At 42.7% G+C, this 64,365-nt stretch overlaps 1 protein-coding gene across 1 annotated transcript; it reads right to left on the reverse strand.

The window, feature by feature from the left end:
* Positions 1-1,838: 1,838 nt before the first annotated feature.
* On the reverse strand, positions 1,839-27,218 carry LOC143934923 (keratin, type I cytoskeletal 19-like). Its single transcript, XM_077458487.1, has 8 exons — positions 26,663-27,218; positions 23,790-23,872; positions 22,674-22,830; positions 21,427-21,588; positions 11,067-11,195; positions 9,325-9,545; positions 4,171-4,202; positions 1,839-3,449 (listed from the first exon to the last, which is right to left on the reverse strand). Exons 1-8 carry the CDS (start codon positions 27,119-27,121, stop codon positions 3,367-3,369), a joined length of 1,326 nt encoding a protein of 441 aa, XP_077314613.1. The 5' UTR covers positions 27,122-27,218; the 3' UTR covers positions 1,839-3,366.
* Positions 27,219-64,365: the final 37,147 nt, after the last annotated feature.

Here is a 64,365-nt window from a genome sequence, read left to right on the forward strand (position 1 = left end):
CTGGAACTTATATGCAACAGAAAAATTAATACAATCTAATCTCATCTATGACTAAAGATTTTACTGTATATCAATCCTGATATTTCAAGACATTTTAGGACAATACCTTGTATCGGTTATATTACGTTTTAATTATTTACAGTTGCACAATAAATATTTATTATATTTTTATATCTACTATTTCAAACCATCCTTTTTATTTTTGATACAATTATATTTGCATGTGTTTTATATATTTGTTATATGTGTTTAGATTTAAAAAAAAAAAAAATATATATATATATATATATATATATATATATATATATACATAGATATATATATATATATATATATATATATATACATATATATATATATATATATATATATATATATATATATATTTATATATATATATATATATATATATATATATATATATATATATTTTTTTTTTTTCTTTTGTTTATGAGTTCAGTGGCTATATTTTTACAACCATTTTTGTACCAATTCCATATTTGTTTTGTAGCTCTGAGGAAGCAGGATACCCTTGAAACCCCTAAAATGCATTGGCTGTTTTTATTGTCTTGTTGAATATATGCTGATTTTAAGTGCTTTTGGACCCTTAGCTCATTGGTCTGGCACTCTTTTTGGACTTCCTATATGTAGCTTCTGAACGTGAGGTCCCTCCTTTATAGGGGCACCCAGTTTGTGTTTAAAGGCAGCCTCAGCCACACATATTTCAAAAAACATTGGGTTAGTAGGATTTAGAGAAATTATATGTATTATATGTATACATATCTCACAAAAGTAAGTACACCCCTCACATTTTTGTAAATATTTTATTATATCTTTTCATGTGACAACACTGAAGAAATTACATCTTGCTACCATACGCAGCACACTGCATCAAATTGGTCTGCATGGCTGTTCCCCCAGAAGGAAGCCTCTAGCAGACTAAGGACATGGATTACTGAAACCATGTCCTGTGGTCTGATGAGACCAAGATAAATGTATTTGGTTCAGATGGTGTAAAGCATGTGTGGAGGCAACTAGGTAAGGAGTACAAAGACAAGTGTGTCTTGCCTACAGTCAAGCATGGTGGTAGGAGTGTCATGGTCTGGGGCTGCATGAGTGCTGCCGGCACTGGGGTGCTACAGTTCACTGAGGGAACCATGAATGCCAACATGTACTGTGACATACAACATGTACTGTGGCATGATATTCTCCCTTCGGAGACTGGGCAGTATTCCAACAAGATAACCACCCCAAACACACCTCCAAGACTACCACTGCCTTGCTGAAGAAGCTGAGGGTAAAGGTGATGGACTGACCAATCATGTCTCCAGACCTAAACCCTATTGAGCATCTGTGGGTCTTCCTTGAAATGGAAGGGGGAGGAGCTTAAGGTCTTCAACATCCACCAGTCCATGATGTCGTCATGGAGGAGTGGAAGAGGACTCCAGTGACAACCTGTGAAGCTCTGGTGAACTCCATGCCCGAGAGGACTAAGGTAGTGCTGAAAAATAATGGTGGCCCACAAAATATTGAGACTTTGGACCTAATTTGGGCATTTTCACTTAGGGGTGTACTCATTTTTGTTTCCAGCGGTTTAGACTAGATTAATGGCTGTGTGTTGAGTTATTTTGAGGGGACAGCAAATTTACACTGTTATACAAGCTGTACACTCACTACCTTACATTGTAGCAAAGTGTCATTCAGTGTTGCCACATGAAAAGATATAATAAAATATTTACAAAAATGTGAGAGGTGTACTCACTTTTGTGAGATACTGTGTATGTGTATATATATATATATATATATATATATATATATATATATAGGGAGATAGAGATAAAAGGCAGATATCTATCTATCTATCTATCTATCTACAATATCTATCTGTCTGTCTGTCTGTCTGTCTGTCTATCTTTATAATCCACTTATCTATCTAAAGAAATAAATAAATAAATTGAAGTATATTTATGACTACTAGATCTAAATAAACTACTAAACAAAAAGCGATAAATGTTACAGTCAGATATTAAACTTATATTTAATAATTTGTTGACATTAATGTACCTAAAGTGACTGTAAAAAAAAAAAAAAGGCCCTCTCCATCCCCCTGATATTAATCTTTCCATTGATCTCTCACAGTCCTTCCTCCATAATATTTTGTGTTGACTGAGACAGAGCCAACCAGAACCAATTACATTACCCCCTCCTTTATATGACAACGCTGGGGCATAATGATTGACCACTAGACCAGAGCACTGTTACATAAGAGGAGGTCAGATGTTCCACATACCTGGGTATTGCCTGAAATAAAGGGAGAAAGGGCAAGGGATTGCTAATGAGGTGAGTATTAGTGAGTTAGGGGGATACTTTTCATCATATATTTATATATTTGCCATAAAAAGGAAAAGTCACTGAATCTCTTAAAGGGGTTGTAAACCCTCATGGTTTTTCACCTTAATGCATTCTATGTATAATTAAGGTGAGAAACCTTCTGTAGTATTGCAACCCCCGTTTTACTTACCTGACATGGATCCTTCTCTGGCTGGGAATGAGCACACCATCTGTAGCTGGTGTCTCATGTCCTGATTGGATAGATTGAAAGCAGCACAGCCATTGGCTCCCGCTGCTGTCAATCAAATCCAATGACGCGGCATCAGGGGGTGGGGCTGAGTCCTGCATTCTGTGTGAAGGGACACAAATGTGGGACTCGGTAGCGCACCCGAATGGGTGTCCCCCAAGGAGAGTGCTTCTCCAACGTGGACACTCAAAGCAGGGAAGAGCCACCAGCGCCGCTGAGGGACCCCAGAAGAGGAGGTTCGGGGCCACTCTGTGCAAAACTAACTGCACAGTGGAGGTAAGGATGACGTGTTTGCTATTTAAAAAAAAAACAAAAAACAACCTCTACAACCCCTTTAAACTTGCTGAGATTTTAACTTGTTTTTGTTTGTGATGAGAATGGCTGAATGTTGCTGAATCACCATTTTACATAATGATGTGATCAATGTATAAGCTACAATGACATAATTATCACCTTTGCCCTTTCATCCCCTAGTTTATTCATGTTTTTAATGCTTTAGCCTCACCCTTACTTCAAAGTTTATCGATTACAAGGTACAATTTGACATTTAATAGAGACTTACGAAGAAAGACTTCATAGCGTTAATACAACTGACCTCACTGTGTAAGTTATGATGACACAAACTCTTACATCTTAGCAGAATGATGCATAGAACAAGTCAAACCAGTAGCGAGACCAATGAGTCTAGTACCCTAGTGATCTACAAAATCATGATTTTAATCATGTAGCAAGCAGAAGATCATAGGTGCTTTAAATAATTAAAAAGCTCAGGCCCACCGCAGTAATTTCTAACAGCTCTCTCTTGGTGACACAATTTTCCTGCTTTCAACTTCTTCTGTAATTGAGACGACTCTTACAGGTTTGGAACGCCCTAAGAAAGATAGGTAAAAATAAAAAAAAATGCTTTGTTGAATACAATTTCTCAATATTTAGATTATATATTTATAAAAAAAAATTTTGAAAATAGGGCGTAAGGTGTTAACATTGAGAGAACATGAAGGCATGCATATGCCACATAATGCAACCCGAGGTTCAAGGCAAACTCCAGACAAAACATTTTTGGTTTGCCTAGAGCAGGGATTTCCAAACTACGGCCCTTGCTGTTGCGGAACTACACATACCATGAGGCATTGTAAAACTCTAACATTTACAGCCATGACTAGGCATGATGGGAATTGTAGTTCCTGAACAACTGGAGGGCCATAGTTTGGAGACCCCTGGTCTAGAGTAAGGGTCTCCAAACTATGCCTCACTGGCCAGAACCAGCTTGTTTCAAGATTTTATAAATCCTTCTGATATAAAAGGGGACGCAAAAGTAAGGGGAATTTCAATGTCGTTTTTCCTTTTGTTCAACACCGGTTATAATAAAAAAAAAAACAGGCAAATTCAAATTTAAATTTGATTTGTTCATGTATAAAGCAATTTTTTTCAAAATGCAAATATTTGGAAAATAGTCAATGTGGCCCCAGTATTGAAAAGTTTGGAGACCCCTGACCTAGAGTCAAATTGACCATGTCATTTAGTTGGGGCTCAGTATACCTTACATAATATATTATAGTTAACTGTCGTGTAGATGTCTTTTTGTCACTGACCTTCTGAGAAATGTTGCATACGTCTTGGAACACTGCAAAATAAAGAGGTAATCCATGGTTTTAAGACACCTGATGTAAAGCAGCTAATAAACATATTAATATTAAAGAAAAACGTGTTGCACTATCAATATAAATTGCATAAATATAGTATACATATATAAAAGAAGACTTTGGACGGATATGTGCTTCTCACAGTATATTTTTGCTGGTTTAGCACCAGCCAACATATTATAATATACATAGTTACATAGTTAGTCAGGTTGAAAAAAAGCACAAGTCAATCAAGTTTAGCCAATAAAAAAATAAAAACATACAATAAATAAATAAAATAAAATGAATAGAAAACCTCTATTGGCAGGATCATATACTCTCAGTTTATTCAGATCAAGGCAAAAAAGCACAAATAAGCATGGCCCAATGTGCTCCAGCTCTGATCTCCCAGAAAGCAATCAGATATTGCTATCATTATTCGTATTATTATTATTACCTATACCAGTGAGTCAAATCTTGGCACCCCAGATGTTTTGGAACTACATTTCCCATGATGCTCATATACTCTGCAGTGTAGTTAAGCATCATGGGAAATGTAATTCCAAAACATCTGGAGTACCAAGGTTCGCCATTACTGATCTATACTGTAAATGTTAAAACAGAAGTAAAGGCAAACTATTTTTTGGGGAAAGCGTAAGTGAGGGTTGCAACCCCTGTCAATTATTGTTGGTCACCTGTGTCCCATTGTGGAGATTTACCTTCATTTCCTCTCCAATAGCCAACACAGGAAGTGAGGGAACCCCTGGTTGCTCCCAAGGTCACCAGGACTAGTTCTCTATTCCTGTTCTGGGGACAACCCAAAATGTAGGATTTTGTTTTTCTTTCATTTTCAGTTATAAAGGTAAACAGGAGAAATGGAGAGGATAATTCTCCATAAACAGACAGCAATAAAAACCTAATAGGTGTTTCTTATTCCTCTCCACTCCATGCAAAACAACAAAAAAAAAGAAGCTGTGTCTTAGTTATACTTCAATATACAGTTATATGTATTTAGGAATGCATCCAACACTTTTATAAAACAATCTACTGAGACAGCCAGAACTACTGTAGTCCTTGATGGAATCTATTCCACATTTTTACAGCTCTTACTGTGAAGAAACCTTTTGTGTTGGGGAGGGTCCTTTGTAATGACTATAAAGGGAATAACTCCCCAAGGTCACTATATTGACCACTTATGTATTAATACATACAGCAGTACCTTGGATGACGTGCATAATCCGTTCCAGAAGAATGCTTGTAATCCAAAGCACTCATATATCAAAGCGAGTTTCCCTATAGGAATCAATGGAAACTCAGACAATTCGTTCCACAGTGAGTGCTATTGTATGCAGAACTGCATTTGGCCAGAGGTGGAGGGGGGGGGGGTCACGGGAGACACTCAGAAACATTCGGAAACATACGGAATTTGGAAACCACTCGGTGTTTCTGAGTGTTTTTGAGTGTCTCCAAGCATCACCTGTGCCCAAGGACCTCTGACCAAATGTAGTACTGCACACCCCAGAGGCTTAAATCCTGCTCATCTTGTGAGACAACGCTCGCAAAGCGAGTCAGGATTTAAAAAAAAAAATAGCTTATATTGCGAAACGCTTGTAAACTGTGTTATTCGCAATCCAAGGTTTTACTGTATTGTCCCCCCTTAATCTCCTCTTCTCAAGAGAGAATACATTTGGTTCCACTAATCTTTCCTCATAGCTGAGCTCCTCCATGTCTCTAATCAGTTTGGTTGCCCTTCTCTGCACTCTGATTCTCCAATATCCTTTTTTATGAACTGGTGTCCAAAACTAAAAATAAAAAATACAAATTAAGAATTAAAGATGCAAAAAAGACACCATCCAATTGTCATAAATCCTAGTAGTGATACTTGTTCATTCTGCCCACTTGCAAAAGCCACAGCAATATCTGAAAGAAAACTGCATAGAGGGGTTCACAGGGCTTGGGACAATATCATAGCTTGCAGTGTATTCCATATGCGGGCTTTACCCGTGAACTGGTATCTTCAATAAACTTCTTAAATATATCCTTACATGTGATAAAATGTTATATCCGGTCTGCCTCTATACCCATCCAAAAGTTGAATGAAGAAATGTTAATTCCTATAGAGGGGTTCACAAGGCTTGGGACAATATCACAGGTAGCAGTGCTTTCTACATGCATTGGTAACTAGCTTGTTTCAAGAATCCATGGGCAATTAAAACAAAGAGACCCATGCCACAAAGCAAAATGTGCAACCTCATCTACAATATTACCCTGGCTGCCATTTCCCATACAGTAGCAGTAGGGTGCAAACAAAGGGGAATAGAAAGCACAATGATAATACAAAAGAAACCACTGTGTTCTTACTGACAAGGGGCCTAGGTTTGGATGTTCAAACAGCTCCAGCAACCGCTTCCAGGATGCTATCTCCTACACTGACACAGGAAACGTGTTTCCAGGGTGCTACTCTCTTTTTCAAGCCTGGCATACATACACATTCACTACTGGGGTTATAAGGAGTACTCTATAGCTATGGAAGGAGGGGGGAATATGAATTATTAAATTTGCCAAACATGGTGCTATCAAATTATAACCAAAAACAAAAAATTGACAACAATATAAATTGCAACAAAAATAATGTATTAGCAAAAATAAAATAAAACCTATCAGGCACAATAAATACGTATAAAGAGGCACCCTGACTAATGCTATACATATATAAATATTACTAAAATATTATAAAATAAAATAAAAATAACTGGATTAAACATACAAACTAGCCTATGAAATGTCTATTATCAAGTATGTTAGAACATGCATTATATAGATATATTAAAAACATATACAGTATCTCACAAACGTGAGTACACCCTTCACATTTTTGGAAATATTCTATTATCTCTTTTCATGTGACAACACTGAAGAAATGGCACTTTGCTACAATGTAAAGTAGTTAGTGTACAGCTTGTATAACAGTGTAAATTTGCTGTACCCTCAAAATAACTCAACATACATCCATTAATGTCTAAATCTCTGGCACCCCTAAGTGAAAATGTCCAAATTAGGCCAAATTAGCCATTTTCCCTCCCTGAGTGTGACTGGTTAGTGTTACAAGGTCTCAGGTGTGAATGGGGAGCAAGTGTGTTAAATGTGGTGTTATCGCTCTCATACTGGTCAGTGGAAGTTCAATATGGTACCTCATGACAAAGAACTTTGAGGATCTGAAAAAAAGAATTGTTGGTCTACATAATGATGGCCTAAACTATAAGAAGATTTCCAAGACCCTGAAACTGAGCTGCAGCATGATGACCAAAACCATACAGTGGTTTAACAGGACAGGTTCCACTCAGAACAGGCCTCGCCATGGTCGACCATGGCAAGTGCACATGCTAAGCATCATATCCAGAGGTTGTCTTTGGGAACGATGGCTGTGTATTGTTAAGAACAGTGATCCCTGATTGATTGCATAGGAAAACCATGCACCTGATGATGAGATCCTGCACGGCTCTGAAACATTGCACTTGTTCTTGTGATGTGATCTTTCTGCAATAAAAGCCCTTGGATGACATTTGAGGATCCTTGGTGTGCCGGAGAATATGTGCAATTATCTGTGATGTTTCCAGTAACCAGCTGGTAGTCGCTACAGCACCCACTATTAATAAGCCTTGTTTCCAGGAATGTCTGCGATAGGAATATAGACAAGACTGTTTTTTTGTGTTTGGTGTGCTATTAACAATTATTGGCACCAAAAGCACAACTATTTTTTTTAGGTGTATAAAGGTGGCCATACATTATACATTCTAATTGTACAATCTCCTTTAGATTTGCCAAAACAATATAATAGGAGGATACACTATCTATCCAATCACTCTGTATCCAATCAAGCAGCCCTTTGCACTACATAGTTGATGGTAGCTCTAAAGGAGATTGTACATTCAGATTGTATAGTGAATGGTGAGCTTTACAGAACCCCGGACATACTTCTATTTTCAATACTACAGCCCTGATCCACATAGGCTGTTATCTGAGCACTCAGCTTCTGTGCACTCTGCAAAATGAACAATCAATGCCAAATTAAATTAAGGTTGAACAAAAAAAAACAATGGCTGTGTATTATTGAGAACAGTTATCCCTGATTGATTGCATAAGAAAACCATGCACATAGGGAAGTGGGTGGTAATGATCTTCTGGAAGGGGAAGGCAGCTGCAGGGTGTATGCTAATCCGATCAAAACTAGAGCTCTGATTCACATAGGCTGTTATCTGATCACTCAGCTCCTGCACACTCTGGCAAATTAACAATCTATGTGAGATGAAATTAAGGTAGAAAAAAAAAGAATGGCTGTGTATTATTGAGAACAGGGATCCCTGATTGATTGCATAGGAAAACAATGCACCCGAGGAGGTGGGTGGTAATGATCTTCTGGAAGGGGAGGGCAGCTGCAGGGTGTGTGTGTACTAATCAGGTCAGCTAGTGAACACCTTCCTGTGCCTTAACAGTTTTCATATCCCACGGTCTGCCCAGGAAGTAATGGAGACTTTTTTTTATACAACAAGCTAAGGGCTGTGTAGAATAAATAGAAAGCTTTTTTTTTTACATAGAAGTACATTAATGGTACTATATATTGGTACACAGGGGAGCTGGAATTGAAAAAAAAGGTGAACTTTAAAGTAAAACTATAGGCACAACTTTTTTATTTTGGATATAGTAAGAAGGGTCATGTCCTCTGTCCGTTTACTTCTTGCAATCTGTGTCCCATATGAGAGAATTCCCATCACTTCTTGTCCCATAGCCAATACAGGAAATGAGAGGAAATCCCTGGGAATTCCCAGGGGACCCCCAGGTCACCAAAACCAGAGTCCCCATTGGAAGGTTTCCCCTCTATTACTTTTCTGAGGACAAACCAAAATGTGGGATTTTCTTTTACTTTCACTTCACAATGAAAATGGTAAACAGGACAAAAAGAAGGGGGTGAATCTCTCTAATGAGGGGAACAGACAGCAATTAAAACTGAAAGGGGTTCTAATCCATCTCTACTCCAAAACGAAAAAAAAAAAAAAGTTTTGCCTTTAGTTTTGCACTTTAAGTTGCATGCATGAAAATGAAAATGCTAGCTCATTTGTGACTTACCGAATATCTTGTTTCTCAAGCAGGAGTTGGTAGGTAGCTATTTCTCTCTCCAAATGTGTTGTAACATGCATTAGGGCCTTATAATCATCATTCTGGCGCTCTTGCTTGTCTCGTACTTGAGACAAGTTGCCTTCGACTTGATTGATTAGCTGCTGTAGCTGTGAGAGCTGGGAACTGTAGCTGCCCTTTTTTTCGGTCATCGTGCTTTCCAGGGCCATTTTCTGTGGTGAGTGGTCAGGGAAAAAAAATCTGTTAGTCCTAAAATTTGTATTGTCATGACTATTGTCCAATGCCTAGACTTGATTAGCTATAATCTAGTTGGAAATGTATATTCCATGAAGCATGCCATTAGATTTCTTGCACCCAAGGTTAAAGGGTTACTAAACCCTTGTTTTTTTGTTTTTTTTTAATAACAAGCTTACTTACCTCCTTTGTGCAGTTGGTTTTGCACAGAGTGCCCTCGATTCTCCTCTTCTGGGGTCCCTCAGTGGTGCTCGTGGCTCCTCCTCTTCTTGATTGCCCCATCGGAGTAGCGCTCTCCTTCAGGACACCTATGCAGGTGCACTCCTGTGTCATGCTGCTGCATCTATTGACACAGACAGCTGGACGTGCCCCCCCCCCCCCCCGGCACCCACGCCATTGGATATGATTGACACCAGCAGGAGCCAATGGCTGTGCTGCCATCAATCTATCCAATCAGGACATAAGACACCGGCTAGAGCTGGTGTGCCCACCCCCAAGGTGAGAAAGAACGGGTTCAGGTAAGTAAAATGGGGGGTCTGGGGGGCTGCTACATGACAAAAGGTTGCATAGGATGCATTAAGGTGGAAAAGCAGGAGGGTTTACAACTACTTTGAGCCTACTGTATTATAAACTTGATAATTTTTTTTTTTTTTTTAAGTCTATAACCTCATCTTTCAGACCTAATTTTAATACTTGTAAAAATAAATTTTATATAAATCATTTATTTAATATAGGCACATCCATTACTCAGTATTTGCATTTTGAGCTTTCCGTGCTGGCCACTTTAAGGCTGTTTCTCTGTGAATAAAGCCAAATAAGAGGGGATTAATATAACCTCTTGCTGTCCACAAAACACATACACTATATTACCAAAAGAATTGGGACACCTGCCTATACACACACACACATGAACTGTTATAGCTGTAAAGGTTGGGCCAACTCAATATTGAACCCTACGGACTAAAACTGTGATGCCATTAAAGTTCATGAGCATGTAAAGGCAAGTGTCCCAATACTTTTGGTAATATAGTGTATGTGCAGGGGCAAAGAGGGTGGACTTTAACCACTTGACCTCCAGAAGATTTACTCCTCTTCATGAACAGGCCATTTTTTGCGATACAGCACTGAGTTACTTTAAATGACAATTGCGTGGTCATGCGACACTACTGCACCCAAATAAAATTGATGTCCTTTTTTTCTCACAGATACAACTTTTTTTTGGTGGTATTTGATCAGCTCTGCACTTTTTATTTTTTGCATTTTAAACAAAAAAAAGGCAATTATGGAAAAAAAAATACTTTTTTTAACTTTCTGCTATAAAACATATCCCATAAAAAAATGGGTGGTAGAGATCTCTGTTCTGAGAGTGTGCTTTTTTGTGTTCTCCCAGCACAGTGACCAAGCTGTCAAAGACAATGATGATTGGGAGTTGGCAGGACAGTTATATATCTTCTCAAACAAGTCCCACCATTGATTAGTAAGCTAAGTTTATTTTGTACCATGCTCAGCTGGCTCTGTAGATCTATTTCCAAGGTATGAACGGTCCTCTTTAATTCTATGATCTCACTCTGATGAGTAGGGAGCTGTTCTGAAGATTTAGATTCAACGTTGCATTTCAGTTCTTCACTCTGAAAATACATAAAAGGTCCTCATTTACTACCAATAGTCATGTTTCCTTTTATTGCAGTCTTTCACCATTTTTTCTTACTATTGATTGTTGCAACTGCCTGCTTGCATGAGAAAGCAAAAAGTCAACAAATAACCCTAAACCCAATTGCATTTTTCTTCAATTGCCCTGCAGTTTCTCAAATACAAATAGCAGCTTTAGCAAAATTCAGGCCGTGCGTACTGCAGTCAGTCCTGCCGATCAAAGTGTTCTGGCTGGGTGGGGATGGGGCCGGTAATCACAGTGCTTTGAATTCACACTACAATGCGGTAGAAAACTGCTTTTTGCATCATTAAAGAGAAGCTTTGATCAGGTTCCAATAAAATAAAAGTATGCAGCTACAAAAACCAGCACTGTCCTCAACCAGCCGGTTCTTTGCCAGAATGTTAACTGAGGGAAGATGGCTGTGAGTCCTTGTAGCTTCACAGCTGGCTTTCCACTGCACATTCGCAAGCTCTGCTGCACCCTGTGAATGGTCCTGCAGCCATCTGGGATCTGTGACGTGTCCGAGAAGGTTGCTGATGGGTGACTGAACTTTCGATTTGGTCATCCAGGCGGGTGTGGGAAGTGGGAGCGGGTACCTACTAAAATTAGATACCCACTTCCCCCCAAAATATATAAATTATTCCAAATAAAATGGAGAAAGGGGAGAAAGAGCAAGAATGGAATGCCCCCTTTTAGTTAAAGTTCCGCTTTAAGGATTGCCAATCTCTAGATAATAAATGTGTGAAATATGGCTCTATGCATCTCATGGCCACCTATAAAACATCTAAAATAAGGTAAGTGATATAAAAATAATAAAAAACACGTGAAGAGAGCAGGCCTCTAGAGCAGGAGGGGAAGTAAAGTGGGGGGCAGCAAGCAGAAGCAGGAATTGGGCTTTAAACCTTAACTTTTGTGTGTATGGCGATAATCATTTCCAATATCCCTGTATGTTGTGTTAACTAAGATGCAAGTCCAAGAGTCTTTTAAAACTATCAATACTCCCTGCTGACACCACCAATTGTGGAAGAGAGTTCCACATCCATATTGCCCTGACAGTGAAAAACCCCCTACGCAGCTTAAGGTTAAACCACTTCTCTTGCAATCTTATTGTGCAGCCCCATGTCCTCTTACACTTCCTAAAACTGAATAGTTTTCTTCTAATGCTGGGATCACCATTGAGGTATTTGTATACCACTATCATATCTCCTTTCAAGCGTCTTTTCTCCAGGGAGAATATGTTTAGTGCTCGTAGCCATTCCTTGTAATTGAGGTCCTCCAGTCCCCTTATTAATTTTGTAGCTCTGCACTTTTCCAGTTCCACCACAACACGTCCTTCCTGAGGAATGTTGACCATAACTGGACTGAATACTCCAGGAGTGGCCGAACCCTAAGTTTTCTAAAGTGGCAGGATTATAGTTTTATCTCCGGTGTAAATTCCCTTTTTATGCATGTCAATATTCTGCTGGATTTGCTTGCTGCAGCTTGACATTGCCTGCTATTGCCCAGTCTGTCTTCTACCAGGACCCCCAAATCTTTCTCTGTCCTTGATCCCCCCAGGTTCTCCCCCTAATGAACCTCATTTGCCATCTAGTTGCCCACCCCATTATTTTATTCAGGTCTTCTTGTAAAGTTTTTTATATCCTTATGTGGTCTAAAGATCCCTGATATCTCAATAAAGAGTATACCTGTCAGCTGCCCAAGGTTCTTGTTAGCCCCCCTGTGATAGAAATAAAGTTAAATATTTTTTTTTAAATATACACTTACCTTTTTTACTGGGTAATCCTAAATAAACATATTTACAAGCTCAGTGAATCCCACATTGTTCTACTGTAATCCACTGCTCCATTGCTGCATGCTGTCCCACCCCACCATCTTTTTTTCTTAGGTCATAAGAAGCCAGATAAGAACAATTTATTGAGTGGAGGGCTGGATCTTTGTTTTGTTTCTGTTTTTTCCAATTTCCAATTCAGAAACATCAGGTGATTTCAATTTTTACCATACTAAAACCAGGAAAATTCTTGTATGTAACATTCCTCCAAAAGGTGTCCTTCACCAGGGCCCCTTCCTCTCACTTATGAATGGTAAGTGGTTTTAAAAAAAATTCTTGAGCAATACATGTAAAAATAGGTTTTACTTTACTTAGCCACATCAGTATATTTTAAGAGAAAAAGGAAGTTGCAGACTGCAGTAATTCAAGCTCCGCCTATATAGATCGGATTTTATAGGCTCAATATGGGAGACCACACAAGTAAATTTCATAAAATATATGTTAATTCCAAAAAATTCAAAAAATTCATAGATAAAATATAGACATAAGCTGCCTTCATATGATTCAAATGTTCACACAGTCAAAGTAATAGGCCCTTGCGACGATTGGCTTTGGTGCCTCTGTGCCCATCCCCAGGCATTGCTGATGGGCGCCCCCTGATCCACCACAGTGATGTGAGTATTTTACATATTGAATAACATTATTGCTTTATATATAATAAGCTGTGATATTGATTTTTGTACATTTTCTTATATACATTATAGTGCTGCCCTACTACTAGTCCTGAGGAAGCCTTGAACTGACAAAACGTTCACATGACTACCGGAAATATACAGAATCCTATGTGTACAACTGTATTCTGCTGTATATACAGTAAATTTATTGATCATTTCTGGTAGCTATTGTGGGGCATATTACTTTGATTGTGTCAACATTTGGATCACGTGAAGGCAGCTTATGTCTAAATTGTATCTAAGAATTTGAATATGTTTTTGAATAAACATATATTTTATGAAATGTACTTCTGTGCTTTACCATATTGAGTCTATAAAGTCTGATCCATATATGCAGAGCTTAAATTAATTCAGCCCGCATTTTCTTTTTTTTTCTTGAGCAATACATATCCTCATTCATTGGTGTTAGTGGTATAAAAATAGACCATATTCAGAGCGCATGCGCGAGAGCTCCGACATGGCCGCTTGAGCCACGAGCTCCGCTCCACCCCGGACCGCCGATCCAGATAATGCCGCTCACAGCTACCGAAGCGCCCCCCCCCCCCAGCTACACCCCCGAGCGTGGGAAAAGACGAGGAACAGCAGCGGATGCCTGGTCCCCCAGCCAGACGGGATTTAGGGATGCAATTCAATCGTTCAGCGGAGAGAGGGTGTACCAAGATGGCCGCCACCACCTCAGCTGCACAGCCACACGCGGCCTACACAGACAAACCGCCAGAACACAGGCAAGTGCTGACCCCCGCCACACTATCCTATTCCCAGGTGCCACAGGGCGGCTCCCAACGCCTCCAAAAACCCTCTGGCGAACCCCGCTCGCCTCAGGCCCCATCACCAGCATCCACTGAATCCCTAATAGGCCAACACATGGAGGACTTCCCTCTATCCTCGGAGGGCCCCCCCACGCTGCAGCCCCAGGGACCTGCATCTCCAGACTTCTCCCTGATGGACATTTCCGCTCTCCAAGCAAACCTTTTCTCCAAATTCTCTGAATTACTTGAAAGAGGGCTGGCTAATACTGCTGCCCAGATTACCAATAACATAAAATCAGACTTTGCCAATCTGGGAACCAGAATTCTAGGCCATAGAAAACAAAATGGACACCACGGTCTCCAGGACCAACCAAAATGAGGCCCACATTAAAACTATTCAGGAACAACTAGACGTAGCCATTGCAAGAATTAACGACCTTGAGAATAGGTCCAGGAGGTACAACTTCCGAATCCGCTGCCTACCGGAATCCTTTTCTGACATTCCCCTTACTGTTCGGGACATTATCTCCCAGCTGGCCTCACAGATCCCGCCGCAACTACTGGAACTGGACAGGGCGCACCGGGCCCTAGGGCCCCCCAGAAAGGATGGCTCCCCCTGGGACATTATTGTTAAACCCCATTATTATGCAATCAAAGAAGAAGTAATGCGTCAATCCAGAGCGCAACCAGACCTACAATTTCAGGGCCACCGCATACAGATATTCGCAGACCTGGCTCCTTCCACTATACAAAGGAGGAGGTCTCTCAAACCACTTCTGCTTGTGCTCAACCAGCAAGACATAAAATATCGATAGACTTTTCCGTTTGCAGCGAAGTTCTCACTCAACGGGAAATCATACACTTTTGCCAACATGATGGAAGGAGAAAAACTCTTTCTACATCTGAAGCTGATTTCTCAGGAGATCCCCATGGACTTCTCCTCATCTTCAGCCGGATCTGCCAAGAGACCCCCCCACCCCGACCAGCCCAGTCTCCCCTCTCTGGCTCAACGGTCGCACCAAGAAGAGCAAGGAAGGAGGCCCCCCTGAAAGATGACTGCGGAGAAGTCTGACTCTTCATTACTCTCCCCGTTATAGGGTGGATTTCCACGGGAAACAGCCCTCTTGATGGACGGAGTGGAAGACTCCCGTCTCTCAGTTTGTTTGACACTTTCCCTCCTGAATATGTTTGTTGTTTTCCCAGTATAGGGCCCCATGGCAGTTTAGTGGGGTAGCCCCCCCCCACCCCCACAGGGGTTATATTTCATCTGGGTACCACTAGCATCTCCCTCGCAACATCCGGGATGTGTAGGAAGAGAACCACAGCCCGCTCCGCGACCCGGGCCTTCCACTGCATATCTCCCTCAGGTCCGCACAGACCTGCTTTTCATGACTAGACCCTCGGCCAGCACAAGTTTACGTTGTGCTAGCAGGTTATATGGTCTACAAATTTCCATGTTCCCCTTTCTCTACTTTTAGACTCAACTGATCCTTATTAAGTTAGTTTGGGGGCGGGGGGAGGGACTGGGTATCCTCTGACCAACAGATCGGAGGGGTTTGCCCCATATTCCCTTTTTCCACACCAAGGTCTCAGGATACAGATCCTCGGGTGAGACCCCAGCCGGGTTTGGAGGGATTATCTCCTTAAACACTAGAAATAGTTGGGGTCCAACAGCTGGCAGGTTATAGTTGTTTTCTACAAAATGGTGTTATGTTTAAAAGTTTTACATTGATTCTTTATTTTTTTGTTAGGGTCGATCCTAGGACCCCTAGGATTGTCCAAACTAACCACAACGGTGGTCGGCGTATTCTTTCACACCGGCCAACCGTCAGTCTTCGCAGAAGACGTGTCTCTCGGTTTTGTGTCTCCTTTCCCTTCCCTCCCTCATGTTCTTTCCTTCTCTTTCCCCAAGCGTGTCCGCGGATGAGTGAAGTCTCCGGATCCAGGGATCTTCTCAACTACCAGATCAGACTAGATGTATCGGACCAGAGCATCTACACCCCAAGGGTAGGTGGAAGTATTCGGTTGATCACGCCCCCTCTCTGTCCTAATGGCTAACACATCCCCGAATAACAGGGACCTGAGACTGGTTTCACACAATGTCCAAGGACTAAATTCCCCCAGGAAGAGGAGAATAGCCTTCGAACGTTACCGAGCCCTAAAAATTGATGTAGTCCTGTTGCAGGAAACGCACTTCCCTATTCGATATAGACCCAAATTTATCCACTCTTCTACCCCATGTTTTTTCTGGCAAATGCCCCTACCAAAACCAAGGGGGTAGCAATCCTCTTCTCTAAAAACTGTAACTTCACACACATTTCAGAATACAGGGACCCAGAGGGCAGGTTCATACTGGTGAAGGGGACGTTGAAGGAATACTTTACTCCATAGTTTCCTATTATGCTCCCAGGACAAGCCAAATTCTTCCAGACTCTCTACTCGACACTGGGTCCACTTCTAGAAGGTAAAATTATCATGGGCGGGGACTCCAATGTTGCATTTGACCAGGGGCTTGACAAAACTAAACCCCCTAAAGATCAAGTGACGAGGCTCTCCAAAATGAGCAGTAAAATAGCTAAATTTCTCCACTCTAAGAGCCTAGTTGATATCTGGAGGGAATTAAACCCTAAGAGTAGGGACTATACACATTACTCATCTCCACACCAGTCATACGCCAGGATCGATCACATCCTAGTTCCCCCATCACTGGTTCCCCTGGCCCTTAAAGCGTCCATTATAGACTCCCAATGGTCGGACCACTCAATGGTCCTTCTCTCCCTCCGCAATGTGTTCACCAACAAAGGGGGAACGCACTGGCGTTTAAACGAGTCTATCCTCAGTAACCCTGTTCACGCCAAATGCATAGCCGACTCTATCAAAGACTACTTTTCCACCAACACAACAGAAGGTATCTCCCCAGAAACTCTCTGGGCTGCTCATAAAGTCACCATTAGAGGAGAACTTATTAAGCTCTCATCCCGCCTCAAAAAAGAACGCCTCTTAGATATCCGTAACCTCGAATCCAAATTTGCAGACCTTAAAAGGGCTCACAAGAACCGCCCTTCGAAGGCCTCAGCAGACCAATTAGATGCAACTAGACTAGAACTCAACTTAAAACTCACCGCGTCAGCAGAGAAACACCTTAGATGGTGTGGGGCCAAATGCTACCTACACAAAGACAAGATAGGATCTATGCTAGCGCGTAAACTCACACCTAAATCTAAAACGTTCTCCTTCCCCAAACTAAGACTGAATGGCCTACCCCCCACCACCAATCCGACTAAGATCTTGAGGGCGTTTCATGATTTCTATGCCAAACTATATAGCCAAGACGCCACAGCGAAAGCCCCAATGCTGACATCCTTTTTTCAAAGCCTCAGGTTGCCGACTTTAACCCCAGCCCATAAGGACATTATGGAAGACTCCTTTACGGCGGAGGAAGTTCTGGCGGTCATCAAGGACTTGAAATCTGGATCGGCCCCTTCCCCAGACGGGCTGTCCACACCTTACTATAGGACCTTTGGGGACATACTAGCCCAGCACATGGCCACATTTTTAAATTTCAAAACAGAGGGATCCCCACTAGACCCACACCTCAACACTGCCTACATCACAGTGATTCCCAAACCCAACAAAAACCACAAAGAAGTTGAAAATTTTAGGCCCATCTCCCTCATCAATAATGACCTCAAAATTCTGACCAAAATTTTAGCTAATCGCCTCGCTTCCTTTATTAAAAATTACATTCACAAAGATCAAGTGGGCTTTATACCAGGCAGACAGGGACCTGACCAAATTAGAAGAGCGGTCGACATTGTCTCCCTCCTCCAATCAGGCTGGAACGGCAAACAAGCTCAGGAAGGGATGCTTCTATCCCTAGACCTACACAAGGCATTTGACGCCATAGACTGGAAATACATTTTCATCCTACTAGACAAATGGGGATTTGGTCCCCGCTTTAAAGGGATCCTGAGCTCTTTGTACTCTAACCCTAAAGCCATGATTCGCATACAAGGCCAACACTCCGAACCACTAGCAATAGCCAGGGGAACCCGGCAGGGCTGCCCGCTCTCCCCCCTAATCTTTGCAATGGCAATAGGGACCCTGGCCATTGCAATTCGATCAAACCCAGACATACAGGGTGTCACGGATGGGAAACAAACCCATAAATGCAGTCTATTCGCTGATGACCTACTCCTTTTCCTGACTTCACAGACCACCTCCCTCCCCAACCTATGTAAACTCCTTCAGGAATTCTCAGTCGTCTCAGGACTCACAGTAAATTACACTAAATCCCATGCCCTGAATATCTCTCTCAGACCTGAAACTAAATCAGCTCTGCAGAGCGCTTTCAAATTTAAATGGAGTGATTCCTCCATAGAATACTTGGGAATCAACCTTACTGCCAAGTTAGAGCAGTTATATGAGGCTAACTACCCCCCCATATATCGAAAGCTCGAAGAGGACCTGGGACACTGGGAGAAAGGAGAATTGTCATGGCTAGGAAGGATATACTCTATTAAAATGACTTTACTCCCGAGATTGCTCTACCTTTTCAGGGCCTTACCCATTAATATCAAACTAGATCACTTACGGTCTTTCCGGAGAGGAGAGGCCATAGGATCCCCCAGCGGACCATGTACAACCACAAATCTCAGGGAGGTTTGGGTCTCCCGAGACTGCTCTGATACTTTCAGGCAGCAAGAATAGCACAGCTATCCACAGTATACAGTAGAAATGAAAAACCAGACTGGGTCTCCCTGGAGAGTCAGGCCGTCCCGGCTTATACCATTGATTTTCTTCTCTGGTCCCCTCCCAGGCTTCGACCCCCTATTCTCTCCCCAATTCTATCACAATCGATACAGCTATGGGACAGGATGAAAAAATGCCCCCACCTCATATTACTCCTAAAACCTTTGGCTCACATGTTCAACAACCCGGATTTCCCACCAGGCCAGGATATCAAAGTTTTTAGATGGTGGCTAGACAAGGGTCTATATAGAATAGGGCACTTTTTGGATGCTCATGGCCCTATCACATTGGGACATTGTGTGAACCAGCTCGAGATGCCTCCCTCAGAACGCTTTAGATTCCACCAGATCCGTAATTTCTTACTAAAGTTGTGGACGGATAAGCAGGCTTCCTCAGGCTGCACTCCGTATGAATCATGGTGTGGACAGGCCACGGAGCAGAGAGGGGCGGTCTCAGTTGTATACAAGGTTCTTGCTCATCAACCGAATAAATCCACTTACATGATGGCTTGGGAGACTGACCTAGCAATCAGCATGTCTGTGGAGCAATGGCAGGCCTCCTTCTCCAGAGCCTTTAAAGGCATCAGAAATGTTTCACTAATTGAGGCCAACGTAAAGGTCCTTACCAGATGGTACTTAACTCCCTCGAGACTCTCTTTAATGTATCCCGCAGCTGACCCCAAATGCTTCCGGGGATGCCAACTGGTCGGGTCCATGGCCCACATCTGGTGGGAATGCCCCAGAATAAGGCCTTTCTGGAAAAAAATCCTGGCCTTAATAAGGAAAATCACAAATCTTACCCTCCCGAGAAGCCCTGCCATTTCCCCCTTAATGCTAATCTTCCTAAGATCCCGAAACACACTCGTAAACTAATTCAATTTATATTCCTGGGTGCCAAAATGACAATAGCCAAAGCATGGAAACTCCCTAGAGTCTCCTTTGCAGCTACCATTAAAAAAATGTATTGGATAACGTTACAAGAGAAACTTACTGGCATACTACTAGACTCCACAGCCCAGTTCGAGGCTACATGGGAGCCTTGGGCTCAATACATGGGCATATCGCTGATTCCAGGAATCCAGCCCTAGATCCCCGGACCTCTCTTGGATATGGGTGTCGCTCGCCCGCGGACACGCTTCCCTCCTTCCTCCCCCCTCCCACCTACCCACGCCCCCATCCCTTGTCTGTCTGTACAGAGTTTCCATTCGCTCCCTCAACCTCCAGGACCTTTAACTTACCCCATTTTTATTAGCTGTATAGAGCTGGAGCAAAGAGGTGTTGGAGCTTTAGTCACACCCCTAACAGAGTCCCCCTCCTACATTACAGTTGATGTCCTTTACCCTTTGTACAGGACGCAAGACACCACGGGGCTCTCACACTGCACAGTATGATCCCAGTTGGGGTGCAGGTGAGGCCCAGCAAGTGTTCCCCAGGTAAAACCTGAATATTACATAAGTAATTGTGAGGGGAGACTATAATCAAGAATACTAAAATCCTAGTTCCATGTTATCTTCTAAGTAACCATATCTGAATTTGTTGACAGTGTCTTATGCCTTCGACGCGTAATGAGCGATAACTGTACTTTGTTATATTGTTCTCTCTGTTTTGTAAACTCAATAAAAATTTTGAAAGAAAAATAGACCATATTTTAGCAATAACTATCCCTACTCAATGGTGTTTAGTGATTACTTACATGAACACATACTGCCATGCTGCTCACTCTCTCCTCCATGAGGCCAAAACAACATTCTGACTAGTGGGCAGGGCTGACATTGGATGCTTGGTTCTGGAATGTACAGGGCACACATCACCCATCTGCCACTCTAAATAAGGTATTGCTGGGCTGCAATGGGAGGCTCCACAGACGACAAAGGAAACACCCATGGGCAATCAGCTGGACAGCCCTGATTTAAAAAATAGCTTACATTTTATCTTCTAGCACACTTAATTTAATTTATTTAAATGTCATGAGACATGCAGGCTGTAGGCTGCCATTGGTGACCATGTTAAAATACTTCTGAGTCACAGACCCACAAAAAGAACAAGGCAAATCAGAGAAAAGTCAGAATTGCTTATCTCTATATCTGTTCCAGGTCAGTTACTCAGAAAGCACTATAGCCAAGGCATAACAGCCAGCCAGCCGGTATCTTCTGATGAAGACAGCAGCAACACATTACTTTCTATAAAATACAAATGACACACTTACCTTTGCCAGGAACCATTTTTCTGCCTCTGCTTTGTTGCTCTCCATCAGATCTTCATATTGCTCTCGAATTTCAGACAGGATTTTATTCAGGTCTGCAGACTGGGGGGTTTCCACTTCCACAGTGACTCTGGCACCCAGCTGGCTATAGAGGCTGTTCACTTTCTGTTCACATACAAAGAGGAACACTTATATAAGTTTGCACATTTTGGTAAAATGTTGGGATTATTCAGTCATAGAAGCTATGATATGCAGGGTGCCATGCCCCTAGCAACCACCTTTTATGTGTTGCAGTCAATAAAATACAATAACTAAAGGGTTGTTAAAGTGGAAGTAAACCCATCGATTTAAACAGTTTCAAAAAATGGCATGCCAGGAATGCTAACTGCACATTGGCTGTGCTCTCAACCAAATTGTCAAACCACCCAATGGCTGGTGTCATAACGGATCACATGTGCAGCACCGTGGCAGCTGAAGATTAAACAGAGGCAAAGATGGCAGCTTCTGTGGATGAAAACGATAGGGGAGTTTACTTCCACTTTAAGGATTGGGATGAGTCCCATTGCATCTACTTAGCAGGGAAAACATTAGGGCAGTCAGCAATAAAAACCTGACGTGCTTTCTTTCTCTATCCAAAGCTAAAAAAAGTTTAGTAATACACAAAATATGTAAAGTTGTTTTAAACTGTAGATATGCAACAAGAGATGATCAAGGACCACAGCATGCTAGAAGAGATAGAGACTTCACACATGCTACAAGGAATGTTCAGAGATGGTGAACATTCTATAGCAGCTGCTGGAAAGTGGGGAATTGTTACTGGAGAAGGTCATAGATAGGAAACACATTTAATTAGCCTGCTAGAGGTCACAACTATTACAGTCCCTTTTAAAATCAATACATGTATGCTTCCTACAGCCCCATTAAAAAGCATACTTGATATTTATGTACGCAAAAACCATTATAAAAGATTAGATGGAAAAAAATAAAAAGAAGAAAGGAGTGGACAGCTCTGAGACAGTATGAAGGAAATAGCCAAGGCATTGGCTACTAGAACCCAGTGTTAAGAATGTTCCTCGTCTACCTGATGGCCCAGCTTGAGTGGGCACCTAGGTAAAGAAAACACTAACTACTGTCTACAGAATCCACAAGAGTTGCACAGTAAATACCAAAGGGCCACATGTTTTGGCTTTATAGTATTAGGATATTGCTATATAGTATTTCCCAAACACTATTAGTCTTTAATACAGTACATCTTCATTGGCCTTCTTCTTTTGAAGCAAGTCTTGCTGGAGATGCTGATGATCAATGTCTAGATATTGAACTTCTTCCTTGATTTTTTCAAGCTCATTACGCAAATCTTTCAAATCCAGCTCAATTTCGGTCCTAAGTTTGTACTCCATCTCATACCTAGAAAAAATGAAGGGCTGAAACATATTTAAAAACTCCAGGTATTAAGTATTAAGTATCCATTAAGTATTATACTTTATAGAGGAACAAAACATTGTATCAACAAACATACGTGAACACCCCTCAAAATTATAGAGTTCTGGTACGCAGGTCCAGGAAGGCATGATTTCATGCATTTGGTGTAAAGGAACTTCCATAGCCCTAAACTCAAACCCTAATGAAGACCTTCAAATGAACTGGAACACTGACTGTGAGCCAGGTCTTGTCAACTCACATTAGCATCTGATTTCAAAAATGTTCTTTTGGCTTAATTCAAATGCACATTCTATAATATTCTGGAAAGCCTCCTCAGAAGAATGGAGACTGTTATAGCTGCAAAAAAATGAGGGGGGGGGGTAACTTCTTAATAATGTTTTTGGAAAGGGATGTCCAACAAGCTTCTACACTGTAGGTGTTACTTATGGGTCTTCACAAACTTTTGACCATATGGTGTATGATGTTCTAGTTAAGCAGTTAGAAATATGGTTGTCTTAATATTTATATTTAATTATTAGTGATAAGCCACACAGCTGGTTTGGGCCAGGTTTGGTGAACATTACCAAAAATAAGGTCCCGAATCCGTACCCCATTGAGGTTAAGGAGAGTCAAATTATAAAAAATAAGGCCATTTCCCAGGCTAGTAGTAGTAAGGGATTGTAAAAATAAATGGCATGGGGGAAGCTCAAGTGAACTCTGGTGAGTTTATCTTAAATTAAAATTTGATATAGATGTTAATGAGTTGAAATTCCAACATTCAAACAAAATCCTGAACAAGCAAAGTTTGGCCTGAAACCTTTTTCAGAGCTCATGCCTAATAAAGACTGGGTGGATCTCTTCTACAAGTTCATCTAAAAAAGATTGAAAATACTATAAATTCCCACCATTAGATTTAGTAATTTCTTCAAGGACAGAAAACTCACTTATTGTGAAAATCATCTGCAGCCAAGCGAGTATTGTCAATCTGCCGAGTAAGCCTTGTGTTCTCCATGGTGCTTCTGAAAACCTAAATATAAAATTATTTTTATTCTTATAGTAATCACAAATACTTTTACATGTATTTTTTAAAATTATTTTATACATAGGAAAGAAAGTAAGCATTGGCCATGGACCTCAATCACTGTTCCACACAGAGTATATGAACTACAAACACAAAGTAGAGAGTCCTTTATCAAAACATAAAGTCTTGTGAGAAATCCAATACTTTAACAGCGCTCCTGTCAATCATTTAAAATGTGACCTGCATTCATATGTGGATCATATGAGATACAGGAAAAATGTTGATGAGAGAGTTCTGTTGGTGGGTGAAGATCCTAGTTGGTATTTAATAAGCATGCACCATACACCAAAATTCAAACTCGAACAACACATCACTTCTGCGTTCCTTAACTCCTTCAGATCCACGCTATAGCCGAATGATGGCTGCAGTGCGGATTAACTTTGCTGGGAGGCCATCAATAGATGCCCCCCCCCCCTTTGCACGCTCCCTGGGCGCCCCCTGCATGACGTGCATGATGTGTGCTGTGATTACTGAGTCAATGAGAATCATGGCCCCTTACCACGTGATCAGCTGTCAGCCAATGACAGCTGATCATGTGATGTAAACAGAAGATCAGTAATCTTTTTTTTAAAGCCCTTCAGTACAAGGGACATCGGTCCCGAAGGGGAAGTGGCAAAGCTACCCCATCTGTGCCCACCAATACCGCCTTCCAGTGCCACCTGCCAGTGCCCACACAGTGCCACGAATCTGCATAAGTGCCAGAAATCAGTGCCACCTATCAATGCCCATGAGTGCCACCTATCAATGCCCACCAATGGTTCCAATCCATGCCTTATCAGTGCCACCTAATTAGTGCTGCCTATTAGTGTCTCCTACCAGTACCAATCAGTGCCCATTACTGCCACCCATCAGTGCCCATGACTGCCAACTATCAGTGCCCATCACTGCCCCCTATCAGTGTCTATCAATGCCAGAGATCAGTTCCACCTATTAGTGCCACTTATCAATGATTTTCAGTGCTGCCCATCAGTGCCACCCATCAGTGTCCACCAATGCCACCTCATCAGTGCCCACCAGTGCCGCCTATTAGTGATCATCAGTGTCGCCTATTAGTGCCCATCAATGCAGCCTATTGGTGCCCATCAGTGCAGCCTCATCAGTGTACATCAATGAAGGAGAAAAATTACCTGTTTGCAACATTTATTAATAAAATATAGAAACGGTTTTGTGTTTTTTTTTAAAACAAAACCGGTCTTTTTACATTTTTTTAACAAAGAAAAAAAAACCCAGGGGTGATCAAATACCACCAAAAGAAAGCGCTATTTGTGTGAAAAAAATGATAAAAAAATTTATTTTGGTACAGTGTTGTATGACCGCGTGACCGATGTCACACCCCTTTCACACCAGGGCATTTTGCAGGCACTATAGCGTTAGAAATAGCGCCTGCAATCCGCCCTAAAGAAGCTGCACCATTGTATGTAGTGTGAAAGCCCGAGGGCTTTATCACTACAGCGGTGCGCTGGCAGGACGTCAGAAAAAAGTCCTGCTAGCAGCTTCTTTGGAGCGGTGAAGGAGCGGTGTGTTTACTACTCCTCCACCGCTGCTCCCCATTGAAATCAATGGGGCAGCGCTGTAATGCCGCTGGCAAAACGCCGCTATTGCGGCGTATTGCCGGCGGTTTTAACCCTTTCGCAGCCACTAGTGGAGGGTAAAAGCGCCCCGTTAGCGGCCGAAATGCGCCGCAAATCCGGCGGTAAAATGCCGCTAAAAATAGCGGCATTTTACCGCCGACGCAAAGGGCAGTGTTGTGTGAAAGGGGTCTCAGTGATCCCACTGACACCAATGATTTTGGGGCTATTCTCTTATTATATGCATATAAACTTTTTTCACTATTGGGGCATTGAAACTTTTGAGAACAACTGGTTCAAAGCACTGTTTATTAAAAAAAATATGTTTTTCATTTTTTTCATTATGTTTTACATCTCACTGCTGCTGATCTTCTACAACCTTTTTCAGACACTTCCTTTCTACATGCACTCACTCCAGCCCCAGCTGCACATCCTTGCTATGGAACAGCTTCCTGATAGTGACTACAGTGGTCTATGATTTTTCAATGTGTGTAAGCACTGCGTGTGGCAAAGTAGGGCTACAACCTGGAGTCAGTTGTCACTATAACAAGATGTGCCCCAACAAGTGACTTTGCCTGAACAAGGAACTTTCATGTCAGGATCATCAGGTATTATTTTAATGAGAACTGCAGATTTAAAGAGGTTGATAACTTTAAAGATCAGCAACACTGAGCTGCAAAATAGGGTGAAATAATAAAAAAAAACCATGGTAATTGTTTATGATATGCCATGCTTTAACAAACCAAATGTCATCAATTTAGCATTTACATCTACTTTAAGGTATTCATAAGAGTATTAGGAGAAAAAAATTACAATAAAGAAAATTCAAAAGTTCCTTTAGTAATAAATAATCACATTAATGGTAAATTTGAATTGTTGACTTGGGAGATACAGTTAAAATTCATTGTAAATGAGGGTAAAACTGTATATATTTATACTATAAACTTATTCCTAAAGCCAGTTGAACCATAGGGGGGCAGTTCTCAGCTATCAATCCAAAATAGATAAACCTTATTGTAATTAGCAATCTTAAGAAACCTTTTGCCCCATTAGGAGCCAATAATACACACTGTAGAAGTTTTGTACACTTGTATAAACCATAAATCTTAATCTTTGGAAAAAAATCTGGAAACATCTGAAAATGTCTAAAAATACATTTAAAAATTACCTTTCTTTGAAGTTCTTCCATTTCTGCAAAATAGTGACTGAAATCAGGCAATGTTTGAGGATGATTTTTGTCATACCAGTCGCGGATCTTCTTCTCCAGATTGGCATTTTCTTTTTCTACAGAACGTACCTTCTCCAAGTACGTTGCCAATCGGTCATTAAGAAACCTCATAGTTTCCTTCTCATTAGTGGTAAGCAAACTGTGTTTTTTGGATTCTCTGTTATGTATGACTTCTTTGCCAAAATTACTATATGTAAGTCCAAAGTTAGATCCATGGTTGAATGAATGATGTTTGGTGACGGTGGGACTTCCACTAGGCTTGGCCTGAAAACTAATGGGCCTCCAGGTACCAGCATTGTTATCTTTACGAAACCCTCTGAGACTAAGCGAGGTTATTTGGTTAAAGATGTTACTCCCTTTATGTTTTCCAGTTTGGTTCTGCTTATTGCTGTCGCTCATTGTGTCAGTGTAGTGTATATTCTATCTGGCAGGTTTGACAGTACAAAGAGTGTATTTACAAATTTAAGACCTCTTTTAAGAAGCATGGCAAAGGGCGTTGTGAACTAAACTTCCTATTCTTTACAGGCCATATAATATAATAATTTCCCTTCCTCATCCAGTAAGAGGATTTGTCAGACAATGTAAAAAAAAGCATCTAAGAACATGGGGGTGGCTAGTTAGCCTGTAGACATTTACAAGATTTAGATGTAAGTTACATTAAGAGATGCTTTGACACACCTAGCTAAGCAAAAAAAAAAATCACTTTTAAAGGTAGCTGAATCTGCTAACACACCTGTAATAATCTCCTTAATTGAGAAAGTGATTTTAACATGTAGAATATAGATATCTAAATTGTAGTCCAGAGTATGGTGATTCAGAATGAGAGGGCACAAACCCATCTACTTGGATTGACATTGTCTAAATATGCTTTAATTAAATGTCATACAGAATCTTATATAGTGGTGTCATAAGTAAATCTGTTTTAATGCCCTTCATTTCCTTTCCTGTTTCTATCTCTTTTACTTTGAGCTTTTATACTATGTCTCTATATAAGTGTATTTAAAACCAAGCGTTTCTTTGTTTTTTTTATTATTTTGGAAAGAGTATAGATTGGTTGAGACTTCTGCCATTTTTCATTCCTCATTTGATATTTTTTAATGCAAGTTCATGATATAACAGGCACATACAAGGAATATAAAATGTTGGGGTAACATCATTTTTAACCTTTCTCCATTTGAAGTGAAAGGAAACATGTTGGTTTTACATACATAATGGGCCAGTGTGGGATAACAAGCTCAAGTTTATTGGCTGCTTTGTATATAACACGTATATTTGGTTTGTAAAGACCTCTTTTTTCTCTTTTTTTTTTGTTTTATATAAGAAATCGTTAAAACCGTTTATTTCTTTTTTGTCTTTGTTTGGATAAGTCCCTATCAATAATAATCCCTATCCCAGAGACACATCAGCTATTTACTGGAAACTTCACCAACATAAGGGATAGCCCTGGGACAGGTGTCCCTTTCTGGTCCATCTGGATCAGGTAGGGTTCTTCCCTAGTAGAGAAGCAAGGGACAATATTATTGAAGCACTCACCCTTTTTGGTCATACAAAGAGAAAACACTCCTTTGCCTTGTAGCAGTTGATGCCGAGAAGGCCTTTGACCACGCTTCTTGGGAAATAATTTTTGCTCCTTACACAAATCGGTGCACCCTCTAGTCTGTTAGCCAAAATAATGCCCCTCTATCACCCTCAGCTAGCGTTCAGGTCAATGGTATTCTGTCTAATCCCATTCATATTCCTAAAGGTACTTACTTATCAAGGCTGCCCTCTTTCTCCTTATCTCTATGTTCCTTATTATAGGCCAAAGAGAGAAAAAATTAAGTCTGTACTCTAGTAATCTGTTATTATATTATATTTTTCTAACCCCTCTACAGTTTTCCCCGCTCTAATAAATTATCGAAAATCTTTGGCCAACATAGCAGTTGTGACGAACCATTGTCTGCCAGTCAATGTTTCCTCTGTCCAGAACCAGCACTATCCCAGACCCCTTAGCTCACCCAGTCACCAGACAACACCAGTGTAGAGTGACAAACAACAAAAGCATATATTATCACCCATGGACACAACAGATAAAATACTCAGAGACTCTTTCCCCCCACCCTTGGAAAACAGGGCGGGATAAACTGTCCAATGACAACAGACACACAGGCCAGGTGTGTTCATCAGTAAACAGGCTTTTCGGGGGGGCTGCTGGAGGAATCCCCCCTCCCTCTTTCCTCGCAGCAAAGACACGTACACATCCCATAATATTTGAGGCAGGCAGCCACATTAGGACAATAGAATAGGGTAACACCCCAAACAAACACAGCAAATAATACACAACAGCATGAGACAATATACAATATATACATATATACAAGATTAAGTGCAATTAGTACAGATCACACTGGATTTCTCATTCACCTCACAAAGAGTATTGTTCCCTTAAAATCCAGGGCCCATAATCAGAATGCAAGAGGCTAGCATGCAGTCCCCTCCAAAAGCCCCTGTCCCGGATATGTCTGTCACACATCTCCCCTTTCGGCAGGAGACTAACACCGGAGAAGACCCCAGATGGGTTGACTCCAAACTTAGTCCATAGTTCCAGTCCCCCAATGCCGGTATCCACACATTGCCCCCAATAAATTGTCCCAAACATAGCATTACTTAAACATAGCATTGCCTCTCTCAGAGAACATGCCTGCTGCTGGAGAGAAACCCGGACCGGCCCTCTCTTTTCTATTTTCTTTTCAGCCACTGGGGAGAAGACAGGGTGACTGGGCTCACTCCGTCATGCTGTTGGGGATCTGGGCCGACTGCCCAGCATCCCTAGGGTATACAAGTGGAGACTGAAGTCCCATCCACTTTTAGTGGGTGAAAATCCCCCAGTGCTTGCAAAGCATGGCTGACATCCTCCTGTCTCAGTGCAGCACCATTTTCTGGGGTTGTGTCAGTGAAGACCGAAGCCCATCCACTACCACAGGAACTCCCTCTTCTCTTAGTTGAGGGCAGAGGTCAGCAGCACTCTGCCCAGTTGCCAGCCCTTCTGCTGGGCTGGTGTCATCATTCTGGGGCGCAGTCTGCTGCTGGACAGTGGGGCAGATCGCCCCAGATTCCTGAAGCTATAGAGACACTGTAGGTGCTAGGCAGAAGTTAGTAGCACTCTGCCCTGGTGCCAGCACTTCTGCTGGGGCCTCCACATCCTCCGCTCTGGTTAACCATTGTGGCAGGAAGCTGGCTTCCTCCACTCCCAAACTGTGTAGCTGCCACTGGGGCGGTGAGCTGGCTGCTTCCTTTTCCGTTCCCTCATCTGGCTGTTGGGATGACATTTCACTGTCTTCCAGGTACATGAATCCTTAATGGGGAGTGACCATCTCCTTCTCACCCTGGGCCTCCGGAACTGGCGCAGGTGTAGGGCAGATGTCTTGGACCCTCTTGTCAGTTGTCAGCGCTTCAGCTGCAGAAGTTTCTGGTGATGCCACAGATGCTGCTGGCAGCAAATCCCATTTCTCTCTCAGTATTGTGAGAGAAAGACCAACTGCCTCTTCTCTCCGGGAGGCTGAAGCTGCTGTTGGTGTTGGGCAGAGGCTAGCAGAGCTCTGCCCTGTTGTCAGCACTTCAGCTTTGGAGATGGCAAGCTCTAGAGTTTACACTGCTGATTCTCTGGCATGCTGCTGAACGCATTCTAGTTGTTTCCTGTATGCCCTTTCTAGATGCTGTTCCTTCCATAGCAAATAGTCTAGGTCAGGTTTAAGCTCTGAGACCCCTGCAAGAATGAGCATAGCCTCTCTGTATTCTCGCAGGTCTTCAAGGGTAGGTTCCCCTTCATCGTCAAACAGAAAACAATCTGAAAGGCTCTTACACAGCAATCCAGGGCCACCAAAGTCATATCCCTCCGGAAAGCATTCTCTGGTCTCCCCTCCGTGTGCCATTGCGGAGCCCGATAACAATTGTCCAGCTCTATTTCCTGCTGGACCAGCCTGTCCAACTCAGTTACCCATTGCTTCCGGGGCCACTCTCCCAGGAATTGCATCCGTAACTCCTGTTGTTCACTGGCCTGCTGCTCTGGGGTTGGAAAGCACTTGCCCTGTTGCATGCTAGAAACCTGGAGGGCTCTAATCCAGTGCCTTACCCGAATCTTCTGCCTGAACCCCAGGTATTCATCCACAGACACAGTCCTGGGGATTGCTGAAAGGAGGATCTGCAGCAGCCTGGGAACCTTGATGCCAGATCCATATCTCCACTAGGGATGAGTTGAACACCCCCTGGTTGGGTTCGCACCAGAACCTTCGAACGGTCTGAAAATTTGTACGAACTTTAGAACCCTATTAAAGTCAATGGGACTCGAACGTTTGAAATCAAAAGTGCTAATTTTAAAGGTTAATATGCCAGATATGCAACAGACAACACCAGCAATAAGGGGTATCTTCAGGTGTATACTGTGCTGGAGGCACACAACACCCACTTTAACTCCTGCAGATGCATGTATTAGAGAACACCAGCAATAAAGGGTAGATACAGGTGTATACTGTGCTGTACTGGAGGCACACAACACCCACTAACTCATGCAGATGCCTGTATTAGAGAACACCAGCATAAAAGGGTAGATACAGGTGTATACTGTGCTGGAGGCACACACCACCCACTAACTCCTGCAGATGCCTGTATTAGAGAAAACCAGCAAAAAAGGGTAGATACAGGTGTATACTGTGCTGGAGGCACACAACACCCACTAACTCCTGCAGATGCCTGTATTAGAGAACACCAGCAAAAAAGGGTAGCTACAGGTGTATACTGTGCTGGAGGCACACAACACCCACTTTAACTCCAGCAGATGCCTGATAAAAGAACACACTGTCCCTGCCTATCTTGCTCTTTCCCTGCACTCCCGAACACACTACACAAGGCCGCACCCTGCCTGTGGCCAATCATGGCTCTCCTCGCTGCCGGCGCTGTGATTGGCCAAGCATGCGGGGTCACAGTGCATGCTTGGCCAATCATGAGCTAGTAATGCACTGCGATGGCGCAGTGCATTGTGGGCCATTTGTGCCACTCAAATTTGGTGCGAACAGTCCACGAAGTTCTGAATTTGCCGAACAGATGAACGGCCGATGTTCGAATCGAACGAGCTCATCCCTAATCTCCACTGGGGTGACTGAAGTCTGCTATGCCGATCTTGGATACAGGTGGAGGTTTGGACGTCTTCAAAGCCAGGAAGCACAATGCCACCACTGTAGGGTTATGTGCCAGTCTTATGTTAACAGCCCGATCAAAACTTGCCTCTTCGGGTGTCCTGTCTGTTATTATTCTGGGCCTTTCAGCTATGTTGGGTCTTTCATCTCTATCCATTTCGACTAGTTCTGCAATAATGTCCCTCTTCTTACTGTTGCTTGCTGGTCGGCCCCGGTTCTCCAGTAAGTCCTTGAGGGAAGAGCGCTTTAGCCATTCATACTGTGCTTCCATTGGCCTGTGTCTTCTTGTAGCTGTCCTTCTGGCTGTGGGAATGATCACGCTGCTTGCAACCAGTTGTGACGAATCCTTGTCCGCCAGTCAATGCTTCCTCCATCCAGAATCAGCACTATCCCAGACCCCTTAGCTCACCCAGTCACCAGACAACGCCAGTGTAGAGTGGCAAACAACAAACCCATTTATTATCACACATGGACACAACAGATAAAATACTTTTTCCCCCCACCCTTGGAAAACATGGTGGGGTAAACTGTCCAATAACAACAGACACACAGGTCAGGTGTGTTAAACTTCTCATCAGTAAACAGGCTTATCAGGGGGCTGCTGGAGGATTCCCCCCTCCCTCTTTACTCACAGCAAACATACTTACACATCCCATAATATTTGAGGCAGACAGCCACAATAGAACAATAGAATACATTCACACCCCAAATGATCACAGCAAATAGTACACAACAGCATGAGACAATATACAATATATACCGTATATACTCGAGTATAAGCCGAGATTTTCAGCCTCTTTTTTGAGGCTGAAAGTGCCCCCTCGGCTTATACTCAAGTCACCGCTGTCTGACTGCTCGATCAGCGTATCGAGCAGACAGACGGCGGACATTAAAATTTAAAAGCCGCGCCTCCTTCTCCGCCTCCGCCTGTGATAGGCGGAACACTGAATTTCCCAGCAGTCAGTGTTCCACCTATCACGGACATCCGCTCATTCTCATACTACGGACGAGTATGAGAGGATGTCCGTGATAGGCGGAACACAGGCTGCTGGGAAATTGAGTGTTCCGCCTATCACAGGCGGAGGCGGAATTTTGAATTGTAGAATGGCCGCCGAGAAGAGCGGCGATCCATCGGCACGGCACGGGACGGAGGAGGCACGGCACGGGACGGAGGAGGCACGGGAAGGAGGAGGCACGGCACGGGACGGAGGAGGCACGGCACGGGTCGGAGGAGGCTCGGGACGACGGCGGCTCGGGACGGAGGCTTGGGACACAGGTAGGCTGGACACACACACAAGGCTGCACGGACACACACACACACACACACACACACACACACACACACACACACACACACACACAAGGCTGCACGGACACACACACACACACACACACACAGGGATGGATGGATGGATGGATACACACACACACACACAGGGATGGATGGATGGATGGATACACACACACACACACACACACACACACAGGGATGGATGGATGGATGAATACACACACACACACACACACACACACACAGGGATGGATGGATGGATGGATGGATACACACACAGGGATGGATGGACGGACACACACACAGGGATGGATGGACACACAGGGATGGACGGACACACACACAGGGATGGACAGCCATGTCTCACCCTCGGCTTATACACGAGTCAATAAGTTTTCCAGTTTTTTGGGGGTAAATTGGGGGCCTCGGCTTATATTCGGGTCGGCCTATACTCGAGTATATACGGTACCTATATACAAGATTGAGTCCTATTAGTACAGATCAGACTGGATTTCTCATTCACCTCGCAAAGAGTATTGTTCTCTTAAAAACCAGGGCCATAATCAGAATCAAGAGGCTAGCCTTCAGTCCCCTCCAAAAGCCTCTATCCCGGCTAGGTCTGTCAAAGCAATCTTAAGGCAAACATGCGTAAGATGGAAGAGCTAAATGTCACAATACCAGGCTCAATCATTTCCACCCTACAAGACTCTTTTGCCTTTATATGGAAACCTAACACCATTAAATATTAAGGTATTCACATTCCCTCTAATCCAGAATCTCTTTACAATCTAAATTATAAAGCCCCACTGTCATTAGTAAATAGTAAATTGAAGGACTGGCATCCTCTTAAATTGGTTTAGGAGATATTCCAGTGAGCAGCAGCACATGACCTCACCAGTGCATGTACTCTGAAGGGTTGGCATTCTTATGGCGTCCCCTCAGAGCTCTGTGCTATGATCAATATTTCCTAAGTGCATGAGCAGGAGTGACGTGGCTCGAGCCCATGAACTTGGAAGGAAGACCAGGTGAAGATGGAAGCCTCTGCAGCAGTGACAGGATGCTGCTGGAGGGCTTCATTTGAAGGTAAGTCTCTTGTAATGTGCTAGTATGCGATGCATACTAGCATGTTATGACATTATCTTTCAGGGGGACCAGACTTTTTTATCCAGTATTTACTACCACTTTAACCACTTGCCGTCTGTTACCATCAAATTGGGGGGACATCATGTCACAACGCACCCAAATGGCCCCTCCCACACGCCGCAGGGGGCACGCAGGCCATGCCATGTTGCTAGGCACGGACACGTGTTGCTAGGACATGGCTAACGTGGCTCTTTAACTATCGAAACAGCTGTGTCTAATCACAGCCAGTCACATGTAAATACAGGAAGTGCTGGTCATCGCTGGTCATCGCCTCATACTGACAGAGCGTGTAACGAGGAGAGCCGATCAGCAGAATCACCTCGCAGGGGAGAACAGGGCATGTAATTAGGGCACTGTTCATCAGTGCCCTGATTACAGTAAAGCCCCAGAAGTGTGAATAATATCGATGCCCATAAGTGCCATCAATCAATGCCCATGAGTGCCACCAATCAGTGTCCATCAGTGACACAAATCAGTGACCATTAATAGTGCCAGTCAGTGCTGCCTTTTAGTGCCCATCAGTGCCTGCTTATCAGTGCTGCCCATCAATTCCAATCAGTGCCCATAAATGTCACCCATTAGTGCCCATAAGTGCCACCTCTCAGTGCCCACCAGTGTGTGCTGCCCACATATGTGTGCTGCTTATCAATGCCCACCAGTGCCTCCTATCAGTGCCCACCAGTGCTCTTCAGTGCCAACTATCAATGCTCATCAGTGCCGCATACCAGTGCCACCTATCAGAACCCATCTGTGCGGCATAATAGTGGCTCCTCATCAGTGCCACCTAATCAGTGGCCATAAGTACCTCCTCATCCATGCCCATAAGTGCCACCTCATCAGTGCTCATAAGTGCCACCTCATCAGTGCCCATCAGCACAGCCTATTGGTGCACATCAGTGGCACCTCATCAGTGCCCATCAGTGCAGCCTGTCAGTGTCCATCAGTGCCGCCTCCTCAGCGCACATCAGTGAAGAAGACCATTACCTATTTACAGAATTTACTGACAGAAACTAAGAAACACTTTTTTCCCATTTTTTTTTTAGTAAAAAATTAAAAAAAACTCAGCAGTGATTAAATACCACCAAAAGAAAGCTCTGTTTGTGTGAAGAAATTTATTTAAAAATTATTTGGGTACAGTGTTGCATGATCGCACAATTGTCAATCAAAGTGTGAAAAGCTGAAAAATTGCCTGGGCAAGAAGGGGTTGAAAGTGCCCTGAGTTGAGGTGGCTAAACACTTGGTTTTGAAGGATGGCACTTTTGAAAATGGACTTTTAGCCCCACATACTTTATAGTTTTCAAACTGTACAAATAGATCCCACACACAGGCTAAACAGCCCTTAGCCACTCAATAACTCCCAGCCCCAAACATCCTGATGTTTTTATATATAAATAAATTTGATATTTGATATTTTTATATATCGGTTCATTCCTGATTTATTCTTGGCACCCTAAAAATCCCATTATGTTCCTCCTACCTATGTACTTCAATTTAGGGATGTGGTGCCACTGATTATACAACATCCAGCAATATTATTTGAACAACTAGGGAGGTATGAGTCTGACTAAATATGATCACTATCACAAAGTGGTTCATATAGCTTGGGATCTAGCTTGGTTCCACAATCCCTCAAGGAAACCATGAGTCATTTTGGTTACTATCAAAAAGTGGTTCATAGGGGGCATGGACATGTAGGCAGCTAGCTCCGTGCTAGAGTTGGGAAAAACATCGTTTTAAGGGGATCATCCCAGCTCATCCTCTCGCCATCCCTTCAGGAGACACCCCTCACTCCTTCGCCATGGCTAAGAAGAGGAAAGGAGCCTCTCAATTGCAGAAACTTCAACATTTCTTTCCGCAGAAGGATCGCGGCCTACTTAAAGATGGCGCCGACAACGCCTCGCCAGCCACATCTAGCGGATCTGGAGCATCAACACCCAGCCCTAGCTCCCGGAAGGCCTCACACCAAGAACCTCCGGAGGTCTCCACTCCACTATCCCGCATCCTGGCGAAATCAAAACCACGGCTGACGACGGCCTCAGACGGCGATAAGGTAAGCGGAGACCATGACGGGCTAGATGACACCAGGGAGCTGGCTGAAACGCTTCAATCCTTCCCTACTACCAATCAGCCGGTGTCCGACACCACGCTGAAGGACATGTTCGTGTCCCTTCGCAGCTCCCTACACGCAGACTTGATGGACTGTATGAGGAGTTTCAGATCTGACATGGGGGAACTGGGTGAGAGAGTGACCCACGTGGAGGACAAAATGGGGGAATTTGCAACCTCATATAACTTCCTGGTAGATGCCCATAACGAGCAGGCCGATGAGGTGACCTGGCTTAGGTCAAAGGTCGCGGACTTGGAAGATAGGTCACGCCGTAACAACCTCAAAATTAGAGGGGTCCCTGAGGCAATTACTGCGGGGCAACTACTACAATATACCCAGGACATGATGAAATCCTTTCTACCGGATTTAGCTGAGACTGATTTGGTGATCGATCGGATACACCGTATCCCCAAACCTTCTCATTTACCCGACAACATCCCCAGGGATATTCTCATGCAGGTACACTTTTATCATGTCAAGGAAAATTTCATGCTTGCCTACCGCAAAAATAAACAACCGCCTGAACGCTATGCAAACATTCAATTTTTTGCAGACTTGTCCCAGTACACTATGCAAAAACGCAGGGCCTTGCTACCCATCACCAAGGCTCTGCATAACCACGCCATTATTTATCGCTGGGGATATACAGCTAAACTGAATATAACTAAAGATGAGCACATAACTGTAGTGAACTCATTGGAAAAAGGTCTAGCACTACTCCGCACTTGGGACATCCTGCCGGATCAGTCTGCGGCCCATACATCTCCAACACCTAAACTGCATGCCCATAACACCTGGCAGGTTGTTTCTAGAAAACATAAAGCTGCCTCCTCCAAAAGAAACACTTGAACACTCCCCTATACAAATCTACTAGAGACATGTACACCCGACTCTCTAAGCACATAAGCCACTGAGTGATTACACACCCCGTTGCATACTGCGCAGTATATCTGCCACGGGATCCCGTGAGCAACCCTCTTTTTTTTACTAAACAAGTTATGGTTCTGAACTCTCCTCTTTTTTCTTTCTACGTTTATATTGGTTTTGTTCCCCCTTTCTTCTTCTTTTTTGCCTTGTTCCCTCCCTTTCTCCTTCCCAGGATGGACCTTGTTGAACTGCCCACAGTTCCTACGCTACCCTCTAGGATCACTTCTACAAGTGGACATTGGATGGAGGCTGCATGCACTACTGACTTTAGGTATGTCAACTACTATCTCTCACCTATGATTCACACAAATGATAAATATAGTTTCCTTTAACGCCCATGGGCTCAACCATCCGACCAAAAGAGCCGCTCTCTGGAGAGAAGCCAGTAAACTAAAGGCCGATGTTTTGTGTATACAGGAATCCCATCTTACCCCACAAGACCAACATAGACTCAAACATAAGAAGTACCCACATGTCTTTCAAGCCTCTTTCGCTCATAAACATAAGGGCGTTGCTATCGCAATCAGTGGCTCGGTGACCTTTTCACTTAAAACTTCTACAGTAGATCCAGCTGGGCGATATGTCATTGTAATAGGAGAAATCAACAACAAACTTTATACGATGGTCAGTCTTTATGCCCCCAACTCTCATCAGTTAAGGTTTTTAAAAAGGCTGCTGAAGACAGTTGCTAAAATTAAACAAGGTGCCCTATTATTATGTGGAGATTTCAACCTCACTGCGGACTACTCCATTAATACCACTACCAAATCCAAGAGGCCTTTACCCACACTCCAATCTATTCTCCACTCTGAAGAACTCTATGACATTTGGAGATGCCAGCACCCAGGAGAAAGGGACTTTTCATTCCATTCGGCTAGACATAACTCATATTCTCGTATAGACATGATCGTAGTTGATAGAAGTCTGTTAAGAGCAACATCCTCCTCCGCCATCCACAGTATCTCATGGTCAGACCATGCACCGGTCTCAGTTGTGGTGGCGGAGAAGGATACCCCTACTGGGGACTTTGTTTGGAGAGCAAACTCTAGTCTGTTCCGAGTACCCAGTTATGTGACCTCCCTGACAAACACATTACAGGAATTCTTTAGTCTTAATACTAATTCTGTCTCAAACCCTATGACCTTGTGGTGTGCCCACAAGGCTTATATAAGGGGTATACTGCTACAACTCAGTTCAAAACTAAAAAAGCAGAGAACTGCTAAATTGGATTCTCTGCTTCAAGAGATTAAAACCATTGAAGCTTAAAATAAGGTCACTCCTAGTGCTGCTCTGGCGGACAAGTTGACAAATCTCCGATACAAACTCAGGGGACTGCTCCTGGATAGTCATGATAAATATGTAAAAGCTTTAAGACTAAACCACTATGCCTACGGCAATAGAGCCGGCAAAATACTAGCTAATAAATTGAAAGAATACAGAGCCCGTGCTAGAATCCTCTTCATTAAAAATACATCAGATGGTACTAAAATATTAGATCCCAGGGGTATAGCGGATACTTTTGCTACATATTACTCCTCCCTTTATAATATTGAAAATGACACAGCTACATACCAACCAGTAGATGAGGATATTCAGGCCTTTTTAAAAAATTTAAAACTCCCGACCCTTTCCCACTCACAATTGATGAGCCTAAATGCTCCTATATCAGAAAAAGAAATTCAAACAGCCATTCACACGCTACCTTTGGGCAAATCTCCTGGCCCTGACGGTCTTCCAAATGACTATTACAAGACATTTACAACAGTTCTATCCCCTACACTACGAGACGTTTTTTCCAAAGCAATTCTGACCTCCCCCTTCCCACCGGAAATGCTTAAAGCGTACGTTGTTACCATCCCGAAGCCCGGTAAAACTCCAGAGACTCTCCCAAATTTTCACCCAATCTCCCTTTTGAATACGGATATCAAATTATATGCTAAAATACTAGCCCTTAGACTTCTAGACATTCTCCCCTCGTTGATTAATCCTGACCAATCAGGCTTTACAGCAGGTAGACAACCTTCGGACGCAACTCGTAGAGTTATTAACATAATCCAACATGCAAAATCCTGTCGGACGCCTTCTCTGCTCCTTTCCTTGGATGCGGAGAAGGCGTTCGACAGGATACACTAGGAGTACATGGTACACGTTCTTAAAAAAAATGGTTTTAATGGAACCATATTGTCAGATATTCTGGCCTTGTATTCGTCGCCCTCTGCCCAGGTATATACATCAAACACCCTATCCCAGACTTTCATGATTACAAATGGCACGAGACAAGGGTGTCCCCTCTCACCCTCTATCTTTAATTTACTTATAGAACCCCTTGCGGAAAAAAATTAGATCGCACCCAGATATTATTGGCTTCTCATTTCGTAACACCTCCCATAAGATAAATTTATTTGCTGATGATGTCATCCTATTCCTGAACTCTCCCACACATTCCCTATCTCATGCCCACACCATCTTGCAAAGTTTTAGCCAAATTTCATATTACAAAATCAATTTTTCCAAATCATTAATCCTACCTATCAATGTCCCCTCTGACCTTCAGGCTAGACAACAAAGATTATTCCCTTACTCCTAGAGTACAGGATGTATAACCTATTTAGGCCTCCAGTTAGTTGCAGACCCAACTAGACTGGCTGAAGTGAACTACCACCTACTTTCAGACCAATTGCTTAAAGAAACCAATCGATTAGCTAAAGTGGAGCTTACGTGGTCGGGGAGACTGGCATTATTTTAAGATGCTCCTCCTCCCACGGATCTTATATGTCTTTAGAACTTTGCCATTGCCTCTTACAACCACACACTTAAGAAAGTTGGACTCTATATTGACCAAATATGTCTGGCAATCCAAAAAAGCTAGATGCTCAAAAGCCCAACTAGCGAAACACAGGAATGCAGGGGGGATGGGATACCCAATCCTTTTAGACTATTACAGAGCATCAATACTTGTCCAACTTAGAACGTGGCTTTATAACACAGAAGTCTGTCCATGGGGTGCTATTGAACGGGAAATGGGCCCTACTAAAGATCTATCGTCTATGCTTCTGGTGGACATGTGGAAACCATTTCCACTTAAGGCACTGCCTTTGACTATCCAGGCCTCTTTACAGGCATGGAGAGCACTCTGTAATACCCTGTCACCAAGTGATAACAAAACTGACGTTCCAATACCCCTAGAAATAATAGCAGATATCATCCCAAATGTGCCACTCGGGAGATGGTGGTCCAAGGGGATTAAGACTATTACTGACTTGTTTCATAACAACTCCTTACGTTCCTTTGACACTCTCCAAAAAGAATACGGGCTTCAAACTAACGACAGGTACGCATATGGTCAAATTTCTCATTTTTTTGGGTCTCTTCAATCCCACAAATTGTTTGTCCACGAGACCGAGTGGAAATATCTTACTTCACCGCAGACCCAAAAGAGGGGAATATCCATATTCTACTTGCTCTTCCAATACAAGACTGTGTTTGCTAAAAACGTCGCCATATCTAAAATGGGAAAAAGAGGTAGGGACCACATATACCACTCAACAGTGGCAATCCGCCTTTACAACTCTGTATAAAGCAACTAAATGTATTAACCATTGGGAGCTTCACCAAAAGGTAGTTTTGAGGTGGTACCTAACACCTTACCGTATGAATAAATTCTCTCACAGTCACTCACAGCTATGCTGGAGGGGATGTGGAGAAATTGGTAACCTTGTGCATATTCTATGGTCTTGTAAGAACCTGAATAGTTTCTGGAATTCAGTGTTTCGCTTGATCTCTTCAGTTACAGGGATGATTACCCGTCCAAATGTAAGCCTAGCTCTTCTGAATTTGGGTATTGAGGTTTTCCCCCCGGATCTCCGCACAGTGATTATTCATGTGCTTTTGGCCGCTAGACTGCTTATAACCAGAAAATGGAGAAGCGATGCGGCACCAAACATATCTGAAATCTACTCAATCATACAGACTCACTCTGTGTATGAAATCCTTTTGGCCCAGAGACGGGGATTGGGGGGGAAGGCCACACGCCAGTGGAAAATTTGGACGGAACAGTTCCCTGTATAAGTTCCCTGTATAAGCTTAATGATGACTACTTATTGTAACTTAGTGATCTCCTTCTTTCTCAATTTAACATATTGGCGATATATACATCTCTGCTGCACGCCATAATAAGATAAAGGTCCATCCGAAACCCACTCCTATAGTACCCTGTTAGTTTCCCCTATCCTTTCCCTGCCCTATCTTTATTTTTATGTTTTCTTTCCTCCTTTTACATACATTGGAATAGCTACGCTCTTAGAGGTAATTCTCTTTAACGTATCTTTGTAATGTGTAGATGTGACTGTATAATCCGTTACTGATGTTATTACTGAGAACACGATATTATACAATCCCAATGAGCGATTCTCATTATTTCAACACTAATTTTACTGTGAAAGGTGTTTAGTTAAATGCTGTACATTGTATTCTTGAAACGGCACTTTCTAATGTATGTACAGATTTCTGTTCTCTGTTTTCTAAAAATCCTCAATAAAAACTATTGTGAAAAAAAAAAAAGTGGTTCATATAGCTCAGCTTCTGCCCTCCTTATGCCCTAAGGTAAATTTGATACCTCTGTGTTTTATCAATTCTTAAAATGTGGGACTGTTTACTCAGTATTCGCCTACTATCTTCTTATATAAGTTTGTTAACTCCACTTATTAGTAATATGGCATTCCATCCCTGGTCCACCTCCAATGGCTCCTTCCTTTCCTATTTTGAAAACCTAATTTATAATGATTGATGTCATTGACTCAACTCGTTTGAAACTTTGGGACCATTTACTTAGTATCCTCCTACTATCCTGCATGCATAAGTACAAATAAATCCCCCATGTTCCTTTTTTAGCTCTCTGAAATCTTTATTCTTGCATTATATTTGGGCTGACTCCCATGCCAGAATTGGGTCTGATACATTACCAAGACCTAAACACTTAGGGGGTATGAGTCTGACTCATTATGGCCACTATCACAAAGTGTTTCATATAGCTTGGGTTCTATATTGGATCCACAACCCCTCAAGGAAACCATGGGCCCAAACTGAGGAATCATTATCACCTTATCCTCTTGTGTCTTTACTGTGGATTCTGCATTCCTTATAGATAAAGGCAAATGTATTATCTCTCTGTGTTTTACCAACTCTTAAAATTTGTGACTGTTTACTTCCCCTATAATCTTCTTATATTAGGTTTAACACCACTTATTAGTAATATGGAATTCCCTCCCTGGATCACCTTCAATGGCTCCTTCCTTTTCTATTTTAAAAACTTGTTTTTTAATGACTAATGTAATTCACTCAACTAGTTCGAAGCCTTTGACACAACTAAATTCGTACCCTGTTATTCAAGTAGGTGGTTATTGTACTTTATACCTTGTCATTTTTACAACCACCTTTGATTTTCTATGTATGCCATTTGATCCCCTTACACATATTGTAAATTTCTCCTAACTGGGATTTTTTCTGATCAACTTTTCACTTTATCTTCATAGACAAAGAAGTCCAAAAAGATTGTATTTTGACTTATAAACTCTCTATTGCGAATAAAGTACAGGAGTGAAATTACAAAGTCATTATGAGATGGTATCATTGGCCCTGGATTTTACAGAAAATATTTTCAAATATATGTAACCGATTCTGTTTATCTCATACAGGCACCATGCAACATATACAGTGTGATGGAAATGTTCTACCATTCTGGGACAATGTCTTTAAAATATATAACGCTTTGTCCTTTTGGGTAGATTTCCCTTCACCACCTCCTTCCCTAACAACTGTGACATTTATGGATCTCTCATCATGTTGTATAATTTTTACATTGGTCAGAAAAAAAAAGGGGGAAAAAATAGAAAATTAAAAATTTGGGCTAGACATACACTTCTATCGGTTGAACTAGATGGACATATGTCTTTTTTCAAGCAGATTAACTATGTAACTAAGTACAGTAACTTCAACAATAATAAATATAATATCCTAAGCATATCACTAAAGATGTGGGGGCAAGTGCAGGAAAGTGCATGAAATAAATGGACAGGGCAGTACTTCAATGCTATGGTACATAACCGCCCACTTGTAAATTGAGGGTTCTGTTTCTTGCACAAATTTCACACCACTTTGCCTTCCAATTTTCCTGCAATCTACTTTCCTTATGTTCTTTATATCTTACAACTCTCACTGTAAACATCTCCTATGGCCTAAGGAGATGGAAAACATCATGAACTGGGATGACACAGGAATGGGGATTGGGACATGGGTATTGGTAAGTCTTCCCCAGTTTCAACCCCATACCCTCCCTTTTTTCTCAGTTCCTGACCTCTGTTCTTTACTTCGAATAATCACCCTTCCTGTTGCCTTCAGGACACATACTTGAAGACACTTCTGATAAGCTTTGAAGAAACTTCTGATCATGATAAACATGAGTGAAGCCGCAGCGGTGTCTACTAGGGCAGCCACCAAATAATATCCCGCCTCAAGCTCAAGACCCACACAGATCCCCAACATAGTGGGCTTATTTATCAGTAAGACAGGCTGTCAGGCTATTGACCATTTAAAACTCTTACAATAGGATGGGTTACTGTATTAACCTGGTTAAAAGTAAAATGAACAAGGCAACCCTTCAAGATTTCAGTCTGCAGGTATGAGAATATCTGACACCTTTACTTAAATGTTTGTTCTCATGACCCCTTAATGTACCAAATGCAATTTTACTTTCTAGAATTTTACAAACTTAACAAAAGAAAAGAAAAAAAAACATAAAAAAATATCAATTGTACAGAAACAAGTGTTTTGTTGTACGTTGCAGTCTGTCTTCCCCTGTAGAGATTTTCCATCAATTGGAACAGAAAATGAAGGGGAACTTATCCCTTTTTGTCTACAAAACTAAAAATGTTTTTGTCTCAAGTTTGACTTTAAAACATCATAATGCTACTTAAAATATCACTAAAATGTTTACATATTTTAAGAACATACGCTGCAATGATTGTCTGAAACAGAGAAATAATGTACCAACATACAGACCATCTAAATAGGGTAAAAACAATCAATTTTAAAAACGACTGCCCGCACAGGACATTACCAGTCTGAATAGCACCTCAACTTACTAGGGCAATGGACCTGTGTTGCAGTGCACAGTAACACTCAATAATGCACAACCATGTGTTGTGGTGCATTGTGTTGGGGAAAAAAAGGTCAGGTTGTGTTTTTATTGTGCTGGGGTGTCTTGGTGCTTCTTTAAAGGGTTAGTTCACCTTTACTAAAAAAACTGCCTATAGAAAAAAAAAACTTTGACTAATGTTGAATAATGCCCTTGCTGTAGGTGTAGGCCATTTAAGTTCCTCATGAAGCCTAGCTAAAGAACTCACAGATATGGCATGTCCCCATCCTGCCCTATCCTGCCTTGTTTTTAGGATGTTGCTAAGACACACCCAGCCATTACTGCTTGCCGCCATCATTACAGGAGTGAGCTCTCAAACCTCCACACATGTGTGGTTCTCTATCTCTTTCATCACAGCAGCACTGAGCCCAAAATCAGAGAATGAGAGCTCCTGTGATTTTGGGGACAAATTGTAATCAATTGAAGTGTCCTAGCAACATCCTAGCAACAAGGCAGCACATGGGGAGAGGGGGGTGCCACCTCTGGAAACCTTTTGGACCATATTGATATAACGTCTTCTCATTTAGTCCCCAACTATTGATTATACATGAAGTGGCAGACTGGAGAGACTTCTTGATGTTATATGGACATAGAGTTAAATAGAAATTCACTATACTGATATATTGCTGAGTTCTTTTCTAAGTACAACTCTAATCTGATATTTACAAGCTTTTGACAACTGCTTAGCTTGTGACAACTGCTTAGCTATGTTTAAGATTTTCCAAGATTTTCCAAGAGCACTAAGTTTTTTAATAACATTTTGAAAATAGGCAATAGTAGCAATGGCCGGTCCATAAGGGGTGCAGGGGCCGTCCCCCTAATCTCCTATTCTTCATGTGGGGCACCAGATTTTTTATTTTTTTAAGCACACGACTAGAGCCTAAGGCTGTAATTAGCTTCAAAAAGACTGGGCTCGAGGCACAGAGCACTGCAAACCCAACCACTTGTGACATTAGCGAATCAATATTCACTATTGTCTTCCGCCTTCTCATCCAATTAGGACAGGAGGTGAATATTAAGACCGGATTAGCCAGGAGGAGCAGCTGGGAAAGCTGCGACTTGGATGGGGTAAGTGAGGACCTGGCGGGGGGTTTGTTTGTTTTTATTTACAGACAGTCGATCAAAAATACTCTAAATCTAATTTGTATGACTCTTCAGAATAATTTTTTTTGTATGATGTTTATGTGCCACAGATTTTGATTCCTGTAAACTTATGGAATGCTTTGCAGACCTAAATAAGTATAGCATGTAAACTGCCTGCTCCATCATAATACTTTGGGCTCAAGTAATATTTTATGGGTTGGAAACAACTGTTTATTAAAATAACAAGATACTGATCATCTTGTTAGTAGAACTGAGTAACAGAAATAATGTCATACTTCTAAAGGTTAGTGATCTCACAGAGGCATATTTATTTTATATTTTGATTGACAAGATTTCATTTTGTCAAGCTGCTAGTGTTTTTGTCCAAGCTAGTGATTGTATGTGAACATAGTAATTAAATGATTGTAAACTGTACAATGTTTAGTAAAGTCATGCTGAAGCTATACACCCCCAAATTTGTATTTTTTTCTGAGAAGAGGAAAACAATCTCACCTCCACCAACTGTACACAATTTTGCCAAACACGTAGTAAAATAAATCCTTCTGCCCCATCCCCACTAACAGCTGACTAATTTTCCTGGGTTAACATATTGCGTTCTGAAGCTGGTCATGAATGGATCAAAATTCAGCCAGTTCCTTAAGGATTAGCTAAATTTCAATCTATGTGTGGCCGCTCCTGCTCAGGTGGTATGTAATGTGATGGGGGGCCTCTGATAATTTATATGCTTCATCCCAGGCTCAGTTTTCCCATTCATACTGTAAGTAACATTTGTAAGTAAAGTTGTTTTTACACGTTAGACTGTTGACAAACATGACAGAGCAAATCTTTGGTTTTTGAGTTTGGTTCCACTTTATGGAACCTATCATGGGTTTCTGACAATATGCTTATCAGTTATATTTGTGCATACCATGACATTATCAATAGTGGTTTTTACTGCATCATAAGGAAAGATGGTTTCTCCCATGCCTTTTGGCTGCTAAAAAGTTAAAGGTAAAGAATTTCTATCGTGCTTTATTGAGAGTTTCCAATGAGCGCCACAACATATTTAAGTTTTAGTTTCATACCTGATATCCTGTCTCATTTACTCCTTGTATGAATGTATAAGCTCTTAAAAAAATTTTTGGATACTTATATGGAAATGAATATAAACTCTGTGTAGACTGTATAAATCTTGACAGGATATCTAGTTAAGACTTGATGTGTTTTCCCTTGTTTTTGTTTTCATTCTTAAAATTAAAAAAAAAAAAACTTAAAAATAAATAAATAATAGTTTTGAATATATTGTTTTTTACTTTTCATTCTTTCCTAAAAAGTCCAAACAGAACCAACACTTCTTTTTGAGGTCTTTTGTGTGTAGGTTTTTTCTTGTTTTCCCCCTTTCCTTTTCCCTAATAATATATTTTTTCGGAGTTTCCAATGTAGTAAGGTGCTCCGTGCATTTTTGAAAGCACCAGCAGGTCAGTGTTTTGGGGTTTAAATATGTGTGTCTGATGCTCAACATCGAAGGTTGTGGCTAAAGTATGCAGAGTCATGAACCAGTAGAAGCTTTCCTTCCTGTGACTACCATACCAGTCATGATGATGATGATGCAATTCAGACAAATACTAAAGCCGCATGGCCCCTAAATATTTCCAATGATCTTAAAGAAAGTCTCTTGTGAGAAAACATAGGGGTGCCATTATTGACTTTTCTTGATTTGCATACTAGCTCTTGGTAGGGTTGAAGTTCGGATTCATGGAATTCACCTGGAATATATATTTTTTTTATCCATAATGACTTTTTTAACCACAATTACCTTTGAACCATGTCCAACAAGGGAGCTTTGGCTAAGCCAGCCATTTCAATATAAAAGGAGGAGACACGAGGAAGTCATAGTATCAGTGTATTAAAATTGCTGTTGGGAAAGGATAGGCAAGCTGGAAAATTGCGAGAGAAAAGTGAGAGAATAGGGTCAATTAGGAAACTGTACAAACTGTACTTTATTTCTGGTTGTTAGCTCTTCACAATTACTTCCTTTCCTATAAATATTAATGTTTTTTTTTTTACTTTTACTGTTCATATTATTGATACTATTTTTTTTTTTTAGTGTGTGTCGGGGAGGCTCAAGGGGCGGTATTTTGGGATTTTCAATATTTTGGTAGTATATTGCTTTTATTTTATTTGAAAGAGCTCTTATTTTAGGTTGAATTGTTTTAAGTTTTGCTTCAAAATGTAACCTTAGAAAAGTTGGCTTTTGTGGGTTTTTTTATTTTATGTTAATAGGGCCTTTTTAGGTTTGGGGTGCTCAAGTAACAAACAAAACATTCACTAGTTTTTGGAGCTGCCTTTAGTTTGCAGAAAGCCACTGCATTGTTTAACCACTTCGATATCAGGCACTTCGACCCCCTTCCTGTACATATAATCCAAATTATTGTATTATTATTATTATTATTATACAGGTTTTATATAGTGCCAACAGTTTGCTCAGCGCTTTACAACATAGTATATTATTTAGCTTGTAGGAAAGTTACAAAGTATGGTACAGTATATTGCAAAGTAGTGTGAAACCCATGAACTTTAATGGCATCCCAGTCTTAGTCTGTAGGGTTCAATATTGAGTCGGCCCATCCTTTTTAGCTATAACAGCTTTAACTCTTCTGGGAAGGCTGTCCCCAGAAAGTTTAGGAGTGTGTCTATGGTAATGTTTGACCATTCTTTCAGAAGCGCATTTGTGAGGTCAGGCACTGATTTTGTAGAGAAGGCCTTGTTTGCAGTGTCTGCTCTAATTCATTGCAAAGATGTGCTATCTGGTTTAGGTCAGCACTCTGTGCAGGCCAGTCAAGCTCCTCTACCCCAAGCTCACTCATCCACGTCTTTATGGACCTTGCTTTGTGCACTGGTGCTCAGCCATGTTGGAACAGGAAGGGGCCATCCCCAATTTGTTCCCACAAATTTAGGAGCATGAAATTGTCCAAAATGTCTTGGTATGTTGGTGCCTTAAGAGTTTCTTTCACTGGAATTAAGGGGCCAAGCCCAATCCCTGAAAAAAAAAACCCACACCATAATCCTCCCTCCACCAATGATTTGGACCAGTGCACAAAGCAAAGTCCATAAAGACATGGATGAGCAAGCTTGGGGTGGAAGAACTTGACTGGCCTGCACCTCAATCTGATAGAACACCTTTGGGATGAATTAGAGTGAAGTCCACGAGCCAGGTCTTCTCGTCCAAAATCAGTACCTGACCTCACAAAGGCGCTTCTGGAAGAATGTTCAAACATTCCCACAGAAACACTCCTAAACCTTGTGGACAGCCTTCCCAGAAGAGTTGAAGTTGTTATAGCTGAAAAGAATGGGCCAACTCAATATTGAATCCTACAGACTAAGACCGGGATGCCATTAAAGTTCATGGGTGTCACAATACTTTTTACAATATAGTGTATATACCATACTTTAAAACTTTCCTATTCTTAATTTACACGTACCATGAAATAATGTAGGGAAAAGAGCTATATTATCTCTAGTTGCAACCAAAGCATTTGACTGCGTGGAGTGGATATATCTAAGGGAGGCCCTTGAAAAATTTGGGTTGGGGAGAGGATTTGTAAGGTGGATTCAGTTATTGTACTCAGCTCCGCGAGCATGTATACAAATAAACGGCTTATTATCAGAGCATTTTTCTTTGTCTAGGCAGGGGTGTCCATTGTCACCGTTGTTGTTCGCACTGGCTATAGAACCACTGGCAATAGCAATCAGACAGACAACTACTGCCAGGGTATTTGAGAGAAGAGGAAGACTGGTTAAAATCTCCCTATACGCAGATGATGCTTTACTATTTTTGGGAGATACACATCAATCCCTAACATCTGCAATAAAGTTGATTGAGACCTTCGGCAGCTTCTCTGGGTTTGTTAGAAATTGGGAATAATTAGTATTACTCCCAGTCGATGATTTAACAGTTGCTTTTGCACAGACAGATTATAAAATACAGGTTGCTACATCCTTTAAATACCTAGGTATATGGGTTTCTTCCAATGGCTGCTGGTGCTAAAAAATTTTTGAGGGGGTGCAAATAAACTGATAAATACTGACCCCCCCCCCCATCAATTGCAGCCTCTCTGTGCCCATCAAATGCAGCCATTGTGTCCAACAAATGCAGCCACTGTGCCTGTAAAACACAACCACTTGTGCCCATCAAATGCAGCCATTGTGCCCATCAAACGCAGCCCTTGTGCCCATCAAACATAGCCACTTGTGCCCATCAAATGCAGACACTGTGCCCATCATATGCAGCCACATGCGCCCATCATATGCAGCCACATGTGTCCATCATATGCAGCCACTTGTGAACATCATATGCAGCCACTTGTGCCCATCATATGCAGCCACTGTAGCCATCATACGCAGCCACTTGGGCCCATAAAACACATCCACTGTGCCCATCAAATGCAGCCACTTGTGCCCATCATATGCAGCCACTTGTGCCCATCAAATGCAGCCACTGTGCCCATCATATGCAGCCACGTCTGCCCATCAAATTCAGCCACTTGTGCCCATCATATGCAGCCACCTGTGCCCATCATATGCAGCCACTTGTGCCCAGTATATGCAGCCACTGTGCCCATCATATGGAGCAACCTGTGCTCATCATATGCAGCCACTTGCCCATCAAATGCAGCCACTTGTGCCCAGTATATGCAGCCACTGAGCCTATCAAATGCAGCCACTGTACCCACCAACCCCCCCCCCCCAATCATGGGGTTTGTGGCTCTGGTAGCACCCCCCTCCACACGCGCGCGGCTTTGACAGAGGAGAGGGGACTTACCGTAGCACTGCAGCAGCTCCTCTCAGAGCGGCAGCAACCTCCGCTCCAGCGTGTATCTCCTCTGCTCCTCTTCCTAAACGCCAGGCATCCAATAGGGTTGCCCAGCACTTTGGGCAATCATAGAGATGGCCTTGTGGCTCGCTGGGCGGTCGTTTCACAGCGAATTTTGCTCGTTCGCAATTTGCCAAACCAGCGGACTTCTGTCGCTGTTTACGGCGGCCATATTTGTTTACATTGTGAAGAACTTTGACCCATGACACATCCATCATGGGGTACAGGACAGCCAATTGAGACATTTAAGCACATGGACAATTGGACATTCCCCCTACCTTATAAATAGACCTGATCTGGCGGCCATTTTACATTCTGTCTTTTGTCAGTGTAGGGAGAGGTTGCTGTGCGGAGCAGGGACAGACTGTAGTGACACAAATTGCTAGCTATTAGGTCCACAAAAGTCCCTTTAAGGACTGGTATAGGTGTACAGTATATAGGGTTCTGGTGCTGCTGACCGATTCTGCAGCTGTCTTTTGTCAGTGTAGGGACAGGACGCTGTTTGGAGCAGGGACAGTCAGTTTAATCACTAGCTATTACTATTAGGTCCACAAAGGTCCTTTTAAGGACTGGTATAGGTGTACAGTATATAGGGTTCTGGTGCACTGCTGTGCTGGTGATTGCTGAGTGCACTGCTGACCGATTCTGCAGCTGTCTTTTGTCAGTGTAGGGACAGGATGCTGTGTGGAGCAGGGACAGTCAGTTTAATCACTAGCTATTACTATTAGGTCCACAAAGGTCCTTTTAAGGACTGGTATAGGTGTACAGTATATAGGGTTCTGGTGCACTGCTGCTGACGGCTGTGCTGCTGATTGCTGAGTGCACTGCTGACCGATTCTGCAGCTGTCTTTTGTCAGTGTAGGGACAGGACGCTGTGTGGAGCAGGGGCAGTCAGTTTAATCACTAGTTATTACTATTGGGTCTGCAAAGGTCCTTTTAAGGACTGGTATAGGTGTACAGTATATAGGGTTGTACACGTATAATATACTTTCTTTCAAATATACAAAGTATATTATGGTGCACTGCTGACTGCTGTGCTGCTGAGTGCTGCCCGATTCTACAGCTGTCTTTTATCAGTGTAGGTACTGAGGGACAGTTTGGTGTTCTGAGCAGGGACAGTCTGCAAATCACTAGCTACTAGGTCCACAAAGGTCCTTTTATAGGTGTACAGTATATAGGGTTGTACATGTATAATTTACTTTCTTTCAAATATAGACAGCATAATATACTTGATTGCTGTGCTGCTGAGCTGATTGCTGCCTGATTCTGCAGCTGTCTTTGATCTTTTATCTTTATCTTTTATCTCATTTTTCTTTGCTGGTGTCGGTGTTCTATCTCAGTGCTGGTGTCAGTGAGGGAGATAGCAGCGGAGAAGCCAATCAGCAGGCAGTGTCAGCACCATGGCTGAGGATCAGCACTGGACTGGCACCTCCAGACCACCGCAGTGGAGCCCTGCATAGGTGGGGGTAAGGGCCAGGCAGAGGGAGGGGTCAGGGGCTCAAGCACAGGTTGGCACACTGGGACACTGGCACAGGTCTGCGCTGCCCTGACTGTGGCACTGATCATCTCCTGCGCCCCCTTCATAGCCTGCCCTGACCTTGCCTCTCCTCCATGGCCTTCATGAGCTCCTGAATTGTCAAAATTTCACAGATAAAAAAATAATGCTTGTCGTTGTCGATCCCAGATTCACTTAATACTTTTCTTATGTCAGTGTCCATGTTGTATGACTATGTGTGCACAGCTAGTATTTTGTGGCTGAAAATATGACCTGGTTCGACCGCCATTAAAGTCAATGGGGCCCGCCGCGAACTTTGCGGTTCGCGAACTTTTGGCCACATTCGCGAAACGTCCCATCGGAAGTTGGTCCATCACTAATGTCTGATGCCTTGCCTCCTGATTGGCGAGGAGGAAGGTTAGTGTGGAAATAGCAAAACTTTATTTGCTATCGGCACACAATTTGGTGGGATCAGGGTGCATTCTCTATGCCCTGAGCCCACCCTATTTTAAAACATATTAGAGCCTCTGGCTCTAATCAGGTGCTTCAAAAAGTACCACCCCCTCCCACCCCCACCATAGGAATCCATGTGTCCAGCATCCATGTTATGGAAAGGGAAAAATGCTAGAATTAAGCTGAATACACTACAACTCTCTAAAGATAAGGGGGTCTAGCTGTTCCAAATGCTAAAATGTATTTTTTAGCAGCACAATTCCAACAAGTTGCAGGATATGGGCAGATAGATTGGACAGATCCTGTCCAATCGATACTCCTCAGCATCATCACATTATCATCTGTTAGCGCAATTAGAATCATGTAACTTTGTTTATGCGTCATAGAGTCCTACCCTGGGGCTCATATATAAAATCTGGCAGGAAATGAGACATATTATGCAATATAGCTATATCTATTCCCTATAATGGGGAAATAAAAACTATAAAGAAATAGGTAGATTAAAAGGGTTTGGAGTATGGAGAGAAAAGGGGATCAAATATATTGCACAGCTTTATACAGATAATATATTAAAAACATTTCAAGATTTGCAGAAAAAATACTTACTGCCCTTTCACACTTTTGATCAACATTTACAATTACGCCATGCGTTACAGAGTCGATTTAAAGATAAAAATGTCAAGATACAAAATATGCCACTCATGGATGTTCTTGAAAAGATACAGGTTAAGAGGGTTCTAATTTCCACTCTCTATAGCTGCCTGACAGCGAATAGTTGTTTAGCAATCATAGACGGCGAATAGTTGTTTAGCCAGAAGGGGATGGGAAAAAGACTTTGGATTAAAATTACAGATGAAACATGGCAGTGTATTCTGAAACATGTACAATCTGTATCAGTGTCTCCACAGTAATAATTAACCCAATTATATATAATATATAGAACTTATAGGACACCAGCTAAATGATATAAATCGGGGAGGCGGGATACGTCGGAATGCCCAAGATGGTCAAGAGTATCTGCTGACCTAATGCATATGCTTTGGAACTGTTCAGGTATTGTCAGAATATGGTAGAAACCATCAATCAGGTGTATCAAACTTGGATACAGGTAGATCCAACAATATGTTTATTAAGCCAATTAGATAAAGAAATATACACAATATAATTAGGATACTCAACATTAATAGGGTGCTATAAATAGCATGAAAATTGTTAGCAATGAAATGGACATGCCCTAAGAGCCCTACATTTGAGGAATGACGGATACAGGTAAATTACGCATTGTTAAAGGAATGGCAGGCATATGAGAAAAGGGGTTTAGCAAATAAATTCAGGGAAATGTGGGAACCATGGCTGACGCTACCAGGTTTGATAACATTTACTTTTGCTATCAGATGGAAGCATACCGGTTAACATACTATTTACTAGTTAAAGAGCAGTTAAAGAATGATAGCTTAAGAAGGAAGGATTGGTGTGGGGGGCGCATGGATGGGAGGGGTGGGAGAAAGGGAGAGAAAATTTATATTAGGGTTTTTTTCAGGTGGGGGGGGGGGTGGTTCTGCTGCTTTTTGTTGTACTGAATGTAATATGTTATTGTTGTATGTATTCAGAATTTTTTATTTTTTATGTGTGCTTCGCAATGTGATTGTAATGGAGAAAACTTTTAATGAACAGAGATTTAAAAAAAAAAAGAAAAGGGTAGGCCAAATCAATATTGAACCCTACGGACTAAGACTGGGATGCCATTAAAGTTTATGTGCATGTAAAGGCAGTTGTCCCAATACATTTTTGTAATATAGTGTATGTGAACCATGAAATAATGTGATAAATAAATTCAATAAAAGTGAATTATAGAGCTTCTGCTGTTGAAAATGGGAGCGGAGAAACACATTCAGTGATTACATTTCTGGCTGTTGGAACACAGGCAGCGTTCCCAGTATAGTTTACATTCTCATTATACAACTACACTTATAGTTAGTTTGTTTTTAATGTAGTTTGTTCGTGTAGTTTGTTTTTAATTATTAAATAAGCGGTATCACACGATGGAGATCTCGTTTATGATTCTTATGGAAAAAAAGGGGTCCTTTAGGGGGTATTTGTACTCTCCTGACATTTTGGGGCGTCAAGAAATGAGATGAGAGAGGCTGTCTGTACATCAGGACTGATCAATTTTCAGATATACACGGTGTACATCTTGCAGCATGTATGCGTTTCTTGATCATCCGATCGAGCGCAAATATTGCTGTGCAAAATGTAAGCTTATTGTTTCCCTGGCAGCCCAGGTTCTAAATCTAGGGAAGCAACTGTCAACACTCAGAAGTCCCTCTATACTAAAGGAGAGTTGGGATCCTACCAGGTAGGTGCCGGCAGGGGCCAGCACAGTGGCAGGTGGAGATAAAGAGGGGCAGCACCAAGTCAGAGTAGATGGGTGACAGTCAGGAAGGATAGAGGGGAAAGAGTCAGGGAGGCAGGTCCTAGACTGGAACATCCCAATAAGTATGACCCGTGGAGGGACATTGGTGAAACCAGTCAGGGACTGGCACTGCTAGAGCTGAATGACTCCCCTAGCTGCCAGGGAAATAACTCCTCCAGTGAGGGTGGGTGTAAAGCCAAGGGAAAGGAAACACAGATCCTGGTGGTAGGGGACTCAATTCTTAGAAGGACAGAGAGGGCAATCTGTCACAAAGACCTGAAGCGCCAAACTGTATGTTGTCTACCAGGCGCTCGGGTTTGGCACATCCCGGATCTGGTGGACAGATTACTGGAAAGGGCTGGGGAAGACCCTGCTGTCATGGTGCTTATTGGCACCAATGACAAAGGACAAAGTCAGAGGAAGATGGAGTGTCCTAAAAAATGATTTTAGGGACTTAGGAGCTAAATTGAGGAAAAGAACCTTCGGGTAGTATTCTCAGAAATACTACCGTACCTTGAGGAACACCAGAAGGCAGTGGGAGATTAGGGAAGTAAATAAGTGGCTGAGGAGCTGGTGTATAAAAGAGGGATTTGGGTTCCTGGAGAACTGGGACGACTTCTCAGACAGTTACGAGCTGTATAGGAGGGACTGACTGCACCTAGGAGCAGATCTGCCAGGAGTGAAAATGGCCAAAAAGTTAGAGGGGCTTTTAAACTAGGTGACGGGAGGGTCCAGAGGTAGAGATAGTCAATGCTGAACATATTCCAGAGGGTAGTATTGGGGGTATTAGTGGTAGGTTGACTAAAGCACCTAAACCCGAGGTAATTATAGTAACAAGTCCTATTTGCAACCCTAGAGCACCCAATTAGGAGATAGCATGCGACCGCTCTAAACTACGTGGCATGTTCACCAATGCCAGGAGTCTGGTGGACAACATGGGAGAACTAAAGCTACTGTTGTACTAGGAGGATTTAGATTTTGTAGGAATTACAGAAACGTGGTTCAACAGCTCTCATGATTGGCTGGCAACCTTTCAAGGGTATTCCCTATATTGCAGGGATAGAGAGGGTGAAAAAGGGGGAGGGGTATGCCTGTATATCAAAAATTATGTACAAATGAATGTGAGAGATTACATCACTAAGGGAGCAAGGGAGGAGGTGAAATCCTTATGGGTAGAGCTACAAAGGGAGGAAATGAAGGGGAAAGTAATACTGGGAGTATGCTATAGGTCCCCTAAAAAGAGTGAGGAGGCGGACCTCCTATCACAATTTGGATTAACGGCAAGAATGGGAAGTGTCATTATAATAGGGGATTGTAATTATCAGGACAGACTGGGTGGAAAGAACCGCACATTCATCTAAGGCTCGACAGTTCCTAGATGTCTTACAGGACAATTTCATGGGTCAAATGGTAAATGCACCAGCTAAAAACAAAGATGTTACTAGACTTACTGATTACCAACAATACAGACCTGATCACAAATGTAGAAATATGGTGCAATTTAGGAAACAACAATCACAGGTTGACACGTCGCTCTCTCCGGCCGGAATGCCAGAGCCGCCCTGCGCTGCCACTTATATAGTGACAATGGGGCGGTGTCACATGGTATATGTCACATGGGTTGGTCACATGGTGACCCCGCCCCCTTACGATGTCATAGTCCCCATGTGACATCAACCCATGTGACCAACCCATGTGACATATACCATGTGACACCGCCCCATTGTCACTATATAAGTGGCAGCGCAGGGCGGCTCTGGCATTCCGGCCGGAGAGAGCGACGTGTCAACATCTCCTGGAGAAGAAGAAGAAGAAGAAGAAGAAGAAGAAGAACGGAAGGCGGCGGCGACGGCGGCGACAGAAGACCGGGCCACTGCCTGCAAAAGAGCTACAAGAAGGTGCGGTGGCCCGGCAGAAGAACTGAAGAGGGGGACAAGACCCCCGAAGTCGGGAGAAGAGGCCGGCGGCGGGGAGGAAGAAAGCCGGACTCCTCCGCTAGCAAAAGAGCTACACGAAGATAGCGGAGGAGTCCGGCGAGAAGACCCCCGAAGACGGAAGACCCCCGGAGCTGTGCAATAAAATATTTTATCTCGTGTGTTGTGTTTTTTTTTTTTGGGTACTTTTATTTTACAGGTGAATGGGTAGGGGTACATTGTACCCCATACTCATTCACATAGGGTGGGGGACCGGTATCCGGGGGCCCCCTTATTAGGGGGCTCCCGGATTCCGATAAGCCCCCCGCCCGCAGACCCCGACAACCAACGGCCAGGGTTGTCGGGAAGAGGCCCTTGTCCTCATCAACATGGGGACAAGGTGCTTTGGGGTGGGGGGGCCGCGCGGCCCCCCCTTCCCTAAGGCACCCCCCATGTTGAGGGCACGCGGCCTGGTACGGCTCAGGAGGGGGGGCGCGCTCGCTCGCCCCCCTTTCCTGGCCGGCCGGGTAGCGTGCTCGGACAAGGATCTGTTGTGGACTTTGGGGGGACCCCCACGCCGATTTTTTTTTTCGGCGTTGGGTTTCCCCTTTAAGTCCATACCAGGCGGCGGTGCCCGCGACGTCTCCTTCGCGGGCCCCGCCTACCTGCACACGCGCTCGAAATGAGCGGACTTTCCTCCGAGCGGGAACAGTTTGCTCATTTCGAAAGTAGCCTACACACGGGCGGACTGTTCGCTCAAACCAAGTTTCAGCGGACAGTTTTTTGGAATTTCCGAAAAACTTTGTTCGTCAAACTGTCCGCTGAAACTGTCCGCTGAAGCCCCCCACACGAGCGGACTGTCCGCTGAAACACTGTTCAGCGGACAAAGTTGAGCGAACAGTCCGCCCGTGTGTACGTGGCCTCAGTCTTCACGAGGGAAACGGGGGGCTTCAGTAACCAAAACTGCAATGTTGATCCTCATGCCATGTCACAGGAAACACCCTCATGGCTAACAGAGGACAGAATTAGAAATTGTCATGATCATTTAATGCCCCTGTTCCTCATTCCAGCACCCGGGTGTTGACTGTTGTTTTTCCCCTGTCTGTGTTCACTAGACATGTGCACACTGAAATATTTTGTTTTTCAATTTTGTTTTCGTCCGAAAAATACATTTATTTAGTTACTCCCGAAATTTGTTTTTATTTATTTTGTTTCGTTAAAAAATGCATTAGTTCGAAAATCCGAAATAATTAAGGTCGAATCTGTTATTGAAGGCTTATGGTGTCTGTCGAATGTTCTAAGAAGCAGCTAAACTGTACGATCGCATCGGGAAAGTAAAAATGTTTCTTTTCCTTTCCCGATAAGCGACAAGCATCGCTGGCTGGGTTCACACTGGTGCGGGGATCCAAATTGGATTCCCGCCAATACCAGGCACTGTATTTGGTATGAATCCTAAGGGAGAACTCCACGCCAAATAAAAAAAAAATGGCATGGGTTCCTCCTCTGGAGGCATACCAGGCCCTTAGGTCCGGTAGGGATTTTAAGGGGAATCCCCTACGCCGAAAAAAACGGCGTGGGGTCCCCCCAAAATCCACACCGGACCCCTATTCGAGCACGCCAGTCAGGAAAGGGGGTGGGGACGAGCGAGCCCCCCCTCCTGAGCCGGACCAGGCCCCTGTGCCCTCAACATGGGGGGGTGGGTGCTTTGTCACATGGTGACCCCAAAGCACCTTGTCACATGTCACACCTTGTCACATTCCTGGAGGATGCTGGGACGGTGACATCATAAGGGAGCGGGGGTCACCATGTGACATCAATTGGTGACCCGGCCCCTTGTCGCTATATAAGTCGCCATACACCGCGTCCTTGGTATTGCAGCCGGAGAGAGCGTCGAGTCAACATCTCAAGAAGGAAGAAGCAGAAGAAGAACGGAAGGCGGCGGCAGCAGCAGAAGACCGGGCCACCGCTAGTAAAAGAGCTTGAAGAAGAAGCGGTGGCCCGGCAAGAAGAACCGAAGAGGGGGACAAGACCCCCAAAGTCGGAAGAAGGGAGCGGCGGCGATGGAAGACCGGACCACCGCTAGTAAAAGAGCTAAAGGAAGAAAGCAAGAAGAACCGAAGAGGGGGACAAGACCCCCAAAGTCGGAAGACCCCCGGGCGGCGGTGAGAAGACCACCGGAGCTGTGCAATAAACTATTTTTAACCCTTGTGTGTTGTGTTTTATTTACTTTTTTTTTCACCAGGTGAATAAGTAGGGGTACATTGTACCCTAATACTCATTCACATCGGGTGGGGGGGCCGGTATCTGGGGGCCCCCTTCTTAAAGGGAGCTCCCAGATTCCGATAAGCCCCCCGCCCATAGACCCCGACAACCAACAGCCAGGGTTGTCCCCTTAAAATCCCTAGCAGACCTAAGGGCCTGGTATGCCCCCGAAGGCATGCAGGCTTCATTAGTGAGGCGACATTATCACCGCTCTCTCGCTCGCTCGCTGCTATAGGAAAATAAAATTTTCCTATTGCAGCCAGCGCGAGAACCAGCGAGACGGGATCGCGCTGGTTAGAGAAGCCTGTCACCAGGAACCAGCGCGACAGGATCGCGCTGGAAACACAATATCGCCGGCACCTACTGTAAGCAAACCGAACACTCTATCCCTTGCTTGTGATAGAGACATTTACCTACATTGTTCATGATCCCATTCATCTGCCTTGCTTTGCTGTTGGATTTCCCTGTGTATGACCTGGAACAGATGTTGGACTATTACCTGAACTCGGCCTTGCCTTATTATCTAGACTGTCATTGGATTGGATATTGGACTATTCCCTGAACTCAGCCTGCCTTTTTACCTGGACCATCGTAAAACCACAATATCTGTCTGCTAAACTGCAAGTAGGGTGCAACCAAGTACTGGTAGGCCTGCTTGTCTTAAGGGAAAGGGGGCTTCTATAGGTGAAGCACACAGTAGCTAGCTATAGTGTCTCATCATCTACATTGAGGTGGACGTGACATAACATTAATAAGCCACCGGGACCAGATGGCTTGCACCCGAGGGTCCTTAAGGAACTCAGTCAAGTAATTTCCAGACCATTGTGCTTAATTTTTACGAACAGACTACTGACTGGAATGGTACCAGCTGATTGGAGAAAAGACAATGTAGAACCAGTATTTAAAAAAGGGCCAATATATATCCTTGGGAATTACAGACCAGTTAGCCTCACATCAATTGTATGCAAGCTCTTGGAGGGGATGATAAGGGACTATATACAAGATTTTAGTAATGACAATGGTATCATTAGCAGTAATCAGCATGGATTCATGAAGAATTGTTCTTGTTTACCAATCTATTAACCTTCTATGAGGAGGTGAGCTGCCATCTAGATAAATGAAAGGCCCATAGAAGTGGTGTATCTGGATTTTACAAAAGCATTTTTATACAATTCCCCATAAACGTTTACTGTACAAAGTAAGATTTGCTGGCATGGACCCTAGGGTACATGGATTGACAAATGGCTATAGGGGCGAGTTCAGAGGGTAGTGATAAATGGGGATTACTTGGAATGGTCTGGGGTGTAAAGTGGGGTCCCCCAGGGTTCTGTCTCGGGACCAATCCTTTTTAATTTCTTCATAAACGACCTGGAGGATGGGATAAACAGTTCAATCTCTGTATTTGTGGACGATACTAAGCTAAGCAGGGCAATAACTTGTCCGTAGGATGTGGAAACTAGACTTGTGCACAATGGAAAATTTCGTTTAGTTTCGGTTCGTTGTCATTCGTAAAATACATAATTTCGTTCTGTTATATTCGTTATGTTACGTTAATAAGTTTTCGGATAATTCGTTATTATTCGTAGAGTGTCGAATTCATTCGTTCGTATTCGTTGAAATTCGCTATTTATGTATGTATGGACATTCGTGATAATGATTCGTAGTTTGGAAAGTCGTTTGTTTATTGAATCTTTTAACACACACAATGACAATGTCTCTTCTCCTCGGCTCAAATACAATACAACACCCTTCTAACTCAGTTCTCAGGAATGCACTTTGCCAGTAATCCAACCCCCGGCACAAAATTAATTAGCTGATTGGACTATAAGATTTACTTTGAACTGACCTTTTGTTTCATTAGATCTTTAAAGAATTACTAAATTCATTTGAATTCATTCGTTATATTTCGTATTCGTTGTTATTCGTTATTTTTTTATTCGGACATTCGGATGCATCGATTCGTAGTTTGGAAAGTCGTTTTTGTTTATTGAATCTTTTAACACACACAATGACAACGTCTCTTCTCCTCGGCTCAAATACAATACAACACCCTTCTAACTCAGTTCTCAGGAATGCACTTTGCCAGTAATCCAACCTCTGACACAAAATGAATTAGCTGATTGGACTATAAGATTTACTTTGAACTGACCTTTTGTTTCATTAGATCTTTAAAGAATTACTAAATTCATTCGAATTCATTCGTTATATTTCTTTCGTATTCGTTGTTATTCGTTATTTTTTTATTCGGACATTCGGATGCATCGATTCGTAGTTTGGAAAGTCGTTTTTGTTTATTGAATCTTTTAACACACACAATGACAACGTCTCTTCTCCTCGGCTCAAATACAATACAACATCCTTCTAACTCAGTTCTCAGGAATGCACTTTGCCAGTAATCCAACCTCTGACACAAAATGAATTAGCTGATTGGACTATAAGATTTACTTTGAGCTGACCTTTTGTTTCATTAGATCTTTAAAGAATTACCAAATTCATTTGAATTCATTTTAATTCATTCGAATTCATTCGTTATATTTCTTTCGTATTCGTTGTTGTTCGTTATTTTTTTATTCGGACATTCGGATGCATCCGAATGTCCAAAAGATGCAACATTCGGCCGAATTTAGATTCGTTACGAAACGAATTGCACAAGCCTAGTGGAAACCTTGCAAGAAGATTTGAAAACATGAATGGGTGGGCAACTACATGGCAAATGAGGTTTAATGTAGAAAAATTTAAAATAATGCATTTGAGTGGCAAAATAATGAATGCAATCTACTCACTTGGGGGAGAGTGTCTAGGGGAATCTAGGATGGAAAAGGACCTGGAGGTCCTAGTGGATGACAGGCTCAGCAATGGCATGCAATGCCAAGCTGCTTAAGCAAAGCAAACTGAATATTGTCATGCATTAAAAAGGGGATTAACTTTAGACAATGAACAATAATTCTCCCACTCTACAAGACTCTGGTCTGGCCATACCTAGAGTATGCTGTCCAGTTCTGGGCACCAGTCCTCAGGAAGGATGTGCTAGAACTGGAGAGAGTCCAGGGAGCCCAGAGAAGGGCAACAAAATGAATAAAGGGACCTTAGTTATGAGGAAATGTTACAAGCACTGAACTTGTTCTCTCTGGAGAGGAGACACTTGAGAGGGGATATGATTTAAATGCACAAATACCATATTGATGACCCCACAATAGGGATACAACTTTTCCGCAAAAGGAAATGTAATAAGATATGCGGTCATTCACTAAAATTAGAAGAAAAGCAGTTTAACCTTAAAGTTAAAGTGTAAGTGCGGTTAGGATGGGGAATTCTCTTCCACAGGCAGTGGTTTCAGCAGGGAGCATTGATAATTTCAAAAAATTATTAGATAAGCACCTGAGCGACTACAACATACAGGGATATACAATGTAACACTGACATATAATCACACACATAGGTTGGACTTGATGGACTTGTGTCTTTTTTCAACCTTGTCTACTATGTAACTATGTAACTATGTAATTATGAAGTGGTGTGACATCCAAACAGATATATTTGATAGTAAATTAGTGAGGAGACTAAAGGAGTGAGCTGAGGGGTAGAGAAATATATTTTGGTGTCATCAGTGTAGAGGTGGTATTGGAAGCCATGGGAGGCTATCAGCTAACCCAGGGAGGAGGTTTAGATTGAAAAAAGGAGAGGTCCAAGAACGATAAAGAAAGAGGAGAGGAGGAAGTAGAATTGTAAGTAACAGTCACGGAGACCAAGGGTGTGGAGTTTTTTGAGGAGGAGGGGGTGGTCAACCATATCAAAGGCAGCAGAGTGGTCCAGGAGCAGGAGTACAGAATAGTGTCCATTGGTTTTGGCCGTTAGTAGATTTGTTCGTTTTAGGAGAGCAGTTTCTGTGCACTGTTGAGGACGAAATACAGACTGAAGGGGATCAAGAACGCTATTATCAGCAAGGCAGTTGCTCATTTGGTTGTGGACCAGACAATCAAGGAGTTTGGATAAAAAGGGGAACAAGGAGATTGGATAGGTCCAGTGAGGGCTTTTTAAGTATGGGGCTGACAAATGCATGTTTTAGAAAGTTGGGGAAGATGCCAGAAGAGAGGGAGCGATTGAAGATATGGGTTAGAGAGTGTAGAATAGAGCCAGAGGGTGAATATAGCATTTACCAGGCCCTTTGGGACTGGTATCAATATTAAAGGGAATCCCGAACCAAAAGTTAAAAAAAATGTGTGGGGGTCCCCCTGAAATCCATACTAGGCCCTTTAGGTCTGTTATGGATTGTAAGGGGAACCCTGCACCAACATTTTAAAAAATGGCATACGTGTCCCTAAAAATCCATACCAGAACCTTATCTGGACATGCAACCTGGCAGGACACAGGAAAAGAGGGGGACAAGAGAGAGCTGCCCTGAACCGTACCAGGCCACATGCCCTCACTATGGGGATGGTGCTTTGGGGTCTGACCTCAAAGCACCTTGTCTCCATGTTTATGGGGACAAGGGCCTCATCCCCACAACCCTTGCTTGGTGGTTGTGGGGGTCTGTGGGCAGGGGGCTTATCGTAAATCTGGAAGCCCCTTTTAACAAGGGGACCCCCAGATCCCACCCCCCCCATGTGAATTGGTAACAGAGTACATTGTACCCCTACCAATTCACAAAAAAGTGTCAAAAATTGTAAGAAAGACAAGAGACAGCTTGGGACAAGTCCTTTATTGAAAAGAAAAGAATAAAAATGTCCCACAATGTAAATCCACACCGCCCGGCAGACCAAAAAAGAAAAAAGCAAAAGCTGCAACAGTTCCGCCCCGGTGGCCTCAGAGGGGGACCGAGTCATCCATTTATGTCACCGGATGGCCTCGCACTCATCTATATAACAGCTGTCAACAAGAAGAAGCATCACTCGGTGGGAGCCTCCCATGGAGGTGGAACAGTTGCAGCTTTTTTCCCTTTTTTTCAGTCCATCGGGCGGGGTGGATTTACATTGTGGGACATTTTTATTTTTTTATTTTTTATTAAAGGACTTGTCCCAAGCTGTCTCTTTTCTTTTTTACCATTTTTGACAATTTTTTGTGAATTGGTAGGGGTAAGATGTACCCTGTTACCAATTCACATAGGGGGGCAGGATCTGGAGGCTTCCAGATTCTATTAAGCCCCCTACCCACAGACCCCTATGACCCCCGAGAAATGGTTGTGGGTATGAGGCCCTTGTCCCCATCAACCTGAAGGGCCTGGTATGGATTTTGGAAATTTAAAGAAAAAAAATTGGTTCAGGGTTCGCCTTAATATTCACACCAAACTCAAAGGGTCTATATGAAAAGTAAACAGTAATTT

Source organism: Lithobates pipiens, unplaced genomic scaffold (assembly GCF_037356315.1).
Source record: "Lithobates pipiens isolate NorthernLeopardFrog02 unplaced genomic scaffold, aLitPip1_a1.2 Scaffold_28, whole genome shotgun sequence".
Classification (NCBI taxonomy): Eukaryota; Metazoa; Chordata; class Amphibia; order Anura; family Ranidae; genus Lithobates; species Lithobates pipiens.

Excerpts from the sequence above, each read along its gene's own strand:
- LOC143934923 (XM_077458487.1), bottom strand. The coding sequence starts at position 27,121 with ATGAGCGACAGCAATAAGCAGAACCAAACTGGAAAACATAAAGGGAGT. Across the intron at positions 21,589-22,673 it reads AGAAGAAGGCCAATGAAGAT|AAAGTGAACAGCCTCTATAG; the intron begins GTACTGTATTAA and ends GTATGTGAACAG. Across the intron at positions 4,203-9,324 it reads CTTGAGAAACAAGATATTCG|TGTTCCAAGACGTATGCAAC; the intron begins GTAAGTCACAAA and ends TTTATTTTGCAG.